The following is a 72,089-nucleotide window of genomic DNA, read 5'->3' on the forward strand; positions in this document are numbered from 1 at the left end:
AAGACATAAAATCCTAAGTGCCTAAGGGTTCTGAGGCAATTTCTGCAAGATCATGGCAAGCATCTTCTGGATGTTCTCATTGACGGTATCTTGCTTGTCCATTCTGTCTCGGAGGATGCTCTGATCTTCCTTAAGGTCCTTCAAAGTCTGAAGAATCATGGGAACAGCAGTTGAAGACTCCCCCTGAGTCAGAGCCTGCTGAGCTTCAGCTTCTGCAGCAGCTTGAGCTTCTGCATCTGCCAGAGCCTTAGCTTCAGCTTCTTGTTGCCTTAGGATTTCTGCTTCCTGAGCAATTCTTTCCTCTTCTATTCTTCTTGCTTCTTCTGCTTCTCTAGCCAACCTCTCTTCCTCTAGCCTTCTGGCTTCAGCCTCTCTGGCAAGTCTCTCCTGGAGTCTTACCTCAGCATTTCTGATGTAGTCATTTCTGACTTGTTCAGATATGCTCTTCAGCCTAAAGGACTCTGATGTCATCCAGCCAATGACTCTGTTCCAGTGTGTCCTTACAGATTCAGGATCATCACTGATTTCAGAGTTAGTGACCAGAGAATCAACCTTTTGAGCTGAAGCCTCTGCAATCATAAAGATGGCTTCCTTAAGGGTAGGTTTAGAAAGCTCAGGTTCAGGTTCTGGTTCAGAGGTATGAGGTGGAGGGCTGAGATTCAAGGTTTGAGGTTCAGATTCTGGCTCAGGTTGGGGTTCAGATTCTGTTTCTGGTTGAAGACTGGGGGATGAAGCATAAAGAGGGTTTAAGTCTAAGGGTTCAGATTCTGCTTCAGGTGCAGCGGGAATTTTTGGTGGGGTGATATCAGCGGTGTGGGGATCAGATGGTTGAATTTCAGAGGGTAGAGTTTCAGAGGGGATGGTGGTTGTTTGTTGTGGTGGAAGTGAAGTTGTTTCAGGTTCTGTGGTTTGTGGTTGTTGTGAAGCAAGTCTATTAGCATATAGAGTGGCTATTGTTGGAGAGTCAGGATCAGAAGGTTCAGGGTCAGAGGAAACAGTAACGTAGGGAGGTGATTCAGGTTCAGAGGATGAAGAAGAAGAAGTGCTTTGGTGAGTTTGTGCAGGTATAGAGGGAGGAATGAAAGTTCTGGCTATGTTTAGAACTGGTGTAGGTTGGGAGGTTCTGATGATTGAGGGTGTAATGTCAGAGGTGGTGAAAATGGGTTGAGAGGAGAGAGGGTTAGAGGAAGCCATCTGAAGATTAGAGGAGATAGGAGGAACAGACTTACCAGTTGAGATTTGCAGAGGAGCTGAAGATCCGCTTCCAGAAGCTCCGTCAAGTCTGGCCTTCTTTGCTGGTGGTGCTATCTTCCTCTCAGAAACACCTCTCTTGTATCTGACTAAATCTTCTTCAGAGTCCAGACAGTCATCGAGGCTGAAATCAGAGACATCAAAACCTTCTTCCAGCAGACGATGAAGATATAGGGCAACAGCGTCTCTGGGCTCATTCTTGAAGAATCTGGCCAGGCCATGAGGCATCTTCCTCTGATCTTTTAGAGATTCCCAGGATGTATCCAGAGTGGGCTTGACTCTAATCTCTTTGATGATTCCCATGCTTTTAAGGTTTTTGGCATTCAGAGGCTTCCCTACGTCAATTGCCAGATCATCCATACATCTGGTCTTTTCCAGTTGGTCAACCAATCCATGCTCAATGAAGACATCAGAAAGCAATCTTCCCAGAGGGATGTAAGATCTTGGCTTCATATTGTTTCTGGTTTCTTTGACAGAATCCCTCAGATATCTAAAAAGGAGAACAAGGAGGTTGATCTGGATACCCTTCTGAATACAGTATAAAATGCATTTTTGATCAGCATTTATGTAATCAGAGGAGTTGGAGGCTGGGCGATGGTGAATAGTACCCAGAATGATCTTTAGCCACACTCGGAGGTTCTGGTGTAGCTCTTTGTTTTTAGAGGGGTTTCCTTCAACATTTGGTTTGAAGATAGTTGGGTTGATGACTTCAGTGATGCGTTTAGACCTGGGAGGAATGTTGTAAATCCTTTTTCCTCCACTTTCCTCCATATTCAACAAGGAGGCAATTGATGCTTCAGTGATAACAATCTTTACCCCTAGAACAAAAGAGACAATGAATTGGTCATCTGCATCAGCATGTCTCCAGAACTCCTTGACCAGAAGAGGGTAGATTGGACCATAAAGCCTGTTGAAGTAGGTTTCCCATCCTTGTTGACGAAGTTCCTTAGTGAGATCAACGCCATTTCTTCTTAGGTTGTCAAAATCAACCAAAGATTCACACAAAACATCCAAACCTTCAAAGGGAGTTGAAAGGTTTATGTGGCGTTCTCGGTCAAGAATGTGGGGTTCTTGATAAACAGGGGTTATAGAAACACCGGTGACGGTTGGAGTTGGAATACTAGAGGTTTGAGCGGTGGAACTAGACTCCATTTGCTGTGAGTAGTTGAACAGTTGTTGTTGTTGAGCATCCATTGTAAAGAAAAAGATGAAGATTGAAGAACTTGCAGAGAATGCTGAGAGAAGGGTTTAGGGTTTTAGAGTGAGTGAAAGTGATAAGTGTGTGAAGTGTGAGAAAAGTGTTTATATACCTAAGTTCAAACACATGCAAAACGACACCTCAGAATGCGTTAGACACAACACTCAAAATAGCACGCTTGGGGGGAAAAATGATTACAGCTAATAAATGAATGTCTAATCCCAACAGTACGCACACTGCTCTAGGAGATTTCAAACGTTCTGACCTTTGATTTCTTTTGACAGCTGTCTAGAAGTTCTAGGGTTAGACGTTTAATGCTCCATGTGTTGATGTATCTGATCTTCAGGAATACCAAAGGATTGGTTTCTGAAGATTTCTAACTCAGATATCTTCTTAACTTGTAGAAGTATCAGAGTCAGAGGCAGAAGTACATTTGTTTACATCAGATTCACATTTTACTTTTTCAGAGCCATTTTTCACTCAGGGCAATTTTTAATGTTCAGATTTTCTAAGATAAACAGAAATCTATCTTCAGCTAGAGGCTTAGTAAAGATATCTGCCCATTGATGTTCTGTGTCAATGAACTTCAATGTTACTATCCCTTTCTGAACATAGTCTCTGATAAAATGATGTTTTATTTCTATGTGTTTGGCTCTGGAATGTAGAATGGGATTCTTACTTAAACAAATAGCAGCAGTATTATCACAAAAGATAGGAATGTTACTCTCAAATATCTGAAGATCTTCTAGCTGATGCTTCATCCAGAGCATCTGAGTTGTGCACAGTGATGCTGAGATATATTCTGCTTCTGCAGTTGATAGAGCAATTGTTGACTGTCTTTTGCTAGCCCAGGAGATTAGATTGTTTCCCAGAAGCTGGCAATTTCCAGATGTGCTTTTTCGTTCTATTCTATCTCCTGCATAATCTGCATCACAATAACCCGAGAGTCTATACTCTGATGTTTTCTCATACATCAGGCCCAGGTTAGGAGTTCCTTTCAGATACTTAAGAATTCTCTTAACAGCTGTTAAATGAGATTCTCTAGGATCTGATTGGAATCTGGCACACAGACAGACACTAAAGAGAATATCAGGACGAGTAGCAGTCAGATAGAGAAGAGAGCCTATCATACCTCGATAGAGCTTCTGACAAACCTTGTTGCTTACCTCTTCCTTTTCCAGAATGCAAGTTGGGTGCATAGGAGTTTTTGCAGAGTTGCATTCAGTCATGTCAAACTTCTTCAGAATGTCTTTAATGTACTTGCTTTGATGAATGTACGTGACTTCTGGAGTTTGATTAATTTGAATTCCCAGAAAGAACTTTAGTTCTTGCATTAAACTCATTTCAAACTCAGCCTGCATTAACTTAGAAAATTCTTGGCAAACAGAGATATTAGCAGAACCAAAAATAATATCATCCACATAAATCTGGCATATCATGAGATCATTATTAAGGTTTTTACAGAAGAGTGTAGAATCAACTTTTCCTCTGATAAAATTTTGTTCCAGAAGAAAATTGCTTAAGCGTTCATACCAAGCTCTGGGAGCTTGTTTAAGTCCATATAAGGATTTCTTAAGTTTAAAAACATGTTCTGGAAAATTTGAGTTTTCAAAGCCTGGAGGTTGATTGACATACACTTCTTCTGAAATATAACCATTAAGAAATGCACTCTTGACATCCATTTGGTATAATTTGATAGAATGATTAATAGCAAAAGATACAAGAAGACGAATAGATTCTAACCTCGCGACTGGAGCAAAAGTTTCATTATAATCAATACCTTCTTGTTGACTATAACCTTGAGCTACCAGTCGAGCTTTGTTTCTGACAACTTCTCCTTTCTCGTTCAGTTTGTTTCTGAAAACCCATCTGGTTCCAATAACATGAGTGCCTCTGGGTTTAGGAACGAGATCCCAGACATCATTCTTGGAGAATTGATCTAACTCTTCTTGCATAGCTGCCACCCAATCGTTATCTTGAAGAGCTTCATCACAGGACGTAGGCTCAATCAGAGACACTAGTCCCAGAGGAATATCTTCAGAAGTTCTGAAGGTAGATCTGGTTCTAACAGGTTCATCTTTGTTTCCCAAAATCAAATCTTCAGATACGTTAATACGACTTTTAACTTTCCTTGGAATTTCTGGAGATTTAATTTCTTCAGAGTCTGGAGTGACAGTTGCTTCTGGAGTTTTCTCAGATTCTACAAGAGTGATTTCCAAATCTGCAAATTTTTCAACTAGCTTTGACTTTTCAAGGTCAAGCTTATCATCAAATCTGACATGAATTGATTCCTCCACAATTTTGGTTTCTGTGTTGTATACTCTATAGCCTTTAGAGCGTTCTGAGTATCCTAACATAATACCTTTCTGTGCTTTGGAATCAAACTTGTTCAGATGTTCTTTAGTATTTAATATAAAGCAAATGCATCCAAAAGGATGAAAATATGAGATGTTGGGTTTTCTTCCCTTACACAGTTCATAGGGAGTCTTTTCCAGAATAGGTCTTATAGAGATTCTATTCTGAATGTAACACGCTGTATTTACAGCTTCTGCCCAAAAGTGCTTTGCTACATTAGTTTCATTGATCATGGTTCTGGCCATCTCTTGGAGTGTCCTATTCTTCCTCTCTACAACTCCATTTTGTTGTGGAGTTCTAGGGCAGGAGAAATCATGGGATATTCCATTAGAGTCAAATAATTCCTCAAAATCTTTGTTTTCAAATTCTCCACCATGATCACTTCTGACTCTAACAATTTTAGAGTCAAATTCTTTTTGCACTTTAGAACAGAAACTGGTGAATACAGAGTGAGACTCACTCTTGTGCTTTAGGAATTTTACCCATGTCCAGCAGCTGTAATCATCAACGATTACTAGTCCATACTTCTTTCCATTGACTGATGCTGTTTTCACAAGGCCAAATAAGTCAATGTGAAGAAGCTCCAGAGGCTTAGAGGTAGAAACAACATTTTTCTTTTTAAAAGATGTTTTTGAAAACTTTCCTTTCTGACAAGCTTCACACAGAGCATCTGAAGAAAACTTCAGTTTAGGTAAGCCTCTGACTAACTCAAGTTTAGTTAGCTGAGAAAGTTTTCTCATGCTAATGTGGCCTAAGCGTCTATGCCATACCCATTGCTCTTCGTGAACTGACATTAAACATTTAACATTTTGATCTTTTAAATCAGAAAGATTTATTTTATAAATGTTGTTTTTCCTCTTGCCTGTGAAAAGGACAGAGCCATCGTTCTGATTAATGGCTTTACATGTTTTTTGATTAAAGATTACATCATAACCGTTATCACTTAATTGACTTATGGATAACAGGTTATGCATTAATCCTTCTACATAAAGAACATCAGATATAGAGGGAAGAGTACCATTACCAATAGTTCCGGAGCCTCTGATCCTTCCTTTCTGATCTCCTCCGAAGCCTACAAATCCAGCGTCTTTAAGTTCCAGGCTTTGGAACATAGACTTTCTTCCCGTCATATGTCGCGAGCATCCAGAGTCCAGGTACCATGACTGGTGTCTGAACTTTGCTGCATAGGATATCTGCAACATAGATAATCTTATCTTTCGGTACCCAGAATCTCTTGGGTCCTTTCAGATTAGTTTTCCCAGAGTTTCTTACAACTTTGGGTCTTCTAGCATTTTTAAATTTGTGTTCTTGTGTGTGTGTGTAGTGATATGAAAAAGGCGATTTAATTTGGTTACTGGTAGAGGTTTCATCTTCCTTAGGATCATACCCAATTCCCTTTTTATTATTCTGACTTACTCCATAAATCATGGATGCCATAATACTCCTATCTATTCCATTCTTCAGAAATTTTTGAAAGGCTTCTTCATATTTATAAATAATTTCATTTGAAGTTTGTGGTGCTTGAGATAACGTTTCTTCTAATTTTATTTTTGCTTCATCTTTTTCTAACATTAAAGATTTGATTGTATCTTCTTGTGATAGAATTGTTATCTCAAGTTCACTACACTCTTCAAATTTAGCTTTAAGACAGCCTTTAACGTTTTTAAACTTTTGTTTTAATTTCTGATAAGAAGTAAGAGTTTCTAACAAACATGATTCTAAGTCAGATCTAGAAAGTTCAGAAAATACCTCTTCAGATTCTTCATCTGAGCTGCTGGATGTGATAGCCATAAGTGCTACGTTGGCCTGTTCATCAGAGTCAGATTCTGATGATCCAGATTCACTATCGTCCCAGGTGGCCATCAGTCCTTTCTTTGTTCTGAAAGTGTTTTTCTTGAAGCTTTCTTTTCTAGGGTTGTCTTTCTTCAACTTGGGGCATTCATTTCTGTAATGACCTGTTTCTTTACATTCATAGCAGGTAATATCTTTGTTAGCTTTACCTTTTGACGTTGACTCTGATCGATCCCCTCTGGGTCTTGATCTTCTGAAGTTGTTGTTGTTCCTCTTTTTCCAGAGTTGCTTGACTCTTCTGGTTAGTAGGGACAACTCTTCTTCATCATCAGAGTCTTCTGGTTCAGAATCGTCAGTATCTTCAGCTTCTGCCTGGAGAGCTTTGGTTCTGTCAGGTTTCCGTCTTTCAGATCTGGACTTCAGCGCTACTGACTTGTTCCTTTTCTGAGGCTCATCCTCCTCTAGTTCTATCTCATGGCTTCTGAGAGAACTAACAAGTTCTTCAAGGCTGATATTGTTCAGATCCTTTGATAACTTCAGAGCAGTAACCATTGGTCTCCATTTCTTTGGCAGACTTCTGACTATCTTCTTAACATGATCTGCAGTCGTGTATCCTTTGTCTAGCACTTTAAGACCTGCAATAAGAGTTTGAAATCTGGAAAACATAGCTTCTATAGCTTCATCATCTTCCATCTTGAAGGCTTCATACTTCTGGATAAGCGCCAGAGCCTTCGTCTCCTTGACTTGGGAGTTTCCTTCATGGGTCATCTTCAGAGAGTCAAGTATATCTTTGGCTGTCTCTCTGTTGGTGATTTTTTCATATTCGTTGTATGATATAGCATTTAGAAGTATTGTTCTGGCCTTGTGGTGATTTTTGAAGTCACGTTTCTGATCTTCTGACATTTTGCTTCTGGGAACTTCAGCTCCATTTAAGACTGGAGGTTTGTATCCATCTGTGACAATGTCCCAGAGGTCAGCATCATAACCCAGAAAGAAACTTTCGATTCTGTCTTTCCAGTAATCAAATTTTTCTCCATCAAAAACAGGAGGCTTGGCATTGTAAGAATCTCTTTCATTTGAGTGGGCCATTGTTTTTCTCGTACTGGATCTCTCTACACGGTTAAGTGTTTGATTAGAAAATCAATAACAGAGCCGGAGCTCTGATACCAATTGAAGGTGAGAAAAACAAGAAAGGGGGGGTTTGAATTGTTTGAAAAATAAGCGCTTTTCAAAAATGAAAATCACACAATGATTTTATACTGGTTCGCTTATAACACAAAGCTACTCCAGTCCACCCGGCCAAGGTGATTTCGCCTTCAACAAGGACTTAATCCACTAATCTTGAAAGATTACAAACAACACCTAAGAGAGAAGAAAATCTCTTAGTCTTCTCAAGTCTATAGACTACACAAAGTCACTTGAGGAAATCAAACAAATAAAATATACAAGATATGTAATCTAGAGTGCTTCTAAGAAAGCAAGTATTACAAACTTAAGAACAGATTTTTTCACTTAATAAGCAAAAGCTTAGTGAAATTCTTTGAGAGCAAAGATGATTTTCTTGAGCGTGAAATAATTCAGTATAGTTTTGGCTAGTTGATTTCTTATTACTGAATGTTGATTGCAGCTCTATTTATATATGAGTTGAAGTAGTGGTTGAATCTGGTGGATATTAAACTGAGTTTACTCCATCACTTAAATAGCTTCTGCAGTTTAACTTTTCATCTTTGAAGTGACTACTTACCACAAGTAGTATCTTCTCTCTTGGAAGTGGAGATTAACGTCTCTTTCTCTGTTTAGGAAATCTATTTGAAAATCTTTACTTGACTTGAACGTTACCTTTTCATGATTAGCAAATCCATAATCAGAGTATTTGTGTTTCTGGAGAATCTTGGAATCTTGCTTCTGATGTTGATCTCTTGAGAGTTCAGATGGCGCTGATAACGTTTCTCCAGAATCAGAGCTTCTAGACTTTACTTCATGTTCAGATGCTTCTGATACTTTGCAGTTGTGTCCAGAGTCAGAGCTTCTAGACTTTCTTGAACGTGCTTCCACTTCAGATTGCTCCTAATACTCTAGAATTTGTATCTGATCTTGTTGTACATCTGATGACATCATCAGATTCATTTCTTCTTTCTTTAGAACCCTGCGCACTTAGAAACTTTTCGTTAGGGTGCCATTTTTGGTTTCATCCTTTGTTATCATCAAAATCAAGGAATCTGTTGTAGAACAATTTTTGTTCTTACACAAGCAAGAGCAAGAACAATCGAATCTAGACCTGCATTGAAGGTATTCTTCAGAAAATTTCATCTCTTCGATTCTCGCTCAATTCTCCATAATTCTCTTAGATCTTTGGTTGTCTGAAGTCCTACCAATGTAGGCAAGAAGATTGAGTTGCTTTGAGGTCAAATTGAAGCAACTCAGATCATGCACCTCAAATTTCAACTCCTCGTATCTCTTAATATACTTGGAGTTAGGATGAATTGAGGCCAAATTCGAACTCAGTACCATTTTTACTTTAAAATCATGTGCTTCTTTTTAATTTTGGTGATGGTTATGACTGAATCAGTTCGGTGAAGCTCACCGGAGAAGGAGACCGGAGTTGTAGCTCCGGTGGTGAGTTGGCAGGCTCAGAACCATAGGATCCTTTTGAAATGAAATAATATCACGCGTTGGTTTGAATTCCCATAGTTGTGGCGCACTGACTAAAGACCATCGTGGATTGCTCGCTTGTGACCACTTGATCTGCCACCTCAATTAATGAGGGAGATCAAGTGGTCCTCGTGTTTTCTGATTATTTGATTTTCATTTTATTTGTTTTATTTTCATTAATTCTTATTAATTTTAATATTAATCCAAAAAATATGAGAGTTTCACCAAAAAAATTTAAATAAATTCCTCTTTTGTTTTCTGAATTAAAATTATTTTTTGTATCATTATTAATATTTTTCATGATTTAATTGATTTTGTGAATATTTTTAATTGTTTAAAAATAGTTTTAAGTTTCCAAAAATGATGAATTTTTTCTCCAAGGTCCTTTGACCTTGTTTGACCTATGATAAATCTCATAGCCATTTCTTTGGTGTTTTGATGAGATTTTAGGAATTTGACAAACCATAATTTAATTTAATGCAGTATTTAATTGATTTTAATTGTTTAATTGCAAAATAGATTGTGTTGAGTTTCTAATTTTGACTTGTATTGCTGGGCCTTGGTCAAGGTTGATTTGACTTTGTTGAGTTAAGATCATTGGATTTAGGGGATTGATGAAATATATATTTCATCTCCCAAAATGAATGAATGATCTTAATTTGGTAAAAGTCATCATTTGACCAATTTGTGTTGATTCCATTTCCCCTCCCTCTTCATCTTATTTCCCTTCTTTATTCATTCATGTCATGGACCTATGATATCTCTAGATCCTAAGACTAGTTGATTGCAAAATCAACATGAGTATGGATGAGATTAGATACACCCTTTTACATATTCTTTTTGTGTGTGGTATGTTTTATGAGCATAGTACATTATACTATATCTCCAACATGCATTAACACCAAAATTCTATTGCCTGACCTCAAATAGTTGTGACTTCTACATATGTCCAATTACGATTGCTTAACATAGCGCTAAATTTGTGATACAAAAGGCATAGCATTCTAGTAAGTGAGATTGTAAGTCTCCCCTCTTTCATGGTATTGTGTGGGAACTTGGCCTTTTTTCCTTCCTTTGGAAGATGGCTTGGTTCAAGGATCCATGCTTGTGAATAGTGGGTTGAGTGTTCTCCAAAGAATGACTAAAACAAAACAAAAGCAAAAGCAAAAGCAATACTAACTTCTAATCAACTAATAGCTAACATTTAATTTCAAGCCATTTACTTTTATGCACTTTAATTTTAAGTCTTAATTCATTTGCCATTATTCATACCATTCAATTTGTTTACTTTAATGCCCTTTTCACTTTGCTCATTTGAGCCATACTTTGTGAATATATTGTGTTTGTATATACTTGTTTGTGTTTGTGGTCTTTTGACCTTAATGTACATAATAAGAATAAAAAACCCTAAAATACATTTTGTGTGGACTGTTGGTTTACTCTGAGACATTGGACTTAGAATTAGGCAACACTCCCTATGCAAAAGGACTTGGCCAATGCCAACTTTCAAAAAACCAGTGCTTGCGAAGTGAACTTTCATCTGATACAATATTGAAGATCCATTAGAGTTCATCTGCAACAGGATTATATTGAAGCTGTTATTTTGAACTTGTGTCTAATGCATATCTTTGAATGTGGCTATCTTTATTTGATGCCTTGCTCTTCATCTTGCTATTTGTGTATTGATATTTCTTGATTTCTAAAGTCCAAGGGAAATTTGGGGTTCTATATGACATTCTTGTCTATTGGATTGCAGCCCACTGGTCAGATCTTTTCAACTCTCAACTTTTAAATTTGTGCTTAGGATTAGTCTCTTCATCTCCTCCATGTTTCTTTAATTTCAAATCTCTCCCTCCTTTTAAAATCTTTTTTGTTTGTGATTTCTAAACTTTGACCATATTGCAAATTATAAACTTTGGCCTTATGTCATTGCATTTCCAAACTCGCTTTCTTAAGAAAACTTGTAAATGAACTTAGCTATACTTGACTTGAAATTTCAAAAGACAAAAAGTACTAACACTCATTCAAACCTTTTAGGCCTTTGGTGCCTTTGCTAAACTTAAAATTTTGTTAAAAGCAACTCATTCACTTTGAAATTTATACCACGAACTACGAGGTTTTGATCCCTCATTTTTATGTTGGTACGTAGGCACAAGTCCGAAGGTCTTGTCAAACACACAAAAAAAATATAATTAATGAATTCTTTCCTCATCCCTCCACTCTATTTATTACAAACATCATTTTGTAGAAAAAACACATATGCACACAAAAAAGGGCTCCCTAGAAGTACATAGGACACTTTGGATGCTAACACCTTCCCTTTGTGTAACAAACCCCCTTACCTGTAATATCTGACATTTTATTAGTTTTGATTTGACAACTTCTTATTTTTGGGTTTTGTTCGTACTTTTCCATTTTCCCTTGGAAATAATAAAAGCGCAGTGGCGACTCTGGTTTAATTGACCTCTAGCTTATCCATAGCTTGATGGTCATGAATTTACCTCTACACAAAGGAGCTTTTGTTGGTGTAAGCCCTAGAGGCCAATACTTTTAGTACTTGTATCAAATTATTTATTAATAATAAAAGGCTTTTTCTTTATTATGTTTGTCTAATAAAGTCCCTAGAATAGATAGTCCGTTTAATGTATCAAGTGTGACTTAATCATGAGATCACATTAAACATAAGGACATTATTCTTAAAGTATCCATAGTCGAGCATTATTGTGAAGTGGGATAACATTAAAGCATTAAGACTATTATGTATATAGACTGATGATCACATCTCATAGATCATGGATAAGGAGTTATCAAGTCTTAAACATAGGTATGAATATTAAGAGTAATATTTATACTGGATTGACCCGCTATGAGAATACTATATAGAATGTTATGCAAAGTGTCATAAGTTATTCTCATGGTGATAATGGTGTATACCACCCTTCGAACTAAAACCACTATGGACCCTAGATGTAGAGTCGAGTGCCTTATTGTTGATCAAACATTGTCCGTAACTAGATGACCATAAAGACAGTTGATGGATACTCCACGAAGCATGCTAAGGGACATGAGTGACCTAGATGGAATTTGCCCATCCTGCGTAACAGGATAAATGCCTATGGGCCCAATAGTGAACTGGACAAGGATGACACGGTCTATGCCTTGTGTTCAATATAGACATAAGGGCAAAAGGGTAATTGTACACATAAGTATCATCACAAAAGGATTTTTCAGATCACATGACATTTTCGTGTCTTGGATAACAGTGATGTGTTGCTAGATACCGCTCACTATTTATTATGTTAAATACGTGATTTAATATAATTGCCAATGCCGCGAAAAGCTACAGGGTCACACACAAAAGGACGGATTGATAAGAGATAGAGTAACTAAGGAACACCGTAAGGTACGATGCACTTAAGTCAATTGTAGAACATTGTAAGGTGCGGTGTACTTAAGTAGAATACGAAATATGGTAAGGTACCACGCGCTTAAGTGATTTTGGCATATTATAAGATATGGGCCACATACACTTAAATGGGCTTTTTAGCTTGCAGCCCACACAAGTGGTTCTATAAATAGAACCCTTGTGCAGAAGCATTTGTGTAGTTGCAATTTCGTTTCTCTCTCTCTCTCTCTCTCTCTCTCTCTCTCTCTCTCTCTCTCTCTCTCTCTCTCTCTCGCTCTCTCACTCTCTCACTCAAAGCCTTCATTCATAGCAACTAGCACTGAGATTGAAGGAATCCCTTCGTGTGCACTGAGTAGAGGTGTTTTCATCGTTCAACGTTAGAGATCGCTCCATAGATCTGCATCAAAGGTTACAATCGCCACAAGAGGTAACGATTATATCACTGATCATGCCCATTCGTAAGGATCACTAAAGGAGAAATTTTAAATTCCGCTGCATTTTGGATCGCTCTTCTCCTTCAGCTTTAAGGTAAAAGTTACATGCTTGTGAAGTTGAGGTCGTGACCTTGTGTTTAGGTCGGGCAATGGGTCAAGCACTTTGCTGCATGTTTGCTCATTTTGAGGTCCTAAGTTGATGCTACCATAACTTTTGATTCCCTCGTGCACTGTGATCCAAATTTAGGCCAAAGGATCCTTGCCATAAGCTTAACAATGTGCAAAAATAATGGGATCAAAAGAGTTCTTGAAATTAAAATGGGAAGGGTGGAAGGTAGGGGTTATGGCAAGGTTTTGGCCCATTTTGGCAACTTGGTCCTTTGCACAAATGAGGTTCTTAATGAATGAACTGATGTTTGACCCTTGAATCAAAGTTATAAAGGATCCCAAAAAGCACATTTGTCTCAAATAAGCTTGGAAATTGGGTAAAACTGGAAGGAGTTATTGAGTTTGGACCAAAGGCATGAAAGACTTGCAAGTTAGGTCAAACAAACTTGTACCCCTTTATGAAAACTTGATGTTTTCTTGCATTTCAAGCCACAAAGATGATGGAACAAACATCCCTTAATGAAAACTTGATTAGGGATTACGTGATATGGATAATGGCTTGAATATTGAGTTATGTGGCATGGAACCAAACACATAAACCACATTTGAATCATCATGAACACACTTGCATTTCCCTTGATTAAAATTCCTTTATCTTGCCTTGATTTAGAACATGATCACATATATGAGTAATAAGAGAAACTAAGTACCGTCTCTCGTTAGGTTTAGTTTTTAAGTAAAAAAAGAGGAAACCTTAATGTTAAGATACAAACTACACATTGGTCATGCTTGTGATCCCATGACCAAATGCATGGTCATGCATGACATGATTTGATGTATCCAAATGAATTATGCAAAAGGGAGGATAAATTTTGGGGTATTACACTTATTAGAGGAAATTAATCTTATTCAGAACTTTAGAGGCTACTATTCACTAGAGGCTAGCTCAGAGCTTCTGATCATAGTGCCTTTTGATCATCATTAGACTATGATTCTCCAATCAGATGCAAGCACCGAATATTTTTTAATGATTTTTAAAGTGCTTGATTATGAGATAGAATAAGATTCTTTGCAACTCAGATAGAAGTAGTATTATCACAGTGAAGTGTAATTCTACTTACATAAATATCAAATTCTACTAATTGATATTAGAATATCAGGATTAGAAACCGTTGAGTAAAAACAAAGAATTTGCCATACCTTTCTTTGTGCAGCTTCTGATCTGCTAATGAGATTGTTCTTTGAAGAACCACTTTTTTCCAATAATGTTCTTCTGATAACCATCATGAGTATTTTCAGAGGCTATTTCAACTGGATGAGCTTCATAGGTTGGTTAAGCATATGAAGCACCAGCTCCTGATTAATCAGCTTTATTTTCCCCAGTACCAGTAATCTTTCCTTACTGGTTTCTTCCAAACCCCACATTTTCTTCATCCTTCTGAGTTAGGATTTGGAACGTAGGTCTTTATTTTGTTATATGTTGTAAGCATCCATTGTTCTGGAACTGAAACTATTTCTTTGTTCTTCCCTTTCAGCATATATGCAGCAAAGATAATCTCACTTTTTGGTAGCCATGCTTTTATGGGTCCTTTGAGGTTAATTTTAATAGGTTTCCTCTTATTTTGAGCCTTAGCTTTGTAAGGAGGCTTTGGATCATTCAAGACTTTATATTTAAGAGTTTTTTTTGTCTTGAATGAATCCTAGCCTTGGGTTCTACACCTTTCAGAAACTTGTAACTTAATGTCTTAGATTCTAGCTTCTTCAGAACCTTTGACTTTGAAGTTTCAGGTTCTGATTCTTTTAGAACCATGGACTTAAGAATCATTGGTTCTGATTTATTTAGAACTTTTGACCTTGAGGTCTAAGGTTCTGATTTCTTCAGAACCTCTAACTTTATAGTTATAGGTTCTGATTGGTTTGAAACCTTAGCATTAGTTGCAAGTAGAAAATGAGAGTATAACCCTTTTTTATGAGAGCTTGAAAAAGAAGGATCTGATGGTTTAATCAAGGCTTCAGTCCTTAGATTAAAAGGTTTTTTATGATAACCAATACCTTATCCTTTGCTTCTACTTACACCATAGATCATGGATGCAAGTTTGGTTATGTTAAAGCCAGTTATGAGAAACTCTTGAACAGCCAGTTCATACCCATCAAGTTGTTTGTCAAACATATCCTTAACTAAAGCAATTTGATCTCTTTCTAATTTTCAATCTTATTTTTAGATAAATTTAGTTCATCTTTCACAAGACCATATTGCTTTTGTATAATTTTCATATGTCAGGCTTTCGCCTGACATTGACCCATAAGGTCTTGATAGAAGGTAATTAAATCAGATCTAGAGAGTTTAGAGAACACCTCATCTTCATCTTCTAAATCTGAGTCAGAATCAACTTCTGATTCTGTGTCTGAGAATGTTGAAGCCATTAAAGCTAGATTGGCTTCTTTTTCATTCTTGTTATCTTTTTCATCATCATAAAGTTCATCCCATGTTTCCATGAGACTTTTCTTGAACTTGCTTCTAAAGTTATTCTTCTGGAAGCTTCCCTATTTGGCCTTGTCCTTCTGAAGCTCTGGAGAATCAGCTATAAAATGATCAGGCTTCTGATAGTTGAAGCATCATTTCTGATCATCTTTGTTAACCTTGGAGTGTGTGTCATACCCCAATTTTGTCCTACCTAAATTGAATTACATTTCCTTTTCATCTGCATTCATATGACCATTTCATTTGGTCATGCCCATTTTCATCTACACACATCTAGTAAAACATAGAGTCAATGGTTTGACCTTGTGATCCTAATCAAAACCCTCATCTCTTTAAATAAGCTTTCGTTTTCATCATTGCATCATGACCATTTCATTTGGTCATAGACTCTTATAACCATTCATTAACATGCATTAGATCAATTAATAAAATGATAAAATTCCAAGGTTAGATCTCTTTGGGTCACATTACATTGTCATTTAACCATACCATACATTTACATTTGCATTTGGTCATTCATGTTTCCTTAAGAGTTATTTTATTTGTAAGCTACTTTGTATTTGGTTTTCAAAGCATCAAATATACTTGGGTTATCAAAGTTTGTTTTCTTGGTTGTGAATAAGGATCTTAAGTTTAGAGAATTTTCCAACCATGTATAAATTCATTATGGATTTAATAACGTGCATGCTTTGTGAGAGTTTTTAAGCATACATCCTTTTTAAATAAAACATCATTGACTTTGAATCAAAATATGATTGGATTTGCATTGGCCAAATTTTCATTACTGATTAAAGTTCAAATTTAGTCAAACATTGTTTTAAGAGTTCATTCATAAGAAGTACAACAATATAAGAGGATATTTGTTTTTTTTAATATATTTATCTCATAAAGAAATTAAACTACAAGTATTACAAGATAAAATAAATGTAGTCTCATTTCACTTTTTTTCTTTTTTACAATTATACAAGAAAAAGAGAAAAAGATTAGAAAAAGGGAAGGGAACTTGCTTTCCATGCACGGCCGAATCGTCACCCTTTATGCATCCATCATCACATTCTTATCACCATAAGTGGTCCTACAAAGAGAAATCAAACAAGATAATATCATCCTCTTTCACACCATGCCATTCACATGAATAAAAAGGAACCAGTTAAAAATCAGGGACACTGCAAACGTAAGAATATCACATCATAAGCATGTATGAGTAACATGAACACATACATAATACAAACATACGCACACCATAGAATTTAACAAATATATCATCAATTTAAAAAACAAAAATGAATTAGCAAAGAAATATCTCAGCAATGCAAATGAACGTGTTTCACCACCTTCGCCAAATCCCTTGATTTCATGGTTTGAGGAAAACCCCTCTAACAGAATGATTCTCTTTATCCTCATCCTAAAAACTCCATCTCACTATCTCTCAAAAAATCACACAAGTGAAGGAAATATATTGAGCAAAAACTAACAGATTTTCACACGAATTTGAAACCTCCTCACCTCATTTCCACTCCCTATAAATCAGTCATCTCACTGCCTCACAAAAACACAGAAAAAGGTATCAAAATGCTGCCAATTTTTACTCTCCCTCACTCAAAGCTTGAAATAACCCAAACGTCATCAGAGCTTCACACTGAAGCTCTGAGCAAGGTGAGCCAGACCCTCACACTAATCCTATTTTTACGACGTAAACAATTACTCAACGATAAAAAAAAGCATAAAATCAAATAGTGCAAGGAAAAGAAGAGAAGGGTACAAAAGTCAGGAGCAGAGGATCAACGAAAGAATCCATGAGGATTTATTCACTCCAAGAACACTTAGAGTAGGTAACTGGTCTTCTCTACTTAAGCTTTTGACCCCATTGTGTAAATATTGAACCGTGTATGACTTGTTTTGGTTTGATTAATTCTTTTTCATTTTGTGCATGTTGATTTATTGATTTGTTGTTCGTTTGATGTTAAATCATTATTTGTAATGAAATTTAGGGTAATTTGTGTTTGATTTATGGGTTTATTGAATTAGGGTTTTAATTTAGGATTAACTCTGATCTGTTAGATCAAGGAGTTTTTCGAGAATTTTAAGGTTATAATTTGGCTAGAGGAAGAAATAGAAGTGGGGTCTATGTGGAAGAATTTTGGATTTGAGGTAAAGAGGTAAGAATTTGTGTAGGAGCTTTCTCCATTGAAGTTTTTGATGGAAACTCAATCGAATTCTTGGTTTTCAGGGCGTGGGAAGGGGTGGCACCCGATGTTCTTGATGCAAACCGATGGTGTTCATGTGAATTAGTGAGAAAGTGTGGAGCTCTGAGATGAAGAGAGCGAATTGAGTGTTATAAATGAACACACTCTCTTTAAAAATGCATTTTTATGCTTCTCTGTATGCTCACTGCATACGTGACACTTGTGTCGCCCCCATATCCACTTGTCTTGCGTTAACTTCCAATTAACCAGGGAATCCCGTGTGGATCCCCCCACCTTATCCCATGTGCACACACTTCCCCGTTATTTGATCCTTTAGGTAGCGTGATCTAAAGGTATGGATTGAGTCAACGTTCTCCCCCCCCCCCCCCCCCCCCTCATTTGCTATCCAACAGACCAGTTCTTCTTTTTTTTTTTTTTGCAGGCTTTGGGCCTTTGATATTTGCATCATTATCTTGTTATCCTGCACCCTCTACTTGATTAGTCCTATTATTATTATATAAATTTTATTTTTGATGATTAATTTAAATAATAATAATTTAGAAATTACTTTTCTCACATCAAATTTTTTTGTTATTCTATTTTATTCATTTATTATTATTTTTATTTATTTATCTATTTAATTATTTCAAATAAATAAAAATTTGGATACTAATGATAAATAAATAAAATAAACTAATTACATTATTTTCAAAGACGATTAAAACCTTTGGTCCAACGCTAAGTGTGCTTTTTAAAACCTTGGTTCAACGCCAAGTAATTTTTTCCAAACCCGATCAATGTTGTATTGACACAATCCAAATATTTTCTCGAATAAACGTAATGTTAAAATATTTTTCTTAGCAACTGCGAAAGAAGAGGAACCTTGAAGTATTGCACTCCACGAAACCCTCAAATGATTGGTCCTGAGGCATATGTCTTGGGCTAGTCGTTTATTCTTTCTTTCGTTTCTAAGACACGTAATATAAACTTGGACAAAAAAAGATCATTGGAGTCTAGCATTCCAATGGAACCCTTGAGCAATCAATTCCGAGGCACACGTCTCTTTCTTATCAAGTGTTTGTTGTCCATCAAACAAATTTCATAAATACTTTGAATGAAAAAGAACATTGGATTCTAGAATTCCAATGAAACCCCTAATAATTGGTATTGAGACTCACGTCTCGTTCTCACCGAGCATTCGTCATTCGCCTAAAAAACACTCATCACATCAAACCTATTTTATCGCCCTCATGTAACCAAAAAACTTTTCAAAAAGGAAATTGTCTAATAAGCTCTAATGTGAATGCAAACTAGCGCTTAAGCCTCCCCCGCGAGCGTATAAGACAATGTTTAACCGTTAAAACATGATCTAAACATTTGTTGAATAAAACAAACCAACCAACAAAACATAGTTGTCTACCAAGAACTACATAAATTTTAGTTCTCCATCGCACATGGAGATACGTATGAACGGGATTCAACGTCTCGTCGAACACTATAACCCAAAACCCAAAAATATCTTTTATCTTGCGAAGAACTACATAGCTTTGAATTCCTCATTGTACTCGAGGATACATAGGAGCATGACTCGCAATCTCATCAAGGACCCTAATAAAAAACTTTTTGCGACCCCTTTTATTTTCCCTTTTGCATCCTTTTATCACTCAAAGAAACCAATTAATGATAGCCAACATTCAATCAAAAGTTTAACTAAAAGGTTCTTGTTGAGTATAACAGACGTGGGGGTGCTAGTACCTTCCCCTTGCATAATCGACTCTCAAACCTGAATTTGATTGCGACGACTATCTTATTTTTCTTTTAAAGGGTTTTATCAATATCTTCCCTTTCCTCTTTTGGAATAAATAAAGCTTTATGGAGAATCTGTTCGAATCAATTTTCCGCAAGTGTGCAAATGCCTTGCGAAGGATCGTATTTTTTGAGATGCAACAGTCGGCGACTCTAGTGGGGATATATGATCCAAGCAAGAGAAAGTCAAGTCTAACTTAGTTAACTTTATGATAAATGTTGGATTTACTTATTTGTTTCCTTTATGCTTATTTGCTTATTTACTTTCTTTATGCCTTATCTTTTTCATTATATGCTCATTATCATGCTTATATTAGATCCTGGGATGATATCATGAGCAAAGCTTTACACCCGAGCTTTGTAAAAAGAAGAAAGAACGCATAGTTTAGAGTGGAAGTCATGTAGTGTTAGTCCCTAAGGACCAGTCCTTGTGTTCCTAACATGAAGGCTTCACCTAGAGTAAACCTTTTCGTAGATCTTGTTATAAGATGGCTATCCTATCGCATAACGTTGATTCATGAAGGGTCCATGAATCTAAGGACCTATCCTAGAACCAATTTCTATATTGGTGGTTGCATAGTGTTAGTCCCCAAGGACCACTTCTTGTGTGCCTAACATAAAGACCCCGCCCAGAATAAACCTTTTCGTCATTCTCATCATAAAATATATAGCTTGTTACATGATGTTGATACGATTAAGGTCCATGACTCTGGGAACCATTATCCATTAACCTAGAATCTATCATGAGAGTGATTTATGGGTAGAAAACCCTAGAATTATCAGTTATAAAACCTACATAATAGGGTGTTCTGAGTTACTTATGATATACTAGATCCAAACACCATGCATTCATGACCATTTCCATAAACATCATGACACTCATACCATATTTTGTTTTCAGGAAATCTTTGTACACATAGTTGTTAGCATTCTTATTATTGATGGGCTTAGATAGGAGAAAAGATCTGCAACTCAAGGCCAAGTTTCTAGACATCATCGTTCTATTTAAGTTATTAGATAAACTTCCTCCATGCTTCAGGGTTGTGCTAGAGGGGAGATTTGGAAAGATTTTAGACCTTCTCACAGACAAGGTCCAAATACCAGTTATCACTCCTTTGGCCTAGTTTTACGATCCTCCACTTTGCAGTTTCTTGTTCCGGGACTTTCAATTGACTCCAACCTTGGAGGAATTTGAGGGATTCTTGGGGGTTTCTTGAAGGTGAGAAAAACAAGAAAGAGGGGTTTGAATTGTTTTGGAAAATAAGCGTTTTTACGGAATAAGAACACACAGGATTTTATATTGGTTCGCTTATAACACAAAGCTACTCCAGTCCACCCGGCCAAGGTGATTTCGCCTTCAAAAAGGACTTAATCCACTAATCTTGAAAGATTATTACAACCAACGTCTAAGAGAAAGATCTCTTAGTCCTCCCAAGTATACAGACTACTCAGAGTCACTTGAGGAACAAAGTCAATTTAGCAAAAGAAAAATGTAATCTAAAGTGCTTCTAAGATAAAGCAAATATTACAGCAAATAGAGCAAGCAAGTGATTTCACGTATGAGCAGCAGCTCGTGAAAGACTAAGAAGGAGAGTAGAGTATTTCTGTGTGTTCAGGTGTATCTCTCAATGAAGTATGTCGTCCTTTATATAGTGATGAAAGGACCATTTGTAGTGATGGCAGAATATTTGTCTTTGATGAGAGTTTAATGCCATTACTTCTGTGTTTCTTGTCATAACAAATTTGTCTCCCTGAATAACTTCTTTCCAAATATATTTTATTTCCATTTGAAGTTGTAGTTGTCGTTACTCCTTCTGGATTTAGGAGATCCTTCGTCAGAATCTGCATTAACTTTGTTAATCTGAGATTGTGTTGAAGTTACATCAGAGCTTCTGATAGTCCTGGTCTTTTAGATCATCAGCGTTGATTCCAAGGAAGGTTTAGATCTTCTGGTATTCTGCTATGCTGTTTTGCTCAGAGTCAGAGCTTCTAGAGCGCGCTTCTTCTTCAGATGCTTCTGATCTTCTGGTACTTTGTATCTGATTCGATTCTGTATCTGATAAAGCGATCAGATTCCTTTGTTCTTATTCAGAGTCCTGCACACTTACAGAGATTTCGTTAGAGTACCACTTTTGGTTTCATCCTTTGTTATCATCAAAATCCTGGAATCTGTTGTAGAATAATTTTTGTTCTTACAATCTCCCCCTTTTTGATGATGACAAAACAACCTTAAATAATAGATGAAACATTCAGATATAAGAATTTATCAGATCAGATAGAAGTGAGCTCCCCCTGAGATAAGCCTGGGAGTTCAGAAGTTCTTACCAGAGCTTCCATGCAATGATGTTTCTAGATACTCTTCTGCAAATATCTTAGTCAGAGAGGGTTAGATTGATTTTTATTGAATACTATGTTTGTAGAGTACTGAAGGAATTAGATATGTTTTCATCAGAGCTGTTTGGATTTCTCCCCCTTTTTGTCAGAATCAAAAAGACTTAATAAAAAGAAGAAAAATATGTATATATCCAGATAAGAGCATAAACATCAGAGACAAACAAACGAAACAAGCAGAGACAAAAAGCAACAAGCAAGGATTAATCCTAGGTGCCTAAGGGTTGGGAGGAGGAGGCATCCTCTGAAGCAGCTGAGTCAGCAGATTCTGGATGTTGGCGTTGACTGTGTCCTGTTGATCCAATCTGGCTCGAACTTCCCTCTTCTCTTTCTGAAGCTCCTCAAGGGTCTTGAGAACCAGAGGGGAAAATGTAGACGACTCCCCCTGAGTCAGAGCATTCTGTTCTTCAGCACGAAGAGCTTCAGCGTCAGCAGCGGCTTTAGCTTCAGCTTCAGCAGCAGCTTTTGCTTCAGCTTCAGCAGCAGCAGCGTCAGCTAGAGCTTTGGCTTCAGCTTCCTTAACCCTTTGAATTTCTTCTTGTCTTGCTCTTTCTTCTGCTTCCCTTCTGGCCTGTTCCTCAGCTTCTCTGGCTAAGCGCTCTTGTAGTCTTGCCTCAGCGTCTCTGATAAAGTCGTTTCTGACTTGCTCAGAGAGGTTCTTCAGCTTGAAGGCCTCAGAGGTCATCTAGCCAATAACTCTGTTCCAGTGTGTCCTAACAGAGGAAGGATCATTACTGATGCCAGAGTTGATGGTCAGAGACTTGACCTTTTCAACCGATGCTCCTGCAAACAGCATAATTGCTTCCTCTAGGGTTGGCAGGGAGTTTTCTGGTTCAGATGGTAGAGGTGAAGAAGTGGGAGGGCTTAGGTTGAGAATTTGAGGTTCAACGGAAGTGTTTGGAGGGGTAATGCCAGAGGTGTTGGGGTCAGAGGGTTGGACGTCAGATGGAGTGATGTTTGGTTGTTCTGTGGGTGGTGAGGTTACTTCAGGTTCAGGTGGAGGTTGTTGTGGTTGTTGTGAGGCAAGGTTCTGAGTCTGAAGTTGGGCTAGAGTGGGAGAAGAGGGGTCAGAGAGTTCTGTGTCATATGAGATGACAAAGTAAGGAGGTGATTCTGGGGCTGAAGATGAGGAGGTGGTTTCATTCATCTTTTTAGCTTCAGATAGAGGTAAGGAGGTAGAGGTAAGGTTAAATTTTTGGGAGTGGTTGAGATGTTCTGGTCGTTGAAGGAGGGGTTTCAGATGGAGTGTATAGAGGTGTTGGTAGAGGAATAGAGGAAGCAAGTTGATGTGTTTGTGGAGAGGGAGCAGGAGAGACAGACATACCAGAAGACTCATGCAGAGGTGCTGGAGGTCTTGATCCAGAGGATTCTCCTAGCTTTGCTTTCTTCACCTGTGATGTCTTCTCAGAGGGACCTCTCTTATGCCTCATGAAGTTGGGAGCTATATCTGGTAGATCCTTTAAGTGGAAATCAGAGATATCTATTCCTTCATCCTTCAGACCTTGTAGGTAATGGAGAATTACCTCTCGGGGCTCTTCCTTTGAGAACAAATATAGACCATTGGGAATTTTCCTCTGATCTTTTAAGGCATCCCAATAAGTGTCCAGAGTAGGTCTAACGTTGACCTTCTCCAGAATCCTCATGCTCTTCAGATTCTTGGCGTTTATGGGTTTTCCAACGTCGATTGCCACATCTTCCATGAGTCTGTGCTTTAACAGATGATCCACCATCTGACTTTCAATTAGAAAGTCGGAGATTAACCTTCCCAGAGGGATGTAGGTTCTGGGTTTCATGTAGTTTCTGGTATCCCGTATAGAGTCTATGAGGTACTTGAACAGAAGTGCTGGAAGGCATAGCTTCAGACCCTTGTGAATGCAGTACATAATGCATTTCTGGTCTGTGTTGATGTAGTCTGAGGAGTTTGACGCTGGGCGATGATGGATTGTACCCAGAATGATCTTCAGCCAAACCCGGAGGTTCTGAAGTAGTTCCTTGTTCTTTGAGGGGTTGCCTTCTGCGTTTTGTTTGAAGATTGTTGGGTTGATTTCTTGAGAGTATTTGGCCCTGGGATTGATGTTGTAGATTCTTCTGCCACCATCCTTTTCCATACCCAGAAGTGCAGCAATAGCCTTTTCAGTTATCACGATCTTTACTCCCAGAACATAGGAGACAATGAAGTGATCGTCAGCGTCTGCAAATCTCCATAATTCCTTCACAAGATTTGGGTAAACTGGACCATAGAGACGTTGAAAGTAGTTTCCCCAACCCTGTTTGTGAAGTTCTTCAGTAAGGTCTACGCCATTTCTTTTCATATTATTAAAATCCACCAAGGATTCACATAAAACTTCCAGTTTGTCAAAAGGCGTTGCAAGATGAATATGGGGCTCACGATCGAGAATGTGAGGCTCCTTATAGATTGGTGTTGTAACTACGCCTATGACCGTTGGAGTAGGGTTGCTGGTGCTTTGAACTTGATCGCTTGAACCCATTTGCTGAGAGTAGTTGAACACAGCTTGTTGTTGAGCATCCATGATGTTGATGAAGAACTGAGATGAAGATGAAGAACTGCTTGCAGAAATGCCTTGAGAGAACTGAGGTTTAAAGAGTGAGTGAGAGTGAAATGTGTGCAAGGTGGGAAGTGAGTGTTTAAATACCCAAATAAGGGCGCATGCAAAACGACACACAAATCAGTGTTTAGTACAAAAACCAAGTTAGCACGTTTAGAGGGAGAAATGATTATAGCTCATAAATGATGTCTAATCCCAACAGTCAGCACACTGCTCGAGGAGATCTCAAGAGACTGTTCCTTGATTATTGTTGGACAACTGTCTAGAAGTTCCAAGGTCAGATGCAAGACACTCCACGTGTTTTGATTTATCTGATCTTCAGGAATACCAAAGGATTGGTTCATGGAGATTTCTAACTCAGATGACTTCTAACTAGGTAGAAGTATCAGAGTCAGAGGCAGAATCCATTTGTTTATGTCAGAGTCTCATCTAACAACCTCAGAGGCACATTTTAATCAGGGCAGTTTTGAATGTTCAGATTTTCTAAGATAAAGAGGAATCTATCTTCAGCTAAGGGTTTAGTAAAGATATCTGCCCATTGATGATCTGTATCAATGAACTTCAATGTTACTATTCCTTTCTGAACATAGTCTCTGATAAAATGATGTTTTATTTCAATGTGCTTAGCTCTGGAGTGCAAAATGGGATTCTTACTTAAACAAATGGCAGCAGTATTATCACAAAAGATAGGAATGTTACTCTCGAAGATTTACAGATCTTCTAACTGATTCTTCATCCAAAGCATCTGAGTAGTGCACAGAGATGTTGAGATGTATTCTGCTTCTGCCGTGGATAGGGCGATAGTTGATTGTCTTTTGCTGGCCCAGGATATCAGATTGTTTCCCAAGAGCTATCAATTTCCAGATGTGCTTTTTCGTTCCACTCTATCTCCTGCGTAATCTGCATCACAATAACCAGAAAGTCTATACTCTGATGTTTTCTCATACATCAGGCTCAGGTTAGGAGTTCCTTTCAGATATTTGAGAATTCTCTTAACTGCTGTTAAGTGAGTTTCTCTAGGATCTGATTGAAATCTGGCACAGAGACAAACACTAAAGAGAATATCAGGTCGAGTAGAAGTCAGATAGAGAAGGGAGCCTATCATACCATGATAGAGCTTCTGACAAACCTTTTTACTGACTTCTTCCTTTTCAAGAATGCATGTTGGATGCATGAGAGTCTTTGCAGAGTTTCATTCAGCCATGTCAAATTTCTTCAGAACGTCTTTTATGTATTTGCTTTGATGAACGTACGTGACTTCTGAAGTTTGGTTAATTTGAATTCCTAGAAAGAACTTTAGTTCTTGCATTAAGCTCATTTCAATTTCTGCCTGCATTAACTCAGAGAATTCTTGACAAACAGAGGCGTTAGCTGAACCAAAAATGATACCATCAACGTATATCTGGCATATCATGAGATCATTGTTAAGGTTTTTACAGAAGAGTGTGGAGTCAACTTTCCCTCTGATAAAATTATGTTCCATAAGAAAATTACTTAATCGTTCATACCAAGCTCTGGGAGCTTGTTTAAGTCCATATAAGGATTTTTTAAGTTTAAAAACATGTTCTAGATAATTTAGATTTTCAAAACTTGGAGGTTGGTTGACATACACTTCTTCTGATATATAACCATTAAGGAATGCGCTCTTGACATCCATTTGATACAATTTGATAGAATGATTTATAGCGAATGATACAAGAAGACGAATAGATTCTAACCTGGCGACTGACATAAAGGTTTCATTGTAGTCAATACCTTCTTGTTGACTGTAACCTTGAGCCACCAGTCGAGCTTTGTTTTTGACGACTTCTCCTTTCTCATTCAGCTTGTTTCTGAATACCCATCTGGTTCCGATAACGTGAGTGCCTCTGGGTTTAGGAACAAGATCCCAGACATCGTTCTTTGTGAATTGATCTAGTTCTTCTTGCATGGCTAGAACCCAGTCGTTATCTTGAAGTGCCTCATCACAGGACGTAGGCTCGATCAGAGATACTAGTCCCAGAGGAGTTTCTTCAGAGGTCTTGAAGGTAGACCTGGTTCTGACAGGTTCGTCCTTGTTACCCAGAATCAACTCTTCAGATATGTTAAGGCGACTTTTAGCTTTCTTTGGGATTAATGGGGAGTTAATTTCTTCAGGAGTTTGAATGGCAGTTGCTTCTGGAGCTTTGTCAGATTCTGCAAGAGTGATTTCCAAATCTGCAAAAATCTCAACTAGCTTTGACTTTTCAGGGTCAAGCTTATCATCAAATCTAACATGAATTGATTCTTCCATAATTTTGGTTTCTGTATTGTATACTCTGTAGCCTTTAGAGCATTTTGAGTATCCTAACATAATACCTTTATGTGCTTTGGAATCAAACTTGTTCAGATGTTCTTTAGTGTTTAAAATAAAGCAGGAACATCCAAAAGGATGAAAATATGAGATGTTTGGTTTTCTTCCTTTACACAGTTCATATGGAGTCTTTTTCAGAATAGGTCTTATGGAGATTCTATTCTGAATATAACACGCTGTATTTACAGCTTCAGCCCAAAAGTGCTTAGCCACATTTGTTTCATTGATCATAGTTCTGGCCATCTCTTGGAGTGTCCTATTCTTCCTCTCTACAACTCCATTTTGTTGTGGAGTTCTAGGGCAGGATAAATCATGGGATATTCCATTAGAGTCAAATAATTCCTCAAAAAATTTGTTTTCAAATTCCCCACCATGATCACTTCTGACTCTTACAATTTTAGAGTCAAATTCTTTTTGCACTTTGGAACAGAAGTTAGTGAATACAGAGTGAGACTCACTCTTGTGCTTTAGAAATTTCACCCATGTCCAGCGACTGAAATCATCAACAATGACTAGTCCATACTTCTTTCCATTGACTGATGGTGTTTTCACAGGACCAAATAAGTCAATATGAAGAAGTTCCAGAGGCTTAGAGGTAGAAACAATATTTTTCTTTTTGAAAGATGTTTTTGAAAATTTTCCTTTCTGACATGCTTCACACAGAGCATCTGAAGAGAACTTCAGCTTAGGTAGGCCTCTGACTGACTCGAGTTTATTTAGCTGAGATAATTTTCTCATGCTAATGTGGCCCAAGCGTCTATGCCAACCCATTGCTCTTCGTGAACGGACATCAGACATTTCACATTTTGTTCTTTTAAATCAGAAAGATTTATTTTATAAATATTGTTTTTCCTCTTGCCTGTGAATAAGACAGAACCATTGTTTTGATTTATGGCTTTACATGTTTTTTTATTAAAGATTACATCATAACCGTTATCACTTAATTGACTTATGGATAACAGGTTATGCAACAATCCTTCTACGTAAAGGACATCAGATATAGAGGGAAGAGTACCATTACCAATAGTTCCGGAGCCTCTGATCCTTCCTTTCTGATCTCCTCCGAAGCCTACGAATCCAGCGTCTTTAAGTTCCAGGCTTTGGAACATAGACTTTCTTCCCGTCATGTGTCGCGAGCATCCAGAGTCCAGGTACCATGACTGGTGTTTGAACTTTGCTGCATAAGATATCTGCAACATAAACAATCTTATCTTTTGGTACCCAGAGTCTCTTGGGTCCTTTATGATTAGTTTTCCCAGAGTTTCTTACCACTTTGGGTTTTCTAGCATTTTCAAATTTTTGCTCTTGTGTGTGTGTATAGTGATATGAAAATGGAGATTTAAGTTGGTCACTAGTAGAAGTTTTATCTTCCTTAGGATCATACCCAATTCCTTTTCTATTGTTCTGACTGACTCCATAAATCATGGATGCCATTACACTCCTTCCTATCCCATTTTTCAGAAACTTTTGAAAGGCTTTTTCGTATTTATAAATTATCGTATTTGAAGTTTATGGAGCTTGAGATAACGCTTCTTCTAGTTTTAAACAATTTTTCTTTGCTGCATCTTTTAGTGATGTTAAAACTTTGTTTTCATCTTTGAGTTCTAGAATTGTCATCTCAAGTTTGCCACATTCTTCAAATTTTTCTTCAAGACAGCCTTTTATTGCTTTAAATTTTTGTTTTAGTGAATACCTCTTCTGATTCAGATTCTTCATCTGAACTGTTCCTGGATGTGGTAGCCATGAACGCCACATTGGCCTGTTCATCAGCGTCAGATTCTGATGAGTCAGATTCACTATCATCCCAGGTAGCCATTAATCCCTTCTTGGTTCTGAGGGGATTTTTCTTGAAGCTTTCTTTTCTGGAGCTGTCTTTCTTTAGCTTGGGGCATTCATTCCTGTAGTGACCTGTTTCTTTACATTCATAACAAGTAACATCTTTGTTAGTTTTACCTTTTGAGGTTGATTCTGATCGATCCCCTCTGGGTCTTGGTCTTCTGAAGTTGTTGTTCCTCTTTTTCCAGAGTTGTTTAACTCTTCTGGTCAGGAGGGACAATTCTTCTTCATCATCAGAATCTTCCTGTTCAGAGTCATCCGCATCTTCTGTTTCGGCCTGGAATTCTTTGTTTCTGTCAGATTTGCGTCTTTCAGATCTGGACTTTAATGCTACAGGAAATGCCGATGAACACAAGTGAATGATTCCCAAAGTAACATAAAAAAAAATACATATATACATCTCAGGAAATGCACTAATTAAGTTAGGTGATCCTTACCAGATCATTTAATCTAAAGGTTGCAGATCATACAAAAGCATAATACGAGAGATCCATTATGAGTTGGTTCAGTAGGTATCTGGTACTGAACTTGGTAGGGCGGACTACGGTCCGATCCCCCGCAATTTGCAATGGACTGAATAACGAAGTTATCCGACTTATGTACCAGAACTTCTAGCTAAAAAGGGATCAGAATCACTAACCGGTTACTCCACTATGCGCGCGAAAAGATAAAGGGCTTAATGTGATTTCGCTAGAATGAAAACGGGTGAAATAAGAGTAAAGGAACTAGGATAGCTGTAATGGCATTACTTGAACTGGTTTGCATAAGGTGAAGTTATCTGAGGTTGTGACGGTGGTTGTTGATGTCAAGATTAAACTCAAGTTACTTCTAAACAAGGTTTACATGCAACCTAGTACGAATTGATGTGTGTTTTGAAATTTCATCTGGCTAAAATTTTTAAAACAAGTTCTATACTGTATTTTGCTTGAGGACAAGCAAAGATCTAAGTATGGGGGAGTTTGATAACATGAAATTATATCACATTTTAGGACTTAATTCAATTAAATTATATTATTATTTACTTTAATTTATTTCATTTTATCAGATATTACGCGGTATTTCCTTTCTATTTATCTCAGGTAGTCTATTTGAAGCAAAAGTAGAAAAAGGAAGAAAAGGAGGTGCAAAAAGAAGTCTTTTGGAAACAAATAGCAAAAGCCAAGCCCAGCCCAAAGAAGGCACAGGCATTGTGCCTGTGACGAGCGTCACAGAGGTTGTGACGAGCGTCATGCTGTATACACTTGTGTGACGAGCGTCACACATGGTGTGACGGACGTCACACCATTCCCCTACATTTTTTCCTTCAGAGACGTTGAGTCCTATTTGCACGCTGAATCCTATTTCCACGCCTATACCTTCGTTACGTGAAGACCCTTTGACGCGGACTACTTCTGAAGACCGTTACGGAAAGTGCCAATATAAATACCAGCTTTGCAAACCCTTCCTCGGTTCCACGCTTCCAGACAGTTTTCCAGTTTTCGTTTTTTTTGCATTTTTCTTTTTCCAGCAGCTTAAGCATATTCCTTATAGTACTTCTTTTATAATTTTTTATATTGTTTCTTTTACAATTCTATTTACTTTTCTAGCATTTAATTAATTTTTCGCACAATAGTTTCTACGCCGGAAACTATTGTGTACCTTTTACCGGATCTAACCTTACGTTAGAATCTAGTTTTTTTTATTCCTTCGCTTTATTTTTCTGCCTGATTGAAGAACTCAAGAACAAATCCAACCGGTCTGTGGTGGAGTGTTCAAGACTGCTATTTAATTATTCAGGTTCTATATTTATTTGTTGAATTTATATATGCTTGTTTTTACTATTAATTTATACTGCTTGCCTGCGATGAATCTGTTTATGCATGTCATTTATTTAAGTCTGTTTAGCATGTCTGACTGATTTATTTAGGTATCGGTATGTAGAGTAAGCGTAATGAAGGAATCAAAACTAAGTTGGTTTAATTAAGTTTAAAATTAAAATCACTCTTTTTACGGTCTCAATTTACAGGTTTAATAACAAAGTTTTTGTACGAAAGTAAAAGACATAAAGAAGTTAAAATCAATAGAGCGAGAGTTTGAGGTTTTGACTGGACAGTGTAAATTGGACATTAATTCTAGATCAGGGCGAGAGCAATTTTTAGAGTTAATTAAATTCTAACCTTTTTCAAAAAGTATTTTTAAAGATTGAATGTGAGGACGAGAGTTAAGCATTTGAATTTAATTATATAACCTAAGTCAACAGAGCGAGAGTTTGAGATAAGGGTGTTTAAACGATTAGTGTTTTCTTAAAAAGAGTTTCTACGGATTCTATTGTTTTCAAAAAGTGGTTTTTGACTTAACTATAAGTGACAGCTACGTTAATATAAAATCGTAGTTTATTCAACAGAGCGAGAGTTTGAGATAAAACTTTTAACCAATAGCGTCAACTGAAAAGATTTATTTTAAAACCGAGAAACCAATGAAGAATTGATTCCCTAATTACGACGAATTACATACCGATATCCGCTTATTAGATATTAATTTTAGATCTTATTTTAGTTTTAGTTTTTTTCCCCAAAAATCAAAGTATTACCTGCCTTAGCTTTACGAAGTAACCTTAGATAACGGTATATCGATTCATAAGTCCCTGTGGGATCGATATCTTTTAAAACTACGCGATAGAACTGTGCACTTGCAGTTTGTACCCCAATTCGACTCATAAAGTCGAGCGATCAAGTTTTTGGCGCCGTTGCCGGGGACTTTTATTTAAGTCGATATCGTAACTCTTCTGTTACGCTGTAGAGACTAAGGTTTTTCTTTCTCTTTTCTTTCTTTCGTTGATTTGTATGCCACGCACTCGCTCACAAGGCGAGCCGTTCTACTTACGAATCAACGATATCGAACTATATCTCCGAGTCTTACGACGAATTCGGGAATATTGTGCTGCAAACAATCTCCCTCCTGTAGAACTTCCTGATTTCAAAAATATTTTCCCTTCGATACCCGAGATGGCAGAACCAGCTCGTGCTCTTAGAGATTACGCCGCTCCATCGCAAGATGAACCGCATTCAAGTATTGCTCCACCCGCAATCGAAGCAAACAACTTTGAACTCAAACCTTCACTGTTGCAGGCAGTGCAACAAAACCAATTCTCTGGAAATCCTACCGAGGATCCTAACCTTCATTTATCCGTATTTGTCCAATACGCTGATACTGTTAAAGCTAATGGTGTCACTTCAGAGGCAATTCGACTTCGTCTTTTTCCTTTCTCACTAAGAGATAGCGCTAGAAGATGGCTTCAATCTCTTCCTTCCAACTCAGTCACCACATGGAACGAGTTGAAGAAAGTTTTTCTTGCTCGATATTTTCCGCCAAGCAAAACAACTATGTTAAGAGCCCGGATAAATGGATTTAAACAGAAAGATAACGAGTCTCTTTTCGAAGCGTGGGAAAGATACAAAGACATGATGAGACTTTGTCCACACCATGGTTTAGAAGACTGGTTAGTAATTCATACATTCTATAATGGTCTCCTGTACAACACGAGGTTAACAATAGATGCCGCCGCAGGTGGTGCACTAATGAACAAACCTTATGCTGACGCTTACCAACTTATCGAAAGCATGGCTCAAAACCACTATCAGTGGGAAACCGAACGAACAATGGTGGAAAAACCTCAAACGAAAACTGGCATGTACGAGATAAGTAACCTTGATCATGTTAATGCAAAAGTGGATGCTCTGGTCCAGAAAATTGAAAGTTTAAATGTATCACCTCCAGCCACCGTAGTTGCCATAACTCAGAATTGCGAAGTCTGTGGAATCCAAGGTCACACTCCTGCAGATTGTCAACTCCTAACAGGAATCCAAGCGGAGCAAGTAAACTATGCTCAAGGAAGCCCCTACTCACACACCTATAACTCAAATTGGAAGAATCATCCCAATTTTTCATATAAGAGTAATAATGCTCTATACGCACCTGGACAATCTCCAAATCAAGCCCCAGCTATACCTCCGGGATATCAGAAGCCGATCCCATCTACATCTAACAATAACGCCCCTAGGAAATCCAACTTGGAAATCATGATGGAAAACTTTATAGCTTCTTAACAGCAAACCAATAAAGATTTCTTAAACTAGAATGTACACACTGGCGAACAAATTAAACAACTAGCAAGTAAAGTAGATGCCCTGGCTACTCATAACAAAATGCTGGAAACACAAATATCACAAGTAGCTCAACAACAAGCGCCTACTGCTGCCCCAACTGGTACATTTCCTGGACAACCCCAACCTAACCCAAGAAGCCACGCTCATGCAATTATATTGAGAAGTGGAACGGAAGTGGAAGGACCGTCTGACCCAAGGATAGAAAACCAAAACTCTAAAAAGTCAACTGAGGAAGAAAGTGAACCTAAGGAAAAGGAAGAGAGTAATAAGGAAACCGTAGAAAAGAAGGAACCTTATGTACCTCCACCACCTTATAAACCACCTATCCCTTACCCTCAAAGGCTTATTAAAACCAAAGATGCGGGCCAATTCAAAAAATTTGTCGACCTACTAAAACAATTAAACGTCACGATTCCGTTTACAGAAGCTATTAAGCAGATGCCCTCATATGCCAAGTTTTTAAAAGAAATTCTTTCTAATAAAAGGAAACTTGAAGATAGCGAAACCGTTACACTCACCGCTGAATGTAGCGCTATAATACAGAATATGCCTCCTAAACTTAAAGACCCAGGTAGTTTCTCTATACCCTGTCACATAGGAAAATTTGTCATTGACAAAGCCTTATGCGATTTAGGAGCCGGTATTAGTGTTATGCCTTTATCCATATGCAAGAGACTTGAAATGGGAGAATTAAGACCAACTAAAATGTCTGTGCAACTAGCAGATCGTTCCGTCAAATATCCTGTAGGAATTCTTGAAAACATTCCAGTGCGCATAGGTCAATTCTACATTCCAACTGATTTTATAATTATGGATATTAGAGAAGATGAAGTTACACCCATTATACTGGGAAGACCGTTCTTAGCAACTGCCGGTGCAATCATAGACGTAAAACGAGGACGACTCACTTTCGAAGTAGGAGAAGAGAAAATTGAGTTCATTCTTTCCCAATTTTTGAAAGCACCTGCAATAGAAGATACATGTTACTTCATGGATATCATCGATGAATGCATAAAAGAAACGGAGTTAGAAAAAGACAAATCATCTGACTATCTTGTAGAAGAAAAACTTAACCAATGTTTAGCAATAACACTAGACCCTACGCAATGCCTTAAGAAACCAACCGTAGACCTGAAAACACTTCCTAAGAATCTAAGATATGAATTCCTAGACTTAGAGCTTGAACGACCAGTGATAGTTAATGCTGACCTAGGATGACTCGAAACAGAAAAACTCCTGCATATCTTAAGAAAATATCCAACCGCACTAGGTTACAACATCACCGATCTTAAAGGAATAAGTCCTTCTATTTGTATGCACCGCATCATGCTAGAAGAAGACTGTAAAACTTCTAGGGAACACCAGAGGAGACTAAACCCGATCCTGAGTGAGGTAGTGAAGAAGGAAATAACCAAGTTATTAGAGGCAGGTATCATATATCCTATATCTGATAGCAAATGGGTTAGTCCTGTACACGTAGTACCAAAGAAAGGAGGTATAACAGTCATTGAAAATGAAAAAGGAGAAACTATAACCAAACGAATCGAATCGGGTTGGAGAATGTGCATTGACTATAGGAAACTAAACAAAGCAACCCGAAAAGATCATTTCCCTTTACCATTCATTGACCAGATGTTAGAACGATTAGCAAAACATTCACATTTCTGCTATCTAGACGGTTACTCAGGTTTCTTTCAAATACCAATTCATCCTGATGACCAAGAAAAGACAACGTTCACGTGCCCTTTTGGTACCTTCGCTTATAGACGAATGTCGTTTGGCTTGTGTAATGCTCCTGCAACTTTCCAAAGATGCATGATGGCAATATTCGCCGATTTTCTAGAAAACATCATGGAAGTATTTATGGATGACTTTTCCGTATGCGGACAAAGCTTTGAAGAATGTCTTGAAAACCTGGAGAAAGTTCTAGAGCGATGTGTAAAAGTAAACCTAGTACTTAATTGGGAAAAATGCCACTTTATGGTACAAGAAGGAATTGTTTTAGGACACATCATCTCAAACATAGGAATTGAAGTAGACAAAGCCAAAATAGAGGTAATCGAAAACCTTCAACCTCCGAAAACGGTGAGAGAAGTACGAAGCTTCTTAGGACATGCCGGTTTTTACCGACGATTCATTAAAGACTTCTCTAAAATAACTAAACCGTTGACCGGATTATTGATGAAAGATGCTGAATTCATATTCGACAATAAATGTTTAGAAGCATTTCAAACGCTAAAACAAGCACTGATCTCCGCACCCATAATGCAGACACCAGATTGGAATGAACCATTCGAAATAATGTGTGATGCCAGTGATTACGTTGTAGGTGCTGTTTTAGGACAACGAAAGGATAAAAAGCTTCATGTTATATATTACGCAAGTAGAACTCTAGATGAAGCACAAATGAATTACGCCACAACCGAGAAAGAACTTCTAGCAGTAGTGTTTGCGCTAGATAAATTTCGTTCTTACTTGGTCGGAGCCAAAATAATCATCTACACTGACCACGCTGCTATCAAATACCTCTTAACTAAAAAGGATGCTAAACCTAGACTCCTAAGGTGGATCCTGTTGCTACAAGAGTTCGATTTGGAAATCAAAGACAAGAAAGGAACTGAAAACGTAGTAGCAGATCACCTCTCTAGACTTGAGAACCTTGAATCGGAAAGAACATCAATTAACGATGATTTCTCGTACGATAAGCTTATAGCTACCTTAGAAGAAAATAAAGCCGATAAACAGGTAGAAACCACCTTAGCAATATCTGTTACACCGTGGTACGCTGACCTCGTCAATTATTTAGCTGCCGGAATAGTTCCACCTACCTTATCCTACCAACAGAAGAAACGATTCTTCTATGACATAAAACATTATTACTGGGATGACCCCTTACTTTTTAAAAGAGGCCCCCGATGGTATTTTCCGTCGGTGTATACCCGAAGAAGAGGTAGAAAATATAATCCAACACTGTCACTCCGCTCCTTATGGTGGACACGCAAGTACATCCAAGACCTGCTCTAAAATCCTACAAGCCGGTTTTTATTGGCCAAGTATATGGAAGGATGTACATACAGCTATTAAGAAATGTGACAGATGTCAACGCACAGGAAACATATCTAGACGTGACGAGATGCCACAAAAGGGCGTTTTGGAAGTAGAGATTTTCGACGTGTGGGGAATAGACTTCATGGGACCTTTTCCATCCTCTTTCGGTAACAAATACATACTCGTGGCAGTTGACTACGTATCAAAATGGATTGAAGCTATAGCTTCCCCAACTAACGACACACGTGTAGTAACTAGACTCTTTAAGAATATAATATTTCCAAGGTTTGGTGTCCCAAGAATAGTAGTCAGTGATGGTGGATCGCATTTCATATCCAAAGTACTCGAAAAACTACTGCTTAAGTATGGCGTAAGACATAGAGTAGCGACACCTTACCACCCTCAAACCAGTGGGCAAGTAGAAGTGTCTAACAGAGAGATTAAACAAATATTAGAAAAAACAGTCGCCACTTCAAGGAAAGACTGGTCATTGAAATTACCAGAAGCTTTATGGGCTTACCGAACTGCTTACAAAACGCCCATAGGGACAACCCCATTTAAGCTAATATATGGAAAATCCTGTCACCTCCTGGTAGAATTAGAACATAAAGCCTATTGGGCTATTAAAAATCTAAATTTAAACTATAAAGCCGTCGGTGAAAAGAGAATCCTTGATATAAGCGAATTAGAGGAACTCAGAAGAGACGCTTACGAAAATGCCAGAATCTACAAAGAAAGAACAAAACAATGGCATGACAAGCGCATATCAAGGAAAATCTTCAAACAAGGCGATACAGTCCTTTTGTTTAACTCCAGACTAAAGTTATTTCCGGGAAAACTACGATCTAGATGGTCAGGTCCTTTTCAAATCACCAATGTTCTTCCCAGTGGAGCAGTAGAAATTAAAGGCAAATCTATGGAACCATTTACCGTAAACGGGCAACGTCTAAAACATTATCACTATGCAGAAAACAATGAAGATTCGCAAGTCTTGCACTTAGACGAAATGCCTCCAGAAATTATAGATTATAATTGATTGTTTTTATGTCGAGCTTGCGACATTAAACAAAGCGCTTAGTGGGAGACAACCCACAAATATTTTATTATTTCCTTATTCTATTATTATTTTTCTATTTCTTCCTTAATTATTCTCTTAATTTTTGTTTAGTATTCATTCTTAATTTATTTTAATTTATTAAAAAAAATTCTCTTCTTTCGGCATTTGGCCAACTCCTGACTAAAACTCTTGTTTTTCTTTTCTCTAGCTAACACTAACCTGATGGGACAAATTGATCGTATGGGTATCAAATTCAGAGGAACAGCTCAGAAACAAAAGTTTGAGGAACTAGCCACGAGAGAGATGCTACCTAGCCTGTATGTTGATGACTGGGCAATGACTGCCCTTGGACTAAGACAAAGTGTCCTGTATTTGCTGAATCAGATAGGGTGGGAAACCGCTCCTATCCGTAGACAATTTGTCACTTACCGGAGACTGACTCTAGAATTCCTTAGTTCTCTGATCTATCTACCCAGCCATGGAAAAGGAATAAGCAGAGGTTTTATCCAGTTCAGAATGTTTAACATGGAGTACCAATTTAATATTCAAGATTTTACCAACCTTTTAGGCTTCCCTACATCCTTTGACACATTCACAGTGAGCCAAGAGGAACTTTTCGAATATAGAGAACTTGAACACTTTTGGGGTAACTTGACTGGAAATGACGATCCCAAGGAACATGAGTTTCTCTCTGGAAACATACATAACCCGGCCTTCCGTTATTTCCATAAGATCCTGACCCACACCTTATTTGGGAAGAAGCCAAACAATACCACAGTTTCACGTGATGAACTCTTCATCATATTTTGTGCTTCCCAGAACCGTCCAGTAAACGGTGCCACTTTTATGTTAGCAAATTTGGACCACCTTATCCAAGATGAGCGAGCACCAATTCGAATAGGCGGTTTGATAACTATGATAGGTAATGCTATTGGATTACGTCAGCCTATGCTTGACTTAAGCCCTTTTTGTGGCATTACTACTATGAGTATACCCTTCCTCTTCAACACTTTGTTTATAGCAAACCTAGGGTCTGATGAGTTTGAGCTTATAATTGATAACCAAGTTCTTTGCCTATTCACCATGCCCGATCCTAGGACTAGTGTTCATAACCGCAACAACTGGCTCTACAATCTGAACGAAACCCCCTCTCCTGCTAGATCCACTGAATCCATCCAGGACTATGAGATTTGTGATGACTATGAGATTTATGATGACCAGATTCCTTATGCTGAATCAGATCCTCAGACACCATCTGGTTATTATGATATTGATCCTCCTCCTCAACCTGCTCAGACCGAAGAATCGGCAATACCCGACCTTAGACATCATATGCCCGGAACTGATTATAACACTGCCATGGAAGCCTTGATGTCAGAACAAGATGCCCTCAGAGAAGAGTTTACTAGCTTGAGGCACGAATTTCTGGGATACATGAACAGTATGACAAACCAGTTTCACGAGTTACTATACCGTGTTAACTCCTTTGCCCCTCCGGCCAGAGATCGTGCAGATGGATAGAATTTATTTTTCTTAGTTATTTAGTCTTAAGTTAGATTATTTATTTAATGTTATTTCAAATTATGTTCGTATTTGTTTCTCTTTCGCATTTTTGTTTTTCTCCATTGTTACATTATGATTATTTTATTGAAGCTATTTATTCATTTTATTATGTAATATCTATTATGCTCTCTACTGTTGCTGCCTACATGACTTATTAAAGAACAATATATTTATGCATCATTATGCAAAGTAGAATGACATGCAGGAAAATTAAATAGCAAAATAAAATAATCTGAAGCAAAACAAAACAAATAATAAAAAATAATAATAATAAATTACCAAGTTATTCTGAAGAACGCTAGTTGAAGCCATGCCAAAAAAACTGTGTGACGAGCGTCACACAATCTATGACGGACGGCATGCCAAGTACCTGTTACGCCCGTCACGCCCCTGTGACGAGCGTAACACCCTTCTGACTAGGTGAATATTATAGTACCGTTGGAGACGAACGTTACACCCTTTCACTTTTTACCTTCCCCATTTATTCCCATTAACCCACATTTATTCACTTTTCAACCACCTCCTTTCCAACTTCCAAATTCTTTTCCTATAAATACCCATCAAAACCCTCCTCCATTCACCACAAACCACTCTCTAATATCAAATACATTTCTTTCCTTTATTACTCCTTTAAATTCATTCATCAGTATGGCGGGAAATCAGAATTTCGGGAATATCATCTTCCGATCCGGAGATGAAAACTATCAAAGGGAGCAATTCGAGCGCTTTCAACAGCGAGGCGTCGTCTCTACCAGGTATCCTGATTCAACTTGTTTACAACAATTAGGATTACTTCAAGGTATCGAGTGGATGCTCCGCCTTGCCGATCTAACCTTTCTATGTACGCATAATTAACCCACCTACCCATCCCTAACCTTAGAATTCTTAAGTTCATACGCGTACAACACTCCAGCCGGTGAGGACGAATTCTTAACCGGTACCGCAACCTTCCGTATGTTCAACACCGAGTACTCCTTAACCCAAAACCAATTGAGTACCATGCTACAATTCCCCACAGAAGGTCAAGTCTACCCCAGAATCCCTCCAAACCTAAACTGGAGCACAGTTGCTGCTTTCGACCTCTTTAGGAAAATATACGGAGTAGATGCCAACAACTGGGAAGAGCTCCTTGTTTCCCATATACATAACCCAACTATACGGTACTTTATCCGTATCCTACAAAACACCGTTTTTGGAAGACCGAACAACAGCAAGGTCAACGCAAATGGACTCTTCTTCCTCGAATGCGTCTTTGAACCGCAGGCTAAGGTAAATGCCGCCTCCTTCCTATTTCATCATATCCGCACCTTATGTGCTAGAGGCCGTCAACCTTTTGTAATAGGTGGATTAATAACCACCATAGCACTTGGCTTAAACCTAGGGGACCGACTCCAAACTTTAGAATCTTTACCTCCCCTATTTATGGATATAGGCTACTGTCGGTCCAGCCGCCTAATCAAGAACCGAGTAGGCAGAAAATATTACCTTATGGTGAATAACCAGGCCGTCCCAAGCGTTGTTCTCCCCAACATTTCCCTAACCGATGTCACCAATCCTAACCGCCACCTCTATGATCTGAATGCTCCCGAAGCTACCGAGCCTTCGCATACAAACTCGTCCGCAAACGAGTTCGAAGAAATGGAGCAAGGTGATAACGCTCCTGAACAACAATCAGTCCCGCTCAACCCTTCCGATACTGCAGCTGGCCCATCCTCCCGACGTCGTCGACGAAGAAGGCCTGCAACCAACGACGACATCATGGATGCTATTGATGGTATGCAAGCACAGAATCTAGAAATGATGCAAATGATGCGCCAAATGCAACAACAGCAGGAAGAGAGGAATACCATAACCGATCAGCGGTTCACTGAGTTGTTTAGCAGGTTCGACAACTTAGACTTACGTCAGCGATCACCAGGCCCAAGAACAAGAGGCGGAAGGCAACCTTAACTTTTCTTTTTCCTTGCTTTTTTTTTGTATTTCATTTCTTTTCCTTCAAACATTGAGGACAATGTTTTATTCAAGTATGGGGGGAACACCATGTTTTTTCTATCCTCCATTTTCCTTTTCAAGTATGTATTTTTCTTTTCATTGTTATTTCCCTTAATATATATATATATATATATATATATATATATATATATATATATATATATATATATATATATATATATATATATATATATATATATATATATATATATATATATATATATATATATATATATATATATATATATATATATATATTATAATATAGATTTATTTTAAGTTAAGTCCCTAGCGTGAAAACTTTCTATTATCTATTTCCCCTCAAATTTTCATGAGCCATAATAACAGAAATTTAACACACCCAGTAAGTATAAAGGTTGCTTATTTTATAAAACTTGAGTGAAATCAAGACTAAAATTATTACCATAACAACGCTCTAAGAACCTCAACATGTCAGATCAGAATGAGTACCTATTATACCAATCCCTTGAACTTTTGGTTTTATAGTAACCCCGAGTAGTTTATACGAGAAGTCAGCACCATCTTAATAGCAAACTACGTGGAGAGCCGATGAATATAAGTGAATGATTCCCAAAGTAACATAAAAAAAAATACATATATACATATCAGGAAATGCACTAATTAAGTTAGGTGATCCTTACCAGATCATTTAATCTAAAGGTTGCAGATCATACAAAAGCATAATACGAGAGATCCATTATGAGTTGGTTCAGTAGGTATCTGGTACTGAACTTGGTAGGGAGGACTACGGTCCGATCCCCCGCAATTTGCAATGGACTGAATAACGAAGTTATCCGACTTATGTACCAGAACTTCTAGCTAAAAGGGGATCAGAATCACTAACCGGTTACTCCACTATGCGCGCGAAAAGATAAAGGGCTTAATGTGATTTCGCTAGAATGAAAACGGGTGAAATAAGAGTAAAGGAACTAGGATAGCTGTAATGGCATTACTTGAACTGGTTTGCATAAGGTGAAGTTATCTGAGGTTGTGACGGTGGTTGTTGATGTCAAGATTAAACTCAAGTTACTTCTAAACAAGGTTTACATGCAACCTAGTACGAATTGATGTGTGTTTTGAAATTTCATCTGGCTAAAATTTTTAAAACAAGTTCTATACTGTATTTTGCTTGAGGACAAGCAAAGATCTAAGTATGGGGGAGTTTGATAACATGAAATTATATCACATTTTAGGACTTAATTCAATTAAATTATATTATTATTTACTTTAATTTATTTCATTTTATCAGATATTACGCGGTATTTCCTTTCTATTTATCTCAGGTAGTCTATTTGAAGCAAAAGTAGAAAAAGGAAGAAAAGGAGGTGCAAAAAGAAGTCTTTTAGAAACAAATAGCAAAAGCCAAGCCCAGCCCAAAGAAGGCACATGCGTTGTGCCTGTGACGAGCGTCACAGAGGTTGTGACAAGCGTCATGCTGTATACACTTGTGTGACGAGTGTCACACATGGTGTGACGGACGTCACACCATTCCCCTACATTTTTGCCTTCAGAGACGTTGAGTCCTATTTGCACGCTGAATCCTATTTCCACGCCTATACCTTCGTTACGTGAAGACCCTTTGACGCGGACTACTTCTGAAGACCGTTACGGAAAGTGCCAATATAAATACCAGCTTTGCAAACCCTTCCTCGGTTCCACGCTTCCAGACAGTTTTCCAGTTTTCGTTTTTTTTGCATTTTTCTTTTTCCAGCAGCTTAAGCATATTCCTTATAGTACTTCTTTTATAATTTTTTATATTGTTTCTTTTACAATTCTATTTACTTTTCTAGCATTTAATTAATTTTTCGCACAATAGTTTCTACGCCGGAAACTATTGTGTACCTTTTACCGGATCTAACCTTACGTTAGAATCTAGTTTTTTTTATTCCTTCGCTTTATTTTTCTGCCTGATTGAAGAACTCAAGAACAAATCCAACCGGTCTGTGGTGGAGTGTTCAAGACTGCTATTTAATTATTCAGGTTCTATATTTATTTGTTGAATTTATATATGCTTGTTTTTACTATTAATTTATACTGCTTGCATGCGATGAATCTGTTTATGCATGTTATTTATTTAAGTCTGTTTAGCATGTCTGGCTGATTTATTTAGGTATCGGTATGTAGAGTAAGCGTAATGAAGGAATCAAAACTAAGTTGGTTTAATTAAGTTTAAAATTAAAATCACTCTTTTTACGGTCTCAATTTACAGGTTTAATAACAAAGTTTTTGTACGAAAGTAAAAGACATAAAGAAGTTAAAATCAATAGAGCGAGATTTTGAGGTTTTGACTGGACAGTGTAAATTGGACATTAATTCTAGATCAGGGCGAGAGCAATTTTTAGAGTTAATTAAATTCTAACCTTTTTCAAAAAGTATTTTTAAAGATTGAATGTGAGGACGAGAGTTAAGCATTTGAATTTAATTATATAACCTAAGTCAACAGAGCGAGAGTTTGAGATAAGGGTGTTTAAACGATTAGTGTTTTCTTAAAAAGAGTTTCTACGGATTCTATTGTTTTCAAAAAGTGGTTTTTGACTTAACTATAAGTGACAACTACGTTAATATAAAATCATAGTTTATTCAACAGAGCGAGAGTTTGAGATAAAACTTTTAACCAATAGCGTCAACTGAAAAGATTTATTTTAAAACCGAGAAACCAATGAAGAATTGATTCCCTAATTACGACGAATTACATACCGATATCCGCTTATTAGATATTAATTTTAGATCTTATTTTGGTTTTAGTTTTTTTCCCCAAAAATCAAAGTATTACCTGCCTTAGCTTTACGAAGTAACCTTAGATAACGGTATATCGATTCATAAGTCCCTGTGGGATCGATATCTTTTAAAACTACGCGATAGAGCTGTGCACTTGCAGTTTGTACCCCAATTCGACTCATAAAGTCGAGCGATCAGTTCTCCATGGGAAGAAGAGTGATATTTTGTTATGTTGTCTTCCATTACTCTACAATTGGCTTATCTCGCATGTGTTCAACCCCAATGCTCCTATTAGTGAGATGACCCGGTGAGGAATAGGGTAGAACTTTGGTGTCCTTGTCTAGAATGGATATTACTTCGTACTACAACAAGATCAATGCCAAGGAGATTATCCTTAGTTATGGTTGTTTTCTCGATGTACGACTAATAGGGTCCCAAAGTTGTATAAGCTACAATCTTACGACAATTTGGACACCCAATATTGGGAAAACCGAATGATAGTGAATTGGAAGAGATGGTTTTGCATGATATGTGTGCCAATGATCCTGTCATGCTCCATAAGATCATCCGTCTTGGGAGAAATTTCACACCAAAGGCACATAATTGAGAAAAAGGAACTATGTGACTAGGAATCCTTATCAGCAACGGATTCTTGAGAGGGTTAAGCTTGTCAAAATCCCTTTATCCATAGAGATTCCTCCTATACTTGATTCCCCAAAACATGTACCTGTTTCTCTAGAAGAAGTGGATGAGCTCAAAGCCACAGTAGCCATACTTCAGAAAGAAAAGGAAGAGCTTCATCAAAAACTTTGCAAGGTCACTACAGAAAGGAATGATCTCAAATTTGACATCAACCAAATAGGAAAAGAACTTGATGAAAGTCAAAGAGCAACCTCAAATAAAAAAGGGAAGAGGAAAAGGGTCAAATATTGTTTGGACACCATGGGCGATGAGCTTAGTGAAAGAAACAAAGAGCTCCGGCGGACCGTCATAGCTAACAAGGAATGGAAAGCTTGGTGGGATATAGCCTCCAAGCAAAGGAAGATGATGAGGGAAGCCTTTAAGGAAAAAAAATGAACATATCTCTAAGTATCTTTAACGATCCCAAGCTCATTCCAAGCGAGAAACTTGAAGCCAACAAGAAATTGAGAAAGTCTACCAAAATCCTCATGAACTCTAGGAAGCCTTGGTATAGCTGCACGAACTTAGGTTCACTTTCCAGCACTTAAGAAAGTCCATGGAGGAAGTGAGTCATTGGGAAGCCAAATTTAATGTAAAGGTGGAAGAATTGAAACAAGAGGAAGCATTCTTCTCAATGCACAAGTAACGGCCAATAAGTGGTTTATAAAGTGTGAAAAAGTGGTTAAACTTGTCAATCGTTTGATACACATTTTCCCTTAAAGGTTAAGGGATGCCTTTGAAGAAATGACTTGTGTAATTAGCCCACCTACTATCTTCAACTTCATTCTCCTTTAAATATACATGGTCAAGGACCTCAGAGAAAAGTTGGCTCACTTGAAGAAAGTCTAAAGAGTTGAAGAAGGCTTTGGATAGCTTTATGTTTACATTTCTTGCTTATAACTCACATCAAATGTACTTGGTTATATCATGAATGTATGAATGAGTTTTCTCCAAATTGTTTGTCTTTAATTCTTGCTTTTATGCTTATGAATGACTAACAACTAGCAAATTTGAACAATTCCATGTAAAGAAACAAAAAAATACATATCATTTGCATGCATAAAATTCACATTCACGCATGCATGCATTCCACAACAAAAAAAACTCACTCTAAACCTAAAAAATCGTTTGACGTCTTGACACTCGTGATAGCTACTAAAAGACGATGGAGCGTTTGACACAAGATCAGGTCAAGAGCAAGAAGGGCATGAATCGTATGAAGGGAAAGGTTGATCAAATCTTTAAGACCATAATAGCTATTGCAAGAGAGGAAGAGCTTCAACAAGTCGTTGTAGTTAGGAATGTTGTTCATGTGTTTCCTTCTGCCTCACAACCTGCATTGATTAATTTGTTGTATGGAGTCCCTCATAGGTTTTATCACCAACCAGTTCTTCCAAGGCCTCTAAATCAACGGTCAGCTTTTATTCCTCAACCAAAGCAGAGGAACCAAGCACATAATCAGAATCAAGTCCAGGCTAGACCTCGAGTTACCTGAGAAAGGAAGCTTATTCAATTTGAACCACTGCTAATGTTATACAATGAGCTGCTTCTATAGCTAATTCAAAAGTCATTGGTATTTCCCCAGAAGCTCAAGTCAATGGAATATCCATGCCTACCAAGATATGAACAAAATGCAAGGTGTGAATTCCATGAGGGATCACTGAGGTATACCACTAAAGACTGCAAGACCCTCAAGTATAGGGTAAAAGAGCTAATTGACGAAAAAGTGCTAACGTTCAAAAGAAACGGATCAAGGGTAGACATATTGATTAATAGGTCATGCAACGCCCAAAGCAAAGGATACCTTTGGTAATTCCTTATCCAAATATATCAAGAGACAATTGTTTGGTCCTGAACAGTCCAATGATTTCTTATGGAAAATCTGTAATGGAATCTCCAAACAAGGGAAAGAACTCAAAGTATGACAAAGGGAAGGCACATGTTGTATATCCTCATGTAATGGTTGCAGCACCAATGCCTCTTGAGATTCCATATCATCAAGTAAATTTGACCATTCCTTCTCGACGTTATAGGAACTAAGACCGAAGATATATGAAAGGAAGATTGGAAAGATGGCATGTTACTCATATCCCCATTCCCATACCATATGTTCAACTTCTATAATACCTGATTCAGAATTCCCTAATAGTGACCAAATTCCTCGGGACGACTCATACCTCTTATCCACCTAGGTATGATTTCAATAAGCAATGTGAATATCATGATGGGTCAATAGGGAACTCTAATGAAGGTTGTTAGTCATGCAAGGGTAAAATTCAAGAGTTAATCAATAAAAATCTCCTGGTCTTTGAAGAAGACAACCCTGATGTATAGTGTGGGTATCACACCAGAACCATGGGGCATGTTGTCAAGGAATGTAAAAAATTTCAGAACAAATTGCAGAAGCTGATCAAGAAGGAAGGCCCGATCATGGATGGTTTAATCTAAAGGAATGGCAAAGAGAAAAGACAAGAACTTCTTGGAGCACTCAGGATCTTGTACCATAAGGAAAAGGTCATGCCTATGGCAGATGAAACGTCTTTATTTTTTGGAAGGAACACTAAAACAGTAACTTGGGATGGTACCACGCACATAAGTGCAAACAAAGAAGAGTTGGGAGATATGTCCAAGAAGGATTCATCTTGTGAAGAGGCCAAGAGAGAAGACTTTGGAGGCTAACCTACTGATCTTGACGAAGACATCAACCTTTGGGTAGGAAAGAGATCAACCAAGCAGTAAATCAGGCATAAGAAGGTTTCCCCATAACTAATGGGTCACACCGAAGGCGTGTCCTCAAAGTTGTTGGTCATATGATTGTTTTACCATTTTAATTTATAATTTCTCTTTCTGTTAAATATTGTTTGTTGTTAAACATTGTTGTTCCATCATGGTATTATTAATGAAATAAGTATGCATGTTTTGAATCAATTTTTTCATATTCACTTATTTTTTCTCACTTACTGCAAATAAAAGAACACACAAATATTTTTTCTCCACTGCACTTCGTTTATCAAACTATTGTTTTAGCAAAGATTGAAGGGAGGATGGCGAAAATGAAATACATGTAATTGCTAATGGTATACTTTCGGATAAGATCTTACCGATGATGTACATGAATTGTTTCAAATCCCCTAACATTGTAGAAATAAGGAATTAGTCCATAGTTAACCACTTTGATCCTAGAAGTAGGTGTTTCTTTCAGATCTAAAAAACATGTACACTTAACCCGGGGGAGAGTAGTGTTAAGTTAATCTAACTACACAATCAAATGACAAGAGAAGACATCTCGTATAAGGATCAACCACATGATATTCTTCGCACACATCCTGAAGTGTCGAAGGAATCATGAAGAATCCAAGAGTTATATCGGTTGTCCTTCAATGACCAATAACATGACAGTCACAAGCCTCCCCCCACACAAACAAACACACACACACACACACAATATATATATATATATATATATATATATATATATATATATATATATATATATATATATATATATATATATATATATATATATATACACACACACACGCATATCCAGGAAAAAATTAGGGATCCAAATAAAAAAAGTATATATAAAGTGGATTAGGGATGATGAAGAGGCAAATCTCAGATTTGACCGTTGCAGTAGTAGTTTTTCATTGAACGACATATCAAGTGGATTTGGATGCCACAATGGTTGACTAATTAAGGAAGAATATGTTGGAGGATGGGGTTTCAACTTTAATAAAGAGGATCAAGAAATGGAGATATGAATCTTCTAAAAAAGGAGATCCATATCTCTAGTTCAGAGGACACATGAACGTGGAAATTAGTAGAAATCAAATTCAATTTTCATACGACGTCACTATTCTGTTGTGGAACCAGAGTTGTTCAGTGAACGATGAAGTAGAATCTTGGTATGGTGGAGCAAACTTTTGGTGCGACAAAGAAGGGGATTGACATATAAGGTTAACACTCTAACACCAAGGTCAGTGGGAGAATGAAATGTGTGTGTGTGTGTGAGAGAGAGAGAGAGAATGGATTTGAATTAAACATGAATGACACACTTTTCCTCTTATGTAGTGGGAGCAGTTAAAACTGTCTACATGATGTATGACATTTAATGTGGTCAAACGTTTGATTGATCTGACATTGTGTAATTTTTCAGAAACGAAGTTGTCTCCTTTAGACGAGAATGAGAAAACACTTGTTTTTCCCATTCGACTCCTTTGCTTTGCCTCTGGGCTTTTCGTATGAGCTACCAAAACAATAAGGAAAAACTTATTTTTTTACAACTTATTTAATTCTAATTTGAAACTTGTGATTGAAACTTTAATAATTTTTATATATTTTTATTATTAATGATTAATAATAATTAAAAACAAAAGATATACTTATTAAAACGAAATTATTGACAATTTTTTTATAATAAACCCATAAGCAAATCTGAACTATATATCTTTTTAAACTCTTACCATCAAATTTTATTCCAATAATAAACATATGAATATATATCTTTATCATAAAAGACAAATTGCTGATTTCAAAATTTATGAATATAAATTAAAATTGATTGAATAGTAGGTGCACGGTCTTGGTAGTTGGCACATGCACACAAGATTGAACAGGAGAAAGACAAGTACGATTTTGGTACTAAATAAATACGAGGAATTAATCTATCGCCCACATAATTAAATATTACACTCTATATATTTTTATAATTCTTAAATTATTCATGAAAATATTTCAGTTAAAAGTCTAAATAAATTTTTGATAGTTTATTCAAAATTTTCGATAATAATTAAAAAATTTGGTACAAATTTTTTATATATTTTATTAGAAATTTCAAAAAATTCTGTAATTTACTAAAAATTTCTAAAAATTATATAGTTTATAGGAAATTTTGAACATACAAAATATTTTATTTTTGAAATTTTCAGATTTTTTTTTTAAAATTTCCAATATCTTTTTAAACTTTTTGATATTTTTTTAAAGTTTCTAATAATATAATAGAAAATTTCAAAAAAACAATTTAATAAAAACATCATAAAGGTAATAGTGGTCATATTATAGAAATGTAAGATTTAAATAGGGATGTGAAGTTAAATGCTAAAAGAAATAGGTTTTTTTACCGAGATAACCCAGTTTTTCAAAAAAAATTCCAAAATACCTGATTTCAGAAAAATTCCCAAAGTACCCCACTTTTAGGAGGAGTCTCCAATTGAATTGGCGACTCCTCTTAAAACTTGAATGGAGGCGCCAATTGGATTGGCTAGGGCACTTGCCCTAGCCAATCCAATTGGCGCCTATGTGTAAGTTTTAAGAGGAGTCGTTAATTCAATTGGCGACTCCCTCAAAAAAGTCTCAAATGACAAAACTTCCAACATAAAAGTTGTAGATCTTTTCAAGACAATGAACTGACATAAATTTTGCATCATTTGGATTTTTTATGAGAAAGTTATGGGCACTTGAAGTTGGACTTCTGATTTTTTCAACTGTTATCTGACCTATAATGTTTTGTATTATCACATGTGTTTCTTTTAGAATTGTGAAATTTTGTCCAACATAACAATTGAATTAGACATCTCAAACTTTCCAATGCACTTGGTCCCACCTCAAAATAAAAAAAATGAAGGAGTTAGGTCCTTGGGAAGTTGACCCAAAATTAGGGTTTTAGTCAAAACATGTGTATGTGAATTTTGCCAAAAGGGACCAACTTCAAGCCCTTCTGTTTGAATGATAAAAGCCTCAAATGACAAAACCTTAAACATAAAAGTTGTAGATCTTTTCAAGACAATGAATTTGGACTAAAATTTTGCATCATTTGGATTTTTTATGAGAAAGTTATGGGCACTTGAAGTTGGACTTTTTCACATTTCAATTGTTATCTGACCTATAATGTTTTGTATTATCACATGTGTTTCTTTTAGAATTATGAAATTTTGTCCAATATAACAATTGAAGTAGACATGTCAAAGTTTCCAATGCACTAGTACCACCTCAAAATCATAAAAAATGAGTGAGTTAGGTCCTTGGGAAGTTGACCCAAAATTAGGGTTTTAGTCAAAACATGTGTATGTGAATTTTGTCAAAATGGAGTTTACACAAAGAAACCTAATGTTTGGAGTTTACACAAAGATAAATTTGATATAATACGACTTGATATTAATAAAGTTTGGAGTTTACACAAAGAAACCTAATGGTGATGACCGGGATCACCTAACCGTCCTCCGGTCCCACATCCCTTAGCTACCCTAACCCTTGGCCCTAACCCACGTTGACGATTCTGCACCGGTGTTTGTTCATCTGAGGGGCCAGGAGCGTCACTACCAATTACAGGAGAAGGTCCGTTGAGGTATTCAGTCAACTCAGCATAGTCTTCAGTATGCAATGATGGTGTATCGTCGTAGCTGAGCTCATGACCCATGCCAGAGAAGTTGGGATGTGGTTGACTCATGGATGGGCGACCGGGACGGTTGAAGGGAGACATGGGTGTGAATGATGCGTCTAGGAAAGGTTGGAAAGGTTGTTGGGGTGTTTAGTAGAGATAGGGTTGTAGGATGTTTTGGTTTTGTGATGTTTGGGCTTCAAGTCTCTCAATACTTCTGATTTTTTCCCCTTCTGGTATTTTCCCATCTAACCATCGAACCAACTCCCTCTTCAATTGATCGAACGTGGTGATGTTCCAAAACAGCATCACCATTTGAGGTTTGTCTCTCGCATAAATCACCTTACCGTATCGGCGATGAACACCAAACATGATAGCCAAATGATTATATGAGCTGTGGAACAATTGGTCACACAACGCATCTATTTATAAGACAAAAAAGGCATTTTATGAGGGAGTCGCCAATTGAATTGGCGACTCCTCTTAAAACCTACACATATGCGCCAATTGGATTGGTTAGGGCACCTGCCCTAGCCAATCCAATTAGCGCCTCCATTCAATTTTTAAGAAGAGTCGCCATATGAACAACTTTAATGTTCGTCAAAAATCCATTTGAAACTTGGAAGCTCATCATTCATTTCAAAACATTATAGGTCATTTTGACAGAAACCCTAATTTTGGGTCAACTTCCCAAGGACCTAACTCCTTCATTTTTTTTATTTTGAGGTGGGACCAAGTGCATTGGAAAGTTTGAGATGTCTACTTCAATTGTTATGTTGGACAAAATTTCATAATTCTAAAAGAAACACATGTGATAATACAAAACATTATAGGTCAGATAACAGTTGAAAAAATCAGAAGTCCAACTTCAAGTGCCCATAACTTTCTCATAAAAAATCCAAATGATTCAAAATTTATGTCCAAATTCATTGTTTTGAAAAGATCTACAACTTTCATGTTGGACATTTTGTCATTTGAGGTATTTTTGAGGGAGTCGCCAATTGAATTGGCAACTCCTCTTAATACTTACACATAGGCGCCAATTGGATTGGCTAGGGCAAGTGCCCTAGCCAATCCAATTGGCGCCTCCATTCAAATTTTAAGAGGAGTCGCCAATTCAATTGGAGACTCCTCCTAAAAGTGGGGTACTTTGAGAATTTTTCTAAAATCAGGGGTATTTTGAGATTTTTTTTGAAAAACTGGGTTATCTCGGTAAAAAAACCAAAAAATATATATATACAAACAAATATAAATAGCCTCGTGTCTTTTGCCCGGTGGCCCACCATTTAAATAATGATTTTTGACATGCAAAAGAGTGACAGGAACATGTATATAGCAATGGTCGTCGAATTTTGGAGATAAAATTTTGAAGAAAAAACTTTATGATATTTTAGTTTTATCTAGATTCCTTTCGATGAAAATAACTTAGCTCATTGAAATATATCTAGACTCCAGTCTATACAAGCTTAAGCTTATGCTGTTTTTTATATGAATTTTTTTTTATAAAGCCAAAATATATTCAAAATGAGAAAAAAAAAGCGGAGACCAAACTAAAACCTACTTAAACACCATCAAATCTAAAATTAGATAAACCTAACTTATCATGATGCAAAGTAGATAAAAAGAAGTTGATGGAAGAGTCCCAAACAAGACTACGGGCCAAAGAGGAGACCTTGGAGGCAAGCATGTTGACGCATTGATTTTTCTTTCTATAAATGTGAGTTATGAGAAATTCCATCGACCTAGCTTTACCATAGCATTGAGTCATCTAGTATGAATGTTCCAAGGGACAATTTTGGAGTCATGATCAGTAGCAAGAATGGCCAACTTAGACTTTGTTTCCAACCAGAGTTTAGACCAACCAAAGAGATAAGCGTACTCAATAGGTCTCACCACACCAAGCAGCTCCGCGTGAAAAGCAAAATTCCCATCCACCAACTAGAGAAAGCAAAAATAGAATCCCCTGAATCATTACGGAATAACCTGCCACTAGAAGCCTCAGAGATAGCAAAGGAAACGTCGGTGTTAGATTTTAACCAACCATTAGTAGGAGGACGCCACACCACTTCCACAATCTTAGGAGCCTTAGAAGGATTTAAATTGACCTTGAACGTCTTGGTTATGGTAAAATCATGAACCGAAGAATTAGCAACTCTATTCGTGTTATTCCCAATGAAAGCTACCTCAGATTGGATAATGCTTAACACCTGCCTCCAGCGCAGCTTGCAGCCCCTGATTTTAAAACTATTTATAGAAATCCAAATATCATTACAAATATAAATTATGGTATCTTGGATAATAATTGTGCACTGCTTGCTCCAGCTTCTGTCGCAAATTTGCAGAGCGACAAAAATGTTTAAAGGCTTAGGGTATGGACCTTTATCAAATTCAGAAACCAGTTCCAAATATGTTGGGCATAGGGACAAAGGAAAAAAAAATATGAGAAATAGACTCCTCCTGAGCGTACAAGCCGATTATGACAATTCCTTTAAACCGTAAGAGATCTAGCGGGAGGGATATCTTGATTCCAAATATAACCAGTCCAATTCAATAAAGGTTTATCTGGCATCTTGTGCAAATAAGCATCTTTGAGGGATAAGTCTCCATTGGTAGAATGTGGTCAAATCCTACAATCATCTTTTAACTCCAAAGAAGAGTGATATGTAAGACTTTTTCTTGAATATATGGCAGCAAATCAGAGATATGTTTGGGAAAACGATAGGCATTTTGATTAATACAACTAGCAAAAAGCATATTGGTGTCCACAAGATGAGGGTGATGCACCATGTTGATCAGCGGGTCCCCAAGCTAGTTGTCCAACCAAAAATTAGTGTCCATCCCATTACCAATGATGATTTTGGAGTCTTGATATAAATCATTGTAGTCTTTTTCAATGTTGCACGAAATAGATGAGTTGATGTGATAAGGAATAATCTTACCTTTGTTTATAATTCTAGAATTTAAAAGCATAGCCCAAGGCTCTTTGGAACTAATAATGTCCCAGCAAAGCTTATAGTTTAAAGCACTGTTGAAACTCAAAATGGATTTGATGCCCTAACCCCATGAGAGAAAGGAAAATAAACAGTGTCTCAAGCCACTGTAACAAGCTTCTTATTCATAGTGTTACCTGACCAAATAAAGTATATGCAACTTTTTTCCAGCTCTTTGATAAGAGAAACATGCCATCTATAAACAGAGAAACTATGAACCAACATAGCATGAATGATGGACTTAACCAACTACACTCTACCAGCAAAAGACATAAGGGAAGACTTCTAATTTTCCAACTTCATTTTGATTTTGTCCACCAATAGACTGAAATAAATAGCTTTAGGGCCTCCTTTTAAAATTGGAACACTCGGGTAAGAGAAAGGGAGGCTCCAAAATTTGAAGCCAAACATCAAAGAGATGTGGTGAAGCCAAGATTCACTCATAGAACCAGTGAAGATTTGATACTTAGAAGGGTTGATAAATTGGCCAGAGGCCCTATAGTATCTTTGGAAAAGGTTGATAAGGGCTTTGATGGATCTCTTGTGTTCTATGCAAAAAAAAAAATCATCATATCATTTGCATATAAGCAATGAGAGGGCACCACCAATCCTCTAGGGCCAGGAAATGGACTTGACTTTACCCTACTCCATGAGAAACTTGATGCTTATGGTAAGGACCTCCTCCGCAATGCAAAAGATGAGGGGAGAAAGAGGATCACCCTGCATCACACCCTTCTCACACTTGAAAAAGCCAGTGATGTTGCCATTGAAAGAGATGGAGATTTTGGATGATTCAAGAATATTCCAAATCCATTTGTTGAACCTATCATTAAAACCAAAATCCTTAAGAACCTGTATAAAAAAACCAATTTAGAGAATCAAAAGTTTTAAATATGTCTACCTTCAAAGCAATATTGCCACCATTAGATTTCTTGTGAAGGAAGTTTATGGCTTCAGAAGCTAAACTAATGCAATCTCTAATGTTTATGCCCTTGACAAAGCCTTTTTGCTCATTAGAAATAATGAGGGGAATAATGCCAACAAGTATGTCTGTAATAACTTTAAAAATAATCTTGAATTTGAAGTTTGCAAGAACAATTGGGCTGAAAAGATCAATAGAGTGAGAATTAGTAGTCTTAGGAAGCAATATAAGAAGATTTGAGTTGTAATTTGGGAGAATCCAAGAAAAGTGAAATAACTGAGTCACAACAGCATAGATATCAAACTTGATCACTTCCAAATAATGATGGAGAAGGAGGCACCAAAGACATCCGCCCTGGGGCTCCATCCAGGTTAAGGTGAAGACAACATTCCTGATTTCCAATAAGTCAGGAATTTTAGTAAGCAAGATGTTCATATCCTAAGTGATCATTAGTAATACATAAGCTGACAAGATCAAGATCCTGAGAAGTACAGTTATTCTCAGAGAAAAGGTTTTTAAAGTAACTAGAAACACGCTCTCTTAGGGCCTTCTGGTTCGAAATGAGTTGGCCTTATATCTTGAGAGCTGGTATGAACTTAATAGAATGCTCAATATTACCCATCCATGGAATAACCTAGTATTTATGTAGGTGTTTAATTGGATGCATTATATAGTAAAACACTAGATAGTTACTAATGTCTTGACTGATGTCATGACATGTATGTGTGACTACAGTGTAGTTACTGCAGGACTAGCTAACACAGGATTTATTGAATGTCAAACTGGATGCTGTGACATTCATACCTGTCAACAGATACTAAGGAATAGAACAGCAGGTGTTCTGTTAGAACTTAGTATTTATTTCCAGTCTGGTTATCAAGGAAAGACCAGACCTGGCATAAGGCCTACTGACTGAATGTCAAACTGGATGTTATGACATTCATCATTGACAGCAGCTGCTGAAGATTAGACAGAGTGGTGTTCTGCTATACTTCAGCATGTAACTTAGTTTGTTCTTCAAAAGAATAACAGAACTAACTTAAGGCCAATTGTGTAAATGTTAAGTTGGACACTTTGACATTTATTAATGTAAGCTGTCACTGTAGTATGGTCATTTTGATCATGTACAAGTCAGCAAAATTGTACAGTCTGTTTTCTGGAAAAACAGACTCAGCATATGGACCTTGATGTCAAGCTGAATGTCGTGACATTCATGCCTGACAGCATATGCTATATTGTAGGTTGTTCAGTTTTCTGTTTCAGCTTTTTCTCAGGCTATTCTTCAGGAAGTCAACAACTTAGAGAAAAACCAGGAAATCAACAACCAATCTACATTCAATGAACCTAACAAATAGCCTATTTGTTAGTAACCTAAATGTTGAATTTATGGGAACTTATGTGACCTTAAATTCAGGAGAATACAGGTGCAAAAGCCCAGGATACTGCAATATAAAAGGAAGGCGTTCCTTCATTCAGTTTCAAGGGATTTTGAGGCGTGAAGATTTTGTGTGTCCATCATACTTCACTGCTGTATTTTTTGTGAGTCTTGTATTAGACGTATCTTGTAAGCCAAGCCATTATCAAGTAGATGATAGCTTTGGCATATGGTGTTCATTGAGTTGTAAGTGTTGTGTCACTCAAAGCTTTTAAGCGTGAGTGCTGTGTATCTTGATTAAAGCTGTGAAGCACAATCAAGAGTTGTTTGAAGTGTGACTTCAACTTGTCTTTAATATTGTTTAAAGATAGTAATCACTGAGGTGATTGAGGGGGAGTGAGTAGGAACTCTGATCTTAGGTTAAGATTGAAATTGCATTGGGTAGGGATTAAGTGATAAGTTGTAAACGGGTGAGTTTAGCTTTGAATTGATACTACTAATAGTGGATTTCCTCCCTGGCTTGGTAGCCCCCAGATGTAGGTCATGTTGGACTGAACTGGGTGAACAATTACTTGTGTTATTTACTGCACTTACTGTTAAGTTCTGCATAATCCCTGTCTGTGCAGAATTGGATGTCATAACAACCAGTGTGACATCCAAAGTCTGATAACTAGAATTTCAATTGGCATCAGAGCAGGCACCCTGCCTGTGAATTTCTGGGTGAGATCTAGGGAAGTTACTTTCTAGTACCATGGACAAGGATTTAGGACACTCAAACAGACCACCCATGTTGGATGGATCTAATTATGATGACTGGAAGCCTCGTATGATAGCCTTCTTAAGGTCTCTAGACAGCAAAGTCTGGAGAGCTGTCAACAAAGGATGGGAACATCCAATGAGGACAGGTGAAGATGGAGTCAGTGTGCAGATTCCTGAAGAAGAGTGGGACAAGGAGCAAGAGGCATTAGCTCTTGGAAATTCCAAGGCCTTGAATGCATTGTTCAATGGAATCAGCAAGAACATCTTCAGGCTGGTACACCACTGTGAACTAGCTAAGGAAGTTTGGGATACCCTCAAGGTAACTCATGAAGGTACGTCCAAGGTGAAGATGTCCAAACTTCAGATGCTGGCCACCAAGTTTGAAAATCTGAGGATGAAAGAGGATGAGACTATTCATGACTTTCACATGAATATTCTTGAAATTGCAAACACCTCTGGTGGACTAGGTGAGAAAATGGCTGAAGAGAAACTTGTAAGAAAGATTCTCAGGTCCTTGCCTAAGAGATTTGCTATGAAGGTCACAGCCATAGAGGAGGCGCAGGACATCTGCAACATGAAGGTAGATGAACTCATTGGTTCCCTCCAAACCTTTGAAATGGGCTTGGGTGAGTATGCTGAGAAGAAGAACAAAAGCATAGCTTTTGTATCTAATGCTGAAGAGGAGTCAGAAGCAGGATATACTGGAGGTGATGAAAGTATATCAGAAGCCTTAGCCATGCTTGGGAGACAGTTCAACAAGTTCGTGAAGAAGATTGATCAAAGAGGTAGACCCAATGTCAAGAACATCCCGTCTGACATTAAGAAAAGATCAACTTCTGATGAGAAGTTCAATCACGGCAAGGGAATCCAGTGTCATGGTTGTGAAGGGTATGGACACGTCAGAGCTGAATGCCCTACTTACCTCAAATTGCAAAATAAAAGGTTAGCTATCACATGGTCTGAAGGAGACTCTGAAAGTGAATCTGAAGGAGAATCAGCCAAACATGTCACTGCACTAACCAGTGTTTGTGCCTCTGAAGATGACTCAAGTGCAGATGAACTGACCTTTGATGAACTTGCTGTAGCCTATAAGAAGTTGTGTTCCACCAGTGCAGAAGTGCGTGCACAAGGAGAAAAGCAAAAGAAACTCATCAAGAAACTGGAAGATGAGAGACAGATGCAACTGTCTGTCATAAAGGGTCTAAATGGTGAGATAACCCTGCTGACCTCCAAGCTGAATCAGATGACTAAATCCATCAGAATGATGAATAAGGGAACTGACACCTTGGAAGAGATTCTAAAGGTGGGACAGCAGTCTGGAACCAAATCTGGCCTAGGATTTGGGAAAAGATCCTCAGCTGAACACGAACGCCCAAAGGCTAAAGTTCAGAAGTTCAAGCGGAAGTCAAAGCCAATGTCTCAACATCGAGGAACTAGGATGAATGATCATCAGAAGAGGAAATACCAGAAGTGGAGGTGTCACCACTGTGGTAGACTTGGTCATATAAAAGCCTTCTGCTACTGGATTCATGGTTTCCCTAACCAAGTCTCGCATGTCAGGCCTAAGCATAAACCATATAAGCGCTATGTTCCCATCAAGAAGCAACAATGGTATGCTAGGATAGCACACACTGCTCTAAGGGCTTCTTCCAGAGAAGACTGGTACTTTGACAGTGGATGCTCAAGACATATGACTGGTATGGAAAATCTACTGGTAGATATTCAACCTCACACTACCAGCTATGTGACCTTTGGTGATGGTGCCAAAGGAAAAATAAAAGGTGTGGGTAAGCTGGACTGCTCTGGAGTTCCAAAACTGAATAATATGTTGTTAGTAAAAGGACTAACTGCAAACCTCATCAGCATAAGCCAGCTGTGTGATCAAGGGTTCCATGTTCAGTTTACTAAGGAGCTATGCATTGTGACAAATGGTGACAATCAGGAAGCTATGAGAGGAACCAGGTCCAAAGATAACTGTTATCTGTGGGAACCTCAAGTCTCTAACTTTTCCACCATGTGCTCCTCAGCCAAGGAAGAACAAGAGGTGAAGCTGTGGCATAGACGTCTTGGACATCTCCACTTACGGGGAATGAAGAAGATAATATCCAAGGAAGCTGTCAGAGGAATTCCAAAGCTCCTGATTGATGAAGGAAGAGTCTGTGGAGAATGCCAAGTGGGCAAGCAAACCAAGATGTCACATCCAAAGCTGGGACATCCCACAACCTCCAGAGTTCTGGAACTGTTGCACATGGACCTAATGGGACCTATGCAGGTTGAAAGTCTTGGTGGGAAGAAATATGCATACGTGGTGGTGGATGACCATTCCAGATACACGTGGATAAGCTTCATCAGGGAGAAGTCAGATACATTTGATGTCTTCAAAGACCTGTGCATAAGACTTCAAAGGGAAAAGGACAGTTGTGTGGTCCGGATTAGAAGTGATCATGGTACGGAGTTCAAGAATTCCAAGTTTGATGAGTTTTGCTCGTCTGAAGGAATAAGTCATGAGTTCTCCTCACCTATAACTCCTCAGCAGAATGGAATAGTTGAAAGAAAAAATAGAACTATTCAAGAATCTGCCAGAGCAATGATTCATGCAAAGAAGCTCCCCATGCACTTCTGGGCTGAAGCAATGAACACCGCATGCTATGTTCACAACAGAGTCACCTTGAGAAAAGGAACCTCCTCCACTCTATATGAAATATGGAAAGGCAGAAAACCCACTGTGAAATACTTTCATATCTTTGGAAGTAAATGCTACATTCTCACAGATCGTGAACAGAGAAGGAAGCTAGATCCCAAAAGTGATGAAGGTATATTTTTGGGATACTCCACAAACAGCAGAGCCTACAGAGTGTTCAACTACAGGACCAATGTCCTGATGGAATCCATAAATGTCATTGTGGACGATAAAGAGGAAGGAACCGATGTCATGGAGGATGTTGAAACATTCCTTGACAGTTCAACTGACAGTCCAGTCAAGTCTGAAGAAGTACAGGAACCTCCTCCTGAATGTGAAGTAGATGCAACCACCAAAGTGCCATCTATCAGAATTCAGAAAGACCACCCTAAGGATCTTATCATAGGGGATCCCACCAGTGGTGTAACTATCAGGTCAAGAGGAATAAACTCAAATTCCTGCTTTGTATCCAAGGTTGAACCAAAGAATGTGAAGGAAGCCCTGACTGATGAATACTGGATCACTGCCATGCAAGAGGAACTTGAGCAGTTCAAAAGGAATGAAGTCTGGGAGCTAGTTCCAAGACCTGAAGGGACCAACATCATTGGTACCAAGTGGATCTACAAAAACAAATCTGATGAGAAAGGAGTAATTACTAGGAATAAAGCAAGACTAGTAGCTCAAGGATACACTCAAGTAGAAGGGGTAGATTTTGATGAGACATTTGCTCCTGTGGCTAGACTTGAGTCCATCAGATTGCTGTTGGGGGTAGCATGCATCCTGAAGTTTAAGCTATTCCAAATGGATGTGAAGAGTGCATTCTTGAATGGCTACCTGAATGAAGAAGTCTATGTGGAACAACCTAAAGGGTTCTGTGATCCTAACCAACCTGAGCATGTATACAAGTTGAGGAAAGCCTTGTATGGGTTGAAACAAGCACCTAGAGCATGGTATGAAAGGTTAACCGAATTTCTGACCTCAAATGGATACAGAAAGGGTGGCATAGATAAAACCTTGTTTGTGAAGGATGAAGAAGGCAAAATCATGATAGCTCAAATCTATGTTGATGATATAGTCTTTGGTGGAATGTCAGAACAAATGGTTCAAAAATTTGTTCACCAGATGCAGTCTGAGTTTGAAATGAGTCTAGTGGGAGAACTGACCTATTTCCTTGGAATGCAAGTAAACCAAATGGAGGACTCTATGTTTCTCTCCCAAAGCAAGTATGCCAAGAACATAGTTAAGAAGTTTGGTATGGATAATGCTAGGCACAAGAGGACTCCTGCTCCCACTCATCTGAAGTTAACCAAAGATGATGGAGGGCCTAGTGTTAATCAATGCCTGTATAGAAGCATGATAGGTAGCCTGCTGTACCTAACTGCAAGTAGACCTGACATTTCTTATGCAGTTGGAGTGTGTGCCAGATATCAAGCAGAGCCTAAGGTGAGCCACTTGAATCAAGTCAAACGGATTCTCAAGTACATCAATGGGACATGTGACTATGGAATGCTGTACTCACATGGGTCTGAGCCTGTCCTATCTGGGTATTGTGATGCAGACTGGGCTGGGAGTGCTGATGACAGAAAAAGCACATCAGGTGGATGCTTCTTCTTAGGAGACAACCTCATATCTTGGTTCAGCAAGAAGCAGAACTGTGTCTCTCTGTCCACTGCAGAGGTTGAATACATAGCAGCTGGAAGCAGTTGTTCCCAACTGGTTTGGATGAAACAGATGCTCACTGAGTACAATGTCACTCAAAATGTCATGACATTGTTCTGTGATAATCTCAGTGCCATCAATATCTCCAAGAATCCCATCCAACACAGCAGGACCAAACATATTGACATTAGGCACCACTTCATCAGAGATCTGGTGGAAGACAAGGTGATCACTTTGGAACATGTAGCCACGGAGCTTCAACTGGCTGACATATTTACAAAGGCTCTGGATGCTGCTCAGTTTGAAAACTTAAGGAGCAAACTGGGAATATGTCTCTCTGAGACCTTATAGCAACCACTGATGTTTGGGATAAATTGTTTGATATCTCTGCCTATTAAACAATTTGTACTAGGCTATGATTGGTCACCAGATCATAGCTATGCTACCTGCAACAAGGGTGGTTACAGGAGGGTAAGGAGACACCCTACTGTGAGAAGGCCAATGTATCTGCAGGAGTTCAAGGATGTTGTTCATGCAGGAGTGGTTCTGGATGTCAGAAACAACATCATGGCATCTGATATGGTGGTACCTACTGTAAAGCAAAAGTGGATGATTAATTGATCAAAGCTGTGAAGCAAGATCAAGTGGATGGTAACTTGGTTGAAACTGTGAAGTAAAACCAAGTCTGTAACTCTGTCGTTATTCTCTGGTTATGTTGTTGGCTTTGGCAACATTTTTGACAAAAAGGGGGAGTAACCCCTGAACAAACAGAGTGGGTGTCTCTACAACAGACACTCATGGGTCTCTACAACAGACTCTCAGGACGACAGATTCCTCCCCTGCAGCAATTGTGTGTGAAGTTTTTATTTAACTTCCATGTGTGTGAGTGTGCTGCCACTCTGTGTGTATTAGCTAGTATTATTTCCTACTAGGTGTGTGATTCCGCTGCCATGAACTCTGTTATGGGGATCAAAGTGTTTTAGCCAAAAATTTGCCAAAGGGGGAGTTTGTAGGTGTTTAATTGGCTGCATTATATGGTAAAACACTAGATGGTTACTAATGTCTTGACTGATGTCATGACATGTATGTGTGACTACAGTGTAGTTACTGCAGGACTAGCTAACACAGGATTTATTGAATGTCAAACTGGATGCTGTGACATTCATACCTGTCAACAGATACTAAGGAATAGAACAGCAGGTGTTCTGTTAGAACTTAGTATTTATTTCCAGTCTGGTTATCAAGGAAAGACCAGACCTGGCATAAGGCCTACTGACTGAATGTCAAACTGGATGTTATGACATTCATCATTGACAGCAGCTGCTGAAGATTAGACAGAGTGGTGTTCTGCTATACTTCAGCATGTAACTTAGTTTGTTCTTCAAAAGAATAACAGAACTAACTTAAGGCTAATTGTGTAAATGTTAAGTTGGACACTTTGACATTTATTAATGTAAGCTGTCACTGTAGTATGGTCATTTTGATCATGTACAAGTCAGCAAAATTGTACAGTCTGTTTTCTGGAAAAACAGACTCAGCATATGGACCTTGATGTCAAGCTGAATGTCGTGACATTCATGCCTGACAGCATATGCTATATTGTAGGTTGTTCAGTTTTCTGTTTCAGCTTTTTCTCAGGCTATTCTTCAGGAAGTCAACAGCTTAGAGAAAAACCAGGAAATCAACAACCAATCTACATTCAATGAACCTAACAAATAGCCTATTTGCTAGTAACCTAAATGTTGAATTTATGGGAACTTGTGTGACCTTAAATTCAGGAGAATACAGGTGCAAAAGCCCAGGATACTGCAATATAAAAGGAAGGCGTTCCTTCATTCAGTTTCAAGGGATTTTGAGGCGTGAAGATTTTGTGTGTCCATCATACTTCACTGCTGTATTTTTTGTGAGTCTTGTATTAGACGTATCTTGTAAGCCAAGCCATTATCAAGTAGATGATAGCTTTGGCATATGGTGTTCATTGAGTTGTAAGTGTTGTGTCACTCAAAGCTTTTAAGCGTGAGTGCTGTGTATCTTGATTAAAGTTGTGAAGCACAATCAAGAGTTGTTTGAAGTGTGACTTCAACTTGTCTTTAATATTGTTTAAAGATAGTAATCACTGAGGTGATTGAGGGGGAGTGAGTAGGAACTCTGATCTTAGGTTAAGATTGAAATTGCATTGGGTAGGGATTAAGTGATAAGTTGTAAACGGGTGAGTTTAGCTTTGAATTGATACTACTAATAGTGGATTTCCTCCCTGGCTTGGTAGCCCCCAGATGTAGGTCATGTTGGACTGAACTGGGTGAACAATTACTTGTGTTATTTACTGCACTTACTGTTAAGTTCTGCATAATCCCTGTCTGTGCAGAATTGGATGTCATAACAACCAGTGTGACATCCAAAGTCTGATAACTAGAATTTCAATTTATATCACCATTATGCAGCCACTTAACATGATTGTTCTCTTTCCAAAAAAAGGTTCTCAATATGCAGAACATCAGGCAATCCCTCTCTTTGTTTTTAAGGGCCTCAAAATGAATATCCTATTAAATGTCCAGTTGAACCAAGTTCAGAGAAACTTTAGTCTGCTTCACCAAGGAATTAACATTGAAAAATATGTTGATGTTCCAAATATTGAGATATTTCTTCAAGGCCTTGAGCTTCTCACAAAGCACAAACATGGGGATACCAAAAACATTAGAATTCCAAGTGGTTTTGATAACCTCCAAACAAGTAGGATGTGTAGTCTACATCTTGAGAATATTAAAAGAAGAAGTAGAAGGTTTTCTATGAGAAAGACTAAACCACAAGAGAAGAGGATGATGGTCATTCTTGACCTTAGGCAAAGATAAGCAAGAGGTTTGTAGACATCTGTCCAGCCAGTCCATATTGCAATGTCCCTATCAAGCCTCTTGAGGGTGTGAGCACTATCAAGCCTACCATTGGACCAAGTGAAAGAACCTCCCACAGTGGGAATGTGAAAAAAATCATTTTGATTAGTCCAAAGCTGAAACTCCTTCGTAGGGATCTTAGAGGGAGAGAAGGGCCATTTATGTTCATGTGTCCCAAGCACTACATTTTAATCCCCAAGAAGGTACCAAAGGACTTTGTGATTGTTGATAATATTAGATAAAGCACTCCACAAGGACGTTCTAGATGAATAATTAGTCGAAGCATAAATAGAAACAAGACCAAAAAATTTATTCTCTACCATTAAAGTAAAGTCAATAGATAGATCTCCAATGTGAATGACAACATGAAATAAATGATTCTTGCAAAAACACCATAAATTAGGAGTGTTATTCTGTTTGTTATTAACAACTATAAGTTTGTATCCTAGCTTGATGGATCATTTATTAGGGAACTTATCAAATGAGATCCATGACTCAACAACAAACAAGAAATCTGGATTGTGGAAGGAAATCAATATCTTCAGACCTTACCTGGTGGGGGAGTTAGCCAATCCCCTAGTATTCCAAAAAATACAAATAATTTGAAAGAGGCCGAAGATCCAACCTTAGATCTGGTTTTGTAGCTACTATATTGCTTTACTTTCATATTTTTCTTTCTAGCTCTAACCAAAGTGAAAGAGTGAGCATGGCCTCCACCAGGACTGTCATCAGCATCATCCACTGCCTCCACATTGTTTTCCAGATTTTCTCAAGAATTATGCAAAAAATATTTTGTTCTTCTTCAAAGGGAAGTTTTCAATAAAATCATTATGCTCCTTGTCACACTCTGATTTTGACCCTGAATCACCGATTCAAAACATACATCATGACATATGCATCATCTACATAGCCTAACATGCATTCCATACCGCATAATGCCTAGAATGTTAGTCAAAATAAATTTTCGGACCTACAGGTAGACCAGTTGAGTCAATTTTCAAATATGCATCAAAACAACGAGCGAAAAATTTCAAAAATCAAACTTACAGACATCAGTTTTATTAATCTATGTTTCACGTAGTTTAATCTAGTGTGCTCGATTTAGTTTAATCGGGCATTTTCCATTTCAAAATTTGACAAAAACTTGTATGCTTCCGAGAGATTTATGTCGCGCCGGTCATTTTAATGCATTTATTTAATTTTTCAGACATTTTTACATCCACTTTTATTCATTTTGAGTCATTTTATTTATTTTTCTTTTTCAAGATGTTCATAATAATTAAATAGGATTAAGTGTAGTTTTCTTTTGATTTTATTGTGATAATTCTAAGATGCTTGATTTTATTTAGTTTTAACTAGTTTTAATTGATTTTATCTCTAAAATAAATATTAAGGGCATTATTGACATTTTTAAACTTTAGAATCCTATTTAGCCGTAGTATATATGGTTAATGTTGCTGAAAGTTTTTTAGAGGATGGACCAATCGAAAAAAACATGGCGCCCCATTCTTCAATGACATCTCTCTCTTTTTCTTCGGTACACACATATCTTCTTTGGCTCTCATAAACAATAATTATCATCACTCATCTCATTCACCAAAAAAACCATTATCTTCCGACTTCTCGTAACCATAATTTCAAACTTCTTCTTTCCAACATACACACCATGCAATGAAACCCACTACCATAAATCCACCTCCTGCTTGTTTTAATAGAAACAATATTTTCATACTCATAATCTATTTTCCACTTTATCATAAACTTACATAACCATACATGAACATCATGCTACAAACCATCTCTTTTTCATTTCAACTTCACCATCTTCATAAAAACTCACTTCTACTACACACACCTAAGTACTTTCATATACTTCCCAACACCATATACATACCAACCTCACCCTGGAAAAAAAAAAACAACCACCATGAAAAACCATGTTGCTACTAACTAACAACACACATCACTTCATAAAACTCGACCTTTCGCAACAACAAATCTCACACCAAACACACAAAAAAACATAAAAATCACTCAAGCATAACCACAAATCTCGCCAACACAATCTCCACTTTCATTATCGGTAGAACATATTTTCGCCACTTTTATTTTATTTTATATTCAGTACTTGTTTATGAAATTTGATTTATGAAAGTTGAGTGAGAGGAGATGAGTGTGTAGTGTTTTGTTCGTTGCTTTTTATTTATTTGTTTCTTTTTAAAAATCTAAACAAAAATGAGAAAGGAAGAGAAAAAGGGAGAGTAACTTTTGGTTTCTTTTTTTTACTGGGAAGTAATGTTGTTTCTATACACAAAGAGAGAAACGAGAAGAGAGGAGAGGAAACATTTTTTTGTTTTATTTATTTATTTATTTATTTATTTATTTATTATATTTATTTATTTATTTATTTTGATTTTTGTTTTGTTTTTTTGTTGTTTATTTTTTATTGCATTTTCATGTGTTAGATCCTAAGTTGAATATGATTTTTTAATAAAATGGATATATACGTTACCATTTTGAAAAGATGTTTTTGCTTCAGTATGTTGTTTCCATGTTATTGCTTTTATCAACTTTTTTTTTTTTTTTTGTATTTATGCTATGACAAGTGTCGAATTTTTTTTTTAAATATCCAAAAATTTCAAAAAAATTTCAAAAATATCCAATTTTTCAAAATAATTACACAAATGGCCAAAATTGGCCATTTTTTACCCTTAGGCGCCACCCTAGTTGGCGCCTACCCTTAATGGGGAGGGCAAGTCGCCACTAGGGGTGGCGCCTATGCCCAAATCCATTTTTTTTTTTTTTTTTTTTTTTTTAATGTTTTTTTTAATGTTTTTTTTTTTTTTAATTTTTTTTTATTTATAAATTTATGTTTTTTATTAAGTATATTAATTTATGTTCACACATATATTTTGTCTAAATTTTTTTATTTATATATATATATATATATATATATATTAATTTATATATATATATTAATTTATATATATATATATTAATATAATTTATAAGTAATTAATATTATTTGTAAATTTTTGGAAAAAAATTAATTTATATATGTATAAAGATATGATAGACAATATTTTTAAAGATAAAGATAAAGATATAAAGATAATAAACAGAAAATATTTTTATTTAAATAATAAACAAGGCAAATATTACAAAGATATGATTAATCACATATGATGCGGTCCCTTGTACGATCCGCACGGGGGAGGTCTAGTTACTCGCCTAGACGGTTCACGTGGTGGTGGTGCTTCCCTATTACCACCCCTTGCCCTAACGCGCCCCCTTGCCGCTTGCCGTTGTGGTTCGGTCGAAGTCCCTTCAGTGCTGTAGGAAAGACGGGTCCCCTCTGCGCCCTCGAAGCTTTGTCTCGGTGGGACAAACTGACTACTGCTGGGTGCGCCCTCGAATTGTGGTCTTTGGTAGTTTAGGGTTGAATCGGGTTGGCCAAAGTGCAATGTTTGTTGTGGTGTGTAGTAGTCCTGTTGGTAGTCCTCTTGTATACCCGTGTCGGGGCTAGGTGGAGGACTGGAAGAGCTTGGGAAATTGCCGTGTTGGAATTGTTGGGATTGGTGGAAGTAGGGGGATTGATATTGTGGTAGGTGTTGGGACTGTTGATGGTGGTGGGAATGTTGAGTTTGTTGTTGGTAGTCTTCATGGTATTGGGATTGAGTTTGTGGTATGTATTGTTGATTTGGTTGGGGGGTGGACATGTGTTGTGGTTGTTGTTGTTGGTAATATGGTGGTGGTGGTTGTTGTTGGTAATAAGGTGGTGGTGGTTGTTGTTGGTAAAATGGTTGTGGTGGTTGTTGTTGGTAATAAGGTGGTGGTTGTTGTTGTTGGGAATACTGTGGTGGTTGTTGTTGTTGGAAATATGGCTGTTGCATCCGGGGATCGTCCAAATAGAACGGGTCAGACACAATCATTTCTGGATTGGTATTTGCTCTATACCATTCCACATATTCCCTTGTCGGCTTCATTTCGTTGGGCGCCACCGGAAATTGTAGAACATAGTGGGCACGGTCTTTCCACATTTTTCGAAACTCCTTAGCAAATTCCTTCCAATTTTGGGCATACCACTGGTGGCTGACTTTTTTTAGATGCCAAGGTTCCATGGACATTGGGGGGCCTGGGATGTCTTGATGCATTCCGAATTGAAGCTTGACACGGTCACTTTGGTGCATCTCCACAGTGGTGAACCGCATTATGGCCGTTTTTGCTGTCCAAACAGCTGCATCTTCGGGGTTTGGTTGATGTTCCAATCCCAAATATGGCCTCCAAATAAACTGCAAAGAAAAAAGTAAATATGTTATTTATCGATAATGCATGACATTAATAAATCAGTTAGAAGTTGAGTGATTTAGTGGTAATACATCCTGTGCTCGGAGACGATCCAACAGTTGACGATAAAATATAATTTTATTTTTGGGGGTAAGACTGTAATCCAGTCCGGTTGTAATGAACCTAAACAAAAAAAGATAAATAATATTAGTTACAAATATTTATAGAATAAATATACAAAATGAAATAAGATCATAAATTTACCTAGTTGCGTAGGGGAAGGAGTAGTCATTAGGATTTTCTGGGGCTAGCCTCGGCAATCTCCACCACCCCCATGTTTGAAGCAAAAAAGAACATCCAGAAAATGTACAGTGCTCATTTTGTGCATTTTTACACAAAGAGCTATATAGGAATGCTAATACTGCAGAACCCCAACTATATGTGCTTATTCTATCAATGTCCCCGAGCAAACTCAAGTACATAAAATTTATGCTATTTCCCGTCCCTTCGGGAAATAGCAAGTTCCCAAACAATAGCATAATGTAAACCCGGGTTTTTATGACTTTTTCTTGTTCGGAGGATTCCTCAGTCAAAGTTATGGAGTCGTGGTACAATTGTAGGCTAGATAATTTAATACCCTGACCCCTTGCTTTGGCAGACCCCTCACCCTCGACCAGATCTACCCCCAACATTTCAACACATATTTGGTTAGGCTGTTGAACATTTCCGGTGACAGGCTTACCATCTATTCTAAGACCTAAAAGCATGTACACGTCCTCTAATGTGACGGTACATTCACCAGTTGGTAGGTGAAAGGTGTGTGTCTCAGGTCTCCAACGTTCACACAGAGCCAAAATGAATTTGGCATCAATGGTGGCATTTACGACATGCATTACATGACCGAAACCCGCACGCTCTATGTAAGGTACGCACCATGGGTCTGGATAAGGCATTGGGTGTGAACGTTGACGAAATTTCTTGGGATCCTTTAAAAACAAACAATATAAAAATTATTATATTGGACTTTTAAAAAACTAACTACAAACATACGAAAGAGGCAATGTTCAAGAAAAACTTACGAATGAGGCAATGTTTGCCCTAGTTCCTCTGTGTTCTTGGCCCATGGTAAGAAGCGACATGACTGCAATGTAGGAAGAAGCTTGGTGGATGAGAAGTTTCGCCTGAGTTCTCTGAATAAAAGTGTTAGTGGTAGATGAAAACTTGCAAGAATGACCCTCTATTTATACTCTTTTTCAAGTAAACTGAATATGCAAAAATGTGACAAGTGTAAGGCATGCGTGGTAGTGTTGGCATGCATTGGTGGAATCTGATGATGCAGAAACGTGACAAGTGTGAGGCATGCGTGGGAATCTTGCAGAATAGGTGCAGACTACGTGGCAGTGTTGGCATGCATAGGTGCAGACTAGGTGGGAGTTGTCTTGTCTTGGGGAAGACTTGGTGGAATCTGATGATGCAGAAACGTGACAAGTGTGAGGCATGCGTGGGAATCTTGCAGAATAGGTGCAGACTACGTGGCAGTGTTGGCATGCATAGGTGCAGACTAGGTGGGAGTTGTCTTGTCTTGGGGAAGACTTGGTGGAATCTGATGATGCAGAAACGTGACAAGTGTGAGGCATGCGTGGGAATCTTGCAGAATAGGTGCAGACTACGTGGCAGTGTTGGCATGCATAGGTGCAGACTAGGTGGGAGTTGTCTTGTCTTGGGGAAGACTTGGTGGAATCTGATGATGCAAAAATGTGACAAGTGTGAGGCATGCGTGGGAATCTTGCAGAATAGGTGTCACACTGTACAGGTCAGATGAGAAGTTAAGTGTCACAGAGATAGTAGAATCCAATTTTAGCTTTGATATCCCCCAATAATTTATTTAACGGTTGAAATTTGACTTTCAAATATTTATTATTGTGGTGTACGCGTGCACTTTCAAATATTTTTCAAAAAGAAAAACAAATAATTATATTGTAATTAAATTATTTTATGTTTTATTACAACTTTAAATTGAATACTTCATTTAGTTACGCCATACTAATTGGCGTATATGTGTTATAAAAGTAGAAAAAGTCCAAAACACCTGCATGGGATAGGTTGGAATGCATTAGTACAGACTAGGTGGGAGTGTTGCATTCAAGGGTGTGACACGTGTAAGGCATGCGTGGGAATCTCTGAGACTTGGTGGTGAAGACTTGATGGGGAACAGGCATGCATGGGAATCTCTGAGACTATGTTCAGGCTAGGTGGATAGGTTGGAATGCATTAGTACAGACTAGGTGGGAGTGTTGCATTCAAGGGTGTGACACGTGTAAGGCATGCGTGGGAATCTCTGAGACTTGGTGGTGAAGACTTGATGGGGAACAGGCATGCATGGGAATCTCTGAGGTATTCACAATATCTTCACAGCAATCTTCACACACATATCTTCACAGCAATCTTCAGTAAGATTCTTGCAGTATAAATATTCACACACATTTTCGCAAAGGTATTCACAATATCTTCACAGCAATCTTCACAAAACCTTGAAAATATCTTCACAAAACCTTCACAAAACCCTCACAAAACCTTCACAAAACCTTCACAAAACCTTCACAATGTCTTCACAAAACATGTCATCTTCTTCACAATACAAAGTCAAAGCTCACGTCAACGGTGAGACTTATGAATGTGATAAGTCTGGCTTCCTATTTAGAAACACCGAATGCACTCGGTTTTGTCTAAATAGAGGAGCTGACTTCTCTTATCTGAAAAGGAAGATTGAGTCCAAACTAAGACAACCAGTGTCCCAAATTTTTTATCAACAACCTTTTTTTTCAGAAAACAACTCTGTCAAGTTTTATAAGTCATTGATTCAAAATGACATGGAGACACAATACATGCTTCGTAACCATGAGTACTCTGGTTACGACTACATAGTGTTGTACATTGTGTTGGAACAACCTCAACCAACTCAGAATATTCAATCACAGGTTATTGATCCTGTGATTGATGACGAACAAGATGCTGAGCACCACGTTGAAGACGATGTGGTTGATGATGCTGAAGACGTGGTTGATGACTTGGTGAACCGTCATTCTGAAGACGAAGACCAACCTCAAATACCTATAGCGCAACGCTACTCACCTCCTGCGCACTTCACAACACTTAACTTGGGCGAGGATGAGCCCTCATCAGATATGTTCTACAACCCATATATGAGGTCTGATGAGGACTTAAAGAAGGGTGACCAATTTCGGACCAAGGAAGAGTGTCTGTTAGCAATAAAGAACTGGCACTTGAAAAATTGTGTTGACTACGATGTTATCAAATCAAATCCGGAAAGATACGTTATTGAATGCAAAAATCCGGAGTGTGGATATAGGTTGATGGCATCGTACAAGAAGAAGCATAACGCGTGGGTGATAGGGTCAATATCTCAAGCTCACATTTGCGTCAACACCAACATGGCACAGGATCATCGCAAACTTAGCCATGACATGATCTGCCATTCCATATTACCTCTAGTTGAGGCTGACCCGTCACTGAAGGTCAAAACAATTATCTCCCATTGTGTGGCTGTTTTCAAATATACACCGTCATACAGAAAGGCTTGGTTAGCAAAAACCAAGGCAATTGAACTGGTGTACGGTAACTGGGAGGAATCATACAAACAACTACCACGCTACCTGGCTGCACTACGATTGTATTCACCTGGGACGGTTACTATAATGGAGACCTTGCCTGCACAATCCCCTGACGGAACTCGTCTAGAAGGTAATGGAATTTTCCATAGACTTTTCTGGGCATTCCGTCCATGCATCATCGGGTTCACATTCTGCAAACCACTTGTTCAAGTCGATGGAACTTGGCTGTATGGGAAATACAAAGGATCGTTACTGATGGCGGTCGCACAAGATGGCAATTCAAATATTTTCCCAATAGCCTTTGCATTGGTGGAAGGAGAAACGGCAGCTGGTTGGAGTTTCTTCCTTAAGAATCTTCGAACGCACGTGACTCCACAAGCTGGCATCTGCGTTATTTCTGACAGGCACGCCTCAATAGACAGTGCATACAATAATCCAGCAAATGGCTGGCATGACCCCCCGTCTACCCATGTCTACTGCATCAGGCATATTGCACAA

At 37.8% G+C, this 72,089-nt stretch overlaps 2 protein-coding genes and 1 non-coding gene across 3 annotated transcripts; all 3 read right to left on the reverse strand.

Annotated features, from left to right (window-relative positions):
• Positions 1 to 32,157: 32,157 nt before the first annotated feature.
• On the reverse strand, positions 32,158 to 32,264 carry LOC127077325 (small nucleolar RNA R71). Its single transcript, XR_007787160.1, has one exon. It is a non-coding gene; the product is annotated as a small nucleolar RNA R71 (small nucleolar RNA).
• A 20,827-nt stretch (positions 32,265 to 53,091) lies between these two features.
• LOC127135398 (uncharacterized) lies at positions 53,092 to 54,950 on the reverse strand. Its single transcript, XM_051062125.1, has 2 exons — positions 54,291 to 54,950; positions 53,092 to 54,212 (listed from the first exon to the last, which is right to left on the reverse strand). The coding sequence occupies exons 1-2, from the start codon at positions 54,744 to 54,746 to the stop codon at positions 54,183 to 54,185; spliced, it is 486 nt and encodes a 161-aa protein (XP_050918082.1). The 5' UTR covers positions 54,747 to 54,950; the 3' UTR covers positions 53,092 to 54,182.
• Positions 54,951 to 66,784: 11,834 nt separating this feature from the next.
• LOC127135399 (serine/threonine-protein phosphatase 7 long form homolog) lies at positions 66,785 to 68,939 on the reverse strand. Its single transcript, XM_051062126.1, has 3 exons — positions 68,224 to 68,939; positions 68,052 to 68,142; positions 66,785 to 67,964 (listed from the first exon to the last, which is right to left on the reverse strand). Exons 1-3 carry the CDS (start codon positions 68,910 to 68,912, stop codon positions 66,849 to 66,851), a joined length of 1,896 nt encoding a protein of 631 aa, XP_050918083.1. The 5' UTR covers positions 68,913 to 68,939; the 3' UTR covers positions 66,785 to 66,848.
• Positions 68,940 to 72,089: the final 3,150 nt, after the last annotated feature.

This window comes from Lathyrus oleraceus, chromosome 4 (genome assembly GCF_024323335.1).
Source record: "Lathyrus oleraceus cultivar Zhongwan6 chromosome 4, CAAS_Psat_ZW6_1.0, whole genome shotgun sequence".
Taxonomy (NCBI): domain Eukaryota; kingdom Viridiplantae; phylum Streptophyta; class Magnoliopsida; order Fabales; family Fabaceae; genus Lathyrus; species Lathyrus oleraceus.

What these genes read in the sequence shown, in the direction of transcription:
- LOC127135398 (XM_051062125.1), bottom strand. Translation starts at nt 54,746, where the DNA reads ATGAACATCTTGCTTACTAAAATTCCTGACTTATTGGAAATCAGGAAT. An exon ending in GTGGCAATATTGCTTTGAAG is followed by an intron (nt 54,213 to 54,290) that starts GTAGACATATTT and finishes TTTTAATGATAG; the next exon opens with GTTCAACAAATGGATTTGGA.
- LOC127135399 (XM_051062126.1), bottom strand. Translation starts at nt 68,912, where the DNA reads ATGCCTTATCCAGACCCATGGTGCGTACCTTACATAGAGCGTGCGGGT. An exon ending in TCCTTCCCCTACGCAACTAG is followed by an intron (nt 68,143 to 68,223) that starts GTAAATTTATGA and finishes TTTTTTGTTTAG; the next exon opens with GTTCATTACAACCGGACTGG. An exon ending in ATCGTCTCCGAGCACAGGAT is followed by an intron (nt 67,965 to 68,051) that starts GTATTACCACTA and finishes TTTTCTTTGCAG; the next exon opens with TTTATTTGGAGGCCATATTT.